The sequence below is a fragment of the Bradysia coprophila genome, unplaced genomic scaffold, assembly GCF_014529535.1.
Source record: "Bradysia coprophila strain Holo2 unplaced genomic scaffold, BU_Bcop_v1 contig_235, whole genome shotgun sequence".
In the NCBI taxonomy this organism is placed as follows: domain Eukaryota; kingdom Metazoa; phylum Arthropoda; class Insecta; order Diptera; family Sciaridae; genus Bradysia; species Bradysia coprophila.
In genome coordinates this window covers 3306491-3378579 of record NW_023503496.1, presented here as the reverse complement: position 1 = coordinate 3378579, position 72089 = coordinate 3306491, and the positions used below count along the sequence as shown (strand labels likewise).

General features: G+C 36.9%; 1 protein-coding gene and 4 long non-coding RNA genes across 6 annotated transcripts; 2 read left to right on the top strand and 3 right to left on the bottom strand.

Moving 5' to 3' along the window:
* Positions 1-8343: 8343 nt before the first annotated feature.
* Positions 8344-9098, bottom strand: LOC119077516. Its single transcript, XR_005087813.1, has 4 exons — positions 8962-9098; positions 8781-8888; positions 8550-8722; positions 8344-8478 (listed from the first exon to the last, which is right to left on the bottom strand). It is a non-coding gene; the product is annotated as an uncharacterized LOC119077516 (long non-coding RNA).
* A 34807-nt stretch (positions 9099-43905) lies between these two features.
* Positions 43906-50985, top strand: LOC119077521. 2 transcript variants are annotated; one of them, XR_005087819.1, is made up of 5 exons: positions 43906-43974; positions 46408-46493; positions 47019-47230; positions 47293-47378; positions 49774-50985. It is a non-coding gene; the product is annotated as an uncharacterized LOC119077521 (long non-coding RNA). The 2 variants fall into 2 exon arrangements; XR_005087820.1 differs by lacking the exon at positions 49774-50985 and adding an exon at positions 48046-48212.
* Positions 43918-53876, bottom strand: LOC119077522. The gene is made up of 4 exons (XR_005087821.1): positions 53434-53876; positions 51956-51964; positions 45086-45088; positions 43918-43928 (listed from the first exon to the last, which is right to left on the bottom strand). It is a non-coding gene; the product is annotated as an uncharacterized LOC119077522 (long non-coding RNA).
* Positions 53877-58703: 4827 nt separating this feature from the next.
* Positions 58704-60146, bottom strand: LOC119077501 (beta-glucanase-like). Its single transcript, XM_037184726.1, has 3 exons — positions 59939-60146; positions 59293-59872; positions 58704-59227 (listed from the first exon to the last, which is right to left on the bottom strand). Exons 1-3 carry the CDS (start codon positions 60081-60083, stop codon positions 58759-58761), a joined length of 1194 nt encoding a protein of 397 aa, XP_037040621.1. The 5' UTR covers positions 60084-60146; the 3' UTR covers positions 58704-58758.
* A 9933-nt stretch (positions 60147-70079) lies between these two features.
* On the top strand, positions 70080-70581 carry LOC119077518. The gene is made up of 2 exons (XR_005087815.1): positions 70080-70118; positions 70177-70581. It is a non-coding gene; the product is annotated as an uncharacterized LOC119077518 (long non-coding RNA).
* The last annotated feature ends 1508 nt before the right edge of the window (positions 70582-72089 follow it).

Sequence of the window (72089 nt, the reverse complement as noted above, 5' to 3'; positions counted from 1 at the left end):
TTCGGCCATCTATTGTTTAGAACAATGAAATCCCTTCTTTTGGCTGAATTTTTAAACCTTGCCGAACGTTGTTACCCTATTGGGCTATTGTGAAAAAGTGGAAATGTCATTTTGTCCATTTTGTGCAATCATTTCGTCGTGAGAACCTTTTGTGATTGGCTATTGACTCATCTACAGTCAATTATTTTCTTCTGGTAATAGTTTTTTTTCTCCATATTCACGCTGTAAGTGCTCCTTACACTTTAAAACATAACGCATATCGGGAAATTTTAACGCACAGTTTTTGACATGAAATCAGCGGTATTTTTGTCAATCTGTCAGTTGAAAATATTCAAATTTTTGGTGGACTTATGACGTAAATTTACATGATGCATAATCTCCTGCAACCGATCCAACCGTTTCACTTGGCTATCATTCTTTGTTTTAGAATCGTCTCGGGATCCCAATAAAAAGCCCGAAACTCGATCGGAATCAGGTTTCTGTTGAAGCAACAACACTTACGTGCATTTTGCGATTAAATAATTTATTTTCTAAAATTAATTTTACATTAAACAACACTATCAACAACATTTTAGCCCGGCGGTGTCAATCGGAAATGAATAAATTATAAAGTATCGTAACACACAAATCGCGCTCCACGCGTCGTAAAGATACATACAGAAATTGGATAATTTTCCATAATAATATTTTGCATATAACGCGGCTGTGTGGTATCCAGATCACTTTAAACGTTACGTTACAGCGATATTTTTGATATGGCAAATGTTTGATTCATTTCTGGTAATATCTTAATTTAGAAAGAAAAAAATTAATTTATGATTCAGACACAGGCGGTGTAGTCTTGTTAGTATTTTTGATTGAACAAAAAAAATGAAATGAATTTAAATAAGGAAGCTATACAGTTCATGACCACAAATAGGAATTCGCTAAATCTCAAAACACACGGGGCACCGAAAACGTGTTTCGATCAAAATTCTCTTTGTTTTTGTTTCGTTAAGCATCAAATAACAAAGAAAATTTTCGTCGAAACACGTTTGCGATGCATCGTGTGTTTTGAGCTTAAAGCCGAAAACAAAATAGCTGTTTCGACAATGGTCAACCCAAAATTGCTCGTGTGTTTTCAGCCTAACGACATTTTAACTTGTCAGCAAATTTTTTAAAGCTGAATGTGGCGCTTTTGTAGCTTTCAGTATAAACTAGTACCATAGATCCTTTTCATTATACGGTACTCGTCAACGTAACCCCGCTTAATATTTCGTCAAGTAGTCCTTAACCTCAATTAATTGTGTTCAATTTACTGGTTTTTACATGAAAATCGTTCGTTCAATTCATTTGATATTTTTCGACATGTCTGACAGCTGGGACGTTTACAATAAGGTCATGAAAATGATGCATACATGGAAGAGTGATACAATACGACAAAGTCTCATTCGTATATAGATCGTCTTCAAGTTACGGTTTCAAACGTAACCTCAGATTATTTTCGTTGTGTTTGATTTAACCCAAACTTTTATGTCAAAAAAGAGCACTAAATTTAAAATTTTGCGTAAAAAAAGAACGAACAACAGGCGGGGGTTTTAAATCTTTCGTTTAAATGACATTATTTTTAACGTTGATGGCAGTTCTTAACGTGGCGTGGATAGCATTTCAGACGGCCTTGAAGATGATCTATGCTAGTACTATGCGACATGCTTTATTCTAATATCGAAAAGTAAGATGTCGAGTCTGACATGGTCCGCAAGTCGAATAAAAGTTAGTGCGAATGGTCAACGATAAACGTTAAATTGAAAAATTCTGAAAAAAGATCCTTGATCTATGAGATGATGAGGTCATCTGCTTCAAAGGTTATTCCAGCTTTCCATAGAGACATAACCAAAAAAAAATTGTTGACGAAATGTTCGCAAATTAGAGGTTATACGGTTATCGACTGCTGCGTTTTATATTAGCCTGCGGTGAATATCGGATTACAATGAAAAACGCTGTGTCGGTCTCAGCAACGTAAAACTACTACTGGATTTTCAGCATAACACACGTTTGCCACAAGATCTTTTCTGTGAAATTGGGAAATAATATTTATTGTAAACACGCTTGGTCCTTGAATTTTAAGTGAACGAATGAATAAAACATGAACCAAAAATTAATTTGAACGATTCCTTGGCCAGGGCGCGTTCCATTTTGAATTTGTAGCACACTTACGGCGCGAACAGACAGCTGTCGAAACTAGATGATTGTTTGGCACTGTTGGAAAATGTCGTACACACCTGATGCACAAACAGTCTGGAAAATTTATTCGTCTCTGAAAGATCTCTAACCAAGTGAACGATACCGTTGAATCATGGAAAGATAATAAGTGACAGTGATTGTGCTGAATATTATGTGAGATTTATGCTAATTTCGCTAATTTATTCGCTACCTAAATCCTACACGTCAATGTTTAAATGATGGTTTCAATGTAAGCTGCTGTCGGGCATAAGCGAAAAATTCAACGCAAATTATATGTTTTGAAAATTGACCGAAAACTGTTCTGTCAAAAAATCCATTAAGGAAAATTTTAATTGCCATGTTTCTGCCTTATTATGGCATAAAATTGCAATTCGAAACGATTTTATGCTACGCCGGGTATTAATTAAATTATTATGGGACAACATTTTTCAATAATAAAATTAATCTAAAATTGAAATTAGAAAAATAACTCGAAGGAGAGATAGAGGCGAGAGAGACAGAGAGAGAGAGAAAGAAAAATCTTTTTTACATTTACACCTTGAGGGTTTTCCAAGAAAATTCAATCACGATCGATCGATATTACACCATGTGATACGATCGTGTATGATTGTCCGTATAATATTATGCACAGATGGATAAGCCATTACCACCTGTTATGGTATCATAAGTAACTTTTAAATATGAATTTATAAATTTTAAATTTATTGCTACATGATTGCTGTCGGCTATTTGCTGTGCAAACGTACACTCTAATAGATGGCGCGGTTATGAACGATGATGGGATCATCCATAGTAATAAACTAATATCTCGCCCAATTTGAATATTTTGCGTTCGGCCGAACACTCATGTCTCGTGAAGACAATGGTAAAATATTAATAAATGTGAGGTGGATGATCATACAAATATAGTTAGTTGAGATCTCTCACCTCTGTTAACCTAAAATTCTCAACTCGCGCTTTTCACCATGTTCTTAATTTTTATAAAATTTTGGCTTTTGTGTCTCATACGATGTGAACTTAGGAAAGCCGACAGTGATACAATAGACACCACAAAGGTAAACCTGAGTTCATGTCGTACGAGACACATAAGCCAAGACTTTCTTTAGTGACTTAACCACAGACTGCCACGAGTCTGCATGGATAGTGATGAATTGGAATTTCATATTCCATTATGATTCGCTATACTTGTTCGTATGCAAATTGATATAGTGTTCCTAGAGCATTGTATCAAGTACCACTGTCGCCATGGCCTGATGAGAAATGGTATTTTTGAACTGCCTATTTTAATGCAAAAAGTCGAAAGATGTATTTAATGTTCTCTCAGATCGAAACAGTGGTCAAACGTCCTGCCATTTTTATACAAAACTGAATAGTTTTTACTTCTAAGTTAAGACATTTTGGCTGACTCCACTAACTTCCTCCACTCGTTAATGTCCTCAGCCAGACTTCTCCAATCCGCGACCTTCAATGATCTAGTATCTTCGACCACACAGTCTATCCATCTCTTCCATGGTCGCCCTCTCGGTCTACGTCCTTCCAATTTCCTGTCGAGGGCTTTCTTGGCAGTTCGGTCATCATTCATCCTAGCTGCATGTCCCTTCCATCGGAGCCTCGCTGATTTTATTGCAGCTGTGATGAAACTCCTCCCAAAAATTTCGGACAATTCCATATTCCTTCGTCTTCTCCAACCATCTGCTTCATTTACTGGTCCACATATCGATCTCAAGATTCTTCTTTCAAAGCAGTTCAGCATCTGCTCTTGTTTGGATGTCATGGACCACGTCTCACAACCATACATGACGATGGGTCGAATTACAGTTTTATAGAGTCGGAGTTTTGTTGCACGGGATGCAAAAGAGGTGTTTTAGTGCAAAGAAGCTTCTGCATCCTTGCGTAATTCTCATTTTGTCCCCCTCATTCTCCCCCTCCATATCACTGGGTACGTTAAATGTCGAAACTAAATACTTGAATGACTGCACGACTTCAAAATTGTACGTATCCATGGTCACGTTTTGCCCCGCACGAGATCTTGACTGCGCTCCAATGCCAGTTATTTGGTTTTCTCTTCGTTTACCTTTCATAGAAATGGAAAGAGAAGCGTGTAAAGTTGAACTCGTGAACTTTACACGCTTCTCTTTCCATTTCTATGAAAGGTTCCTTGACTGCTAGTGTCCCTCTTCCTATCAGGTCAGAGCATCGTCAGCGAAAGCCGTTAGCTGATTACTCGTATAGAAGATGGTGCCAGTCCAGTTTATTGTTATGACTCTCACAACTTTCTGTAACGCCAATAGTTGAGAGCTTGTCACCTTGTCTAAGTCATGTTTCAATAGAGTAGGCATCTGAAAGCGACTCCCAAATAGCACACAAGAAAGAAGGAGAGTAGATGAAATTGGTACACAAACATCTCGATCTGGGCTATATAGTCGATTCGTAACATTTAAAACTTACATTCCCGTTGGCGGGTTCGACTAGTTGGAATTCAATGTTGATGATCTGGTACCCAATAACAAATTATATTTATTTGCCCAGTCATAAAGTAAACATTCATGTAAACATAAATGTTCAATCGATTCATTTGATTGATATGTGAACACAGAGATTGTCGTTTCTATATCAAAACCGAAATCGCATTGGAAAGCATACTGTGCAGCACACTGAATGGTTGAATGTTTTATGTTATAACTGAAATGAAATATATCGAAAAATCAACTCAAAAATCATTTAGATTGGCATTTAATAAATCCATTTTGTGTCTAGTTCGCATTACAAAAATATTATCCAAAAGATTATATCCAAATGTTCATGCAGCTTTTGTTGTTCGTGCTAAAAAAAACCGTTGAAAAAGTAGTCCAAACGCCCATATATTTTAGCATTTTTGCAATATTTATAATCAATTTGTGTATATGAGTGAGTGTTTGGTATATATGTATCTTGTACGATTGACTTTATGGTTTCATGGCAATGCCCTTTCACATAACGAAATTGGCATTTTTTTGGTATGTACCAAGTGACCATAAACTTGTTCCGAAATTGGAACTTTTGGCCGGCCCATGCATTTTTGTGTTAAATTTTAAAATTAAAGTTTTTGTCGGTTTGTCGCAACGTTTTTGTTCTTATTCAGAAGCAAGAAATATTGATTCTACAGAGAAATATAAGCTAGACTCTTACGAATAGAGAAACAAAGATAAACTGAAATAATTTCCTATTTCACCTTGAGGGTAAGGGTTCAATTTCGTGATACGAGTCGAACTCACAAGTGTGTATTTGAACAATAGATCTGTTCCAAGTGCAGGTGCAAGGTGCAGTTTACTGTGAAAATTCATCCACTGAGCCCATGACATAGTAAAGTTAACCAGGCAGGAGCGCTGATTTGACTAGGGACCTGAATAATCTAGTAGCCCTATATTTTTTTCGAATAAAATTTTTCAATTTATGTCAGTGTTCATTTGAGTTCATTCTCATACAGTGTATTAGGTCCCTTATTTGACGTTTCGAAAATGAACCGCTCCTGCCTGGTTTATTTTACTCTGCCGTGACTGAGCCTCAACGCTATTCCATTCATTTTGTCAACATTTTGTTTGTCTGTGGATGACTTTTGACACTTCGAAGTTGCACTTCGAACAGACCTATAAGCTTTAAGCAACAAAGGTCTACACGAGTCGAAATCAAAGTTCTGAGAGAACAAATTAAGGACAATTTAGACATGATTGTATGAAAATAAAACTTAAAAAAAAAATGTTTTTATCAAGTTGACATTTCAGACAATCTGTAATGAGCGTGCAAAACCTGTCTAAATTATCAAAATTTGTGTTTCACCTGCCGTCGTGATCAACTCAGAAGTGTCCTAATATATTCTTTTAGAACCTCGGTCAAAATAACAGTTTCTAAAGCTTGTTGCTTAATAGTCAATACGCCAATTTCTACGACAATTGGAAAACAAACTTACTCCGATATTATTGAGTAATAGCTCGTTGGATTCGCCGTTCAATTCTACCGATCACATATATTTCATTTTCATGTGTCGGGGCCGAAAATGAGGGAGTTTCGAGATTTTTCTCGGGTTTTCGACCCCTTACATGAAATTTTTTTTGAGTATCTGTTTTCGACGATTGATTTTAGGCACTTTTGCATGTAGCCCTCACTTCGTTCGGGCTACAACTCGCGCAATTGCCTAAAATCAAACGTCCAATACAGATACACAAATAACTATTGTAGGCCTGTTAAGAGAACCGAAAGTAAACATGTCCATTAATACGTCTCAACGATAAACAGTGGCAGCAAGCAAGCCTACCGATAAAACTGGGAGGTTTGGAGATTCGGAAAACTTTGGATATTGCATTACCATCATATCTCTCATCGGCATATGGATCAAAGAATCTTGTTTCGCAAATACTGAATAATAATTCATCATCAGGCGAGTCTTTAATACATCATTTCGAAGAGGCAGTAGATGAATGGAATACAATTAATCCGAATAAAATACCCAAAGTTCCGAAATGTCAGCGCAATTGAGATTTAATAAACTCGACAAGAATACTTCTTACTTCAAAGCTTGACTCCGAATTCACTAGTAAACAAAGCAAGAATATTAGCATCGCAACTACCAGAATCAGGCTATTGGTTACATGCAATCCCCTCTGCTTATGTTGGCACATTTTTAGACAACAATGAATTACGCATAAAAGTATGGCATTACGTCTGGGAAGCGAGATCTGTAAACCTCACAGTTGTATTTGCGGCGAACATGTACAATTAGGGTTCCCATTTTTCAATTTTGAAAAAGAGGACATTTCGGCATCTAAAAAGAGGACGCCTTGACATTCAAAAAAGAGGACGAAAAGTGAATTTCTGACACGGAATTACAGCAACTGTACGTACATGTTCTTTGTGCAACTATTGTGTAATTTATGCTCAAAACAAACGAGGCATTGAAAACGTGTTTTGGTCCTAGTTTTCATTGACAGATGCAGCAGTCGCAATTTTGAATAGAAAAAGTTCTAACTTCATTTGACAGTTTCGAAAATTTCGTCATGAAAAATAGGACCAAAACACGTTTTCAATGCCTCGTTTGTTTTGAGCATTACACCAGTTCATGCTAAAAACAAAAAATTCTGTGTACAATATGCATTGAAATCTTCCTGATATTCTTTTGGATTCCTTCTCAGTTCCACTTCATATTACAGACTTCGTTTTACCTTATCCTTGCGTGATCTTTGGTATCTCACACAACGCTACGCTGTTCTTGTAAAATGACTAACTTTTATTTTAATGTATAAAAAAATGAGGTGGGAAAGAATGCGAGCGGAGCGAGCGAATTTTTTTTTTTGTGATGAAGATTTCGTTGAATTACCGTTCAGAGATTCTCTGACAGACCAGTCGACGCAGTTTGAGTTGTACTTTAAGTCAAGGAAGATTTGCACCATTTGCACGCTACTCCGAACTCAATGACATTAGCGCAAGATTACCTCGATCCAGTAATATGCCAGCTAAACTTGAGCTATTTTGAGCACGAACTGTGCATTTTTCACAGTTTGTAAATATTTTGTAAACAGAAGTCGATTCTAATTTATCGTTTTACCCGAAGGGATTGAGGGCTCGTATTTGGTAGATTTACCCTACACACAATAAATGTTAGCCTCGGCTGGTAATCACATCGGTGCCAGTGCGTTATCTTATAATTACAAGGAATAAAGTTCGCAAAAATATAAATAAAATTGCGATTGTCTCATTGATACATAAAACGAAACGCGTGTAAGATATTTGCTCGGCGGATAATGGGTCTTATCAAATCTACATACTCAACCTCAATGGAATCATTTTAGTAGTTGGTGCATGAACGATGTCTTGCAGCTGGATAAACATTTTGATTTTATTTTCTCGGACACAAGTTACCAGCGAAGTACTGAGATTTTTCACTAATATCTTCAACATCTTTGTGCAAAATTTAATAGATTTTTTGGTGACAGAGACCCTAACGCTTTAGTCACGCTTCTAGATTTATCAGCCTCAATGTACCAATCAGAAACGTTGGTGCAGTGCTAAACGGAGACATGGAGCAATCTGTGTAGAAGTGGTACATAACCTCAACATCCATCCGGTCGAAAAAGAATACTTCAGCAATTTAGATCATTCCATTTTTAATATCACATAATTTTAAGAAAAGACCGCACACTAAACAAGTGTTACATCTATCTCTAAGCATACGGCAACGTCACCAAAATCATTGAGTATGGTACCCCGTGCAACGGTAGATACCTTTAAAAAAAAGAAAATATTTTCATTGAAACGGTGTGAGCCAAAAAACAGAAGTTGCGATGATAACACACCGCTGGCAGATTCTCCGGTATGGGATAGAAACTACGAAAAGTGAAATCAGCGTTGTTTAGGGCCGGGCAATTTCCTCTCGTTTTGTAATCGCATGCATCTCCTTCGAGGATATTAACTGGAATGCCGAAGATCACAACCGACAGAACGAGTGGCAAACTGTGGCTATTGGCGCCTATAAATTGACTGTAAAATATGACTGCATCGGTTTGCAAACAAACAAATTAACATACGCCAGGTGCCGTCGAGCTCAGCCTCATAGTTGTTTCCTCTCACAAACCTGCATGGTGTCTGCGTACAATTGGTCATTCGAACGGTGTGCAGAGTTGCCATATTAGAACCTGTGTATGCATTTGGCTGAATAAGAGTTATGTCCGGAGAAAGGAATCGTTAGACACCGCAATTTTTGCTTACCGCAATTTCTCCACCCAGTTAAGGCAGTGGCGGCAGTTATGAGCACACATAGGACGAGAACAATTTGCTTGTACATTTTCGGTGTTTGAAATGGAACTGAACGCGGGCAGTAACAGTTGACCTATTTACAACTTTTTTTTCTTAATTTTTTATCTCGTCCACTTCAGTACACAAGTGTAGCAGTTAATCTCGTCGAAATTTAGTCGATGGTTGATGTGATCGAAAAGTGTTGAAATCGGCGAAGAAGTCTGACTTATACCAGGCAAATCCTCACATTTGAAGTATCTTTCCAGTGAGTCTTGCTCTTGGTTGTGCCCACATCCACGTTTCCTAGTTAGTCTCCGGAAGTCGGGGACTATTTGTGGGAACTAGTATAAAATGCCTAAAAATAGGCTCGGAAATAGAGACTTGCATCACGTCTTCTATGAAGGTTTTCCTTGTTTCACTTTTCGAAGGATCTACGCCGTATTCACGATCCAGCTGCAATAGATCATCTTCAAGGCCGTTTGAAATGCCATACACGTCAAGAAATCTCACCCACGTTACAAAACTCTCATGCAAATGAATGAATGAACGGAACATCTAACGAAAGTTAAGTCAGGTTACGTCTGAAAGAACCGTATCTTGAAAATGATCTAAATTAAATGATCAACGTACAGTGGCGTTCAACATCAAGGTTACACTTCTATGCGTCACCTGATCGTTTTGGTGTGTTCTCATGCATATCTCAGTGTAAACGTACTTCTCTCTTTACGCGAGCGATATAATAAGAAGATGCGCCAACACTCTCTCTTGAAACCCAAAAAAAGTGTAACCTTTATGTTGAATCTCATTGTAATACGCTGATTGTAGTACGTTGTCGAGTGGGAAGGTTATAGCCCGACCTGAAGGGAAATAAATGTAAATTCGCTTCGTTTACATCAAAATCACATTTACATTGTTTCTGCACGGAACATACTGAAGTACAGTCCTTCACGTCAAGATTCCACTTTTAATTACATCGGCGTACAATACGTAAAAAGTGTTACTCGCATGTAACAGTACAGTGGTGAACTACGTCGTGAAAGGGCATTTCGTATTTACGTAATTTCGTGATGTTCGTCACTGACAAAAAAGAGTTGAAAATCTTACCTGTTGCAGGTAACTTTGTCTCCAGGCACAGCTCTGCTACTAGCATTACCATAAGACATATCTGGAGGCTAATGCTATCTTAATAGGCGTTGCATTTCCTTCGTAAAGACAGGAGTCACGATTTGTTAGTGTGAATAAAAACGCACACACATGCAATCGTACACGCATACATCTTTGAGATTTGGAGGCTATTTTGACGTTGATAGAATGAGTGTTCGAGCTAGTAGCAGTGCTATGCTCCAGGTAATCTATTTTATCTGCTACAGCTGTATTTTTCATATGGGGAGCTGCAGCTGTGGCAGCTATTGTAGGTTACCTGGAGACAAAGTTACCTGCAAGAGGTAAGATTTTCAACTCTTTTTTGTTAGTAGAAGCGGAGAGTATGAAAATATGTGTGGATGTTTCTTGAGCACTATAGACACCTATAGTAGATTATCATCACAAAATGGAAGAACGACAATTTCTCTTGGAAATTTAAAGCCATGTATGATTAAGACCTCTTGGTTTTACTGGTTTTCAATGTTCATAATTATAAGAACCGAGTTAGAAAAGAACATATTTATTCAAAGGTCGACTATCCGAGAATGCCATTAGCAACTAACTAGATTAAACATATCCGTTTCATAGCATACTAAAACTAACGTCAAGACACATCTGGATTGCACAACCAACATCTAGGGATATAGCGATGACGTCACAACATGACGCGGATGCAATAGCATTACCGTCTAACAAGTGTATCACGAAATTACGTAAATACGAAATGTCCATTTACGTACGTGTGTCTATTCCACCTTTTTTATATTTTCATTTATTGAACATTAGCGTCAAGGCCCTCGACAAACGTGAGGTCATGATATACTGTTTATTAGTAAAATGCTATAAACAATTAGTCCTTTCTACAAAACGATAAATAAATTATTATTTTTCAAATAATTATGTAAAGACCGTTTGAAAAAAAAAACACTCGAAATTATTATGATTAATACGGTCTCAGCATAACAGACATTTATTTCTCTTTATCACCTTGTTATAAAATGTTAGAGCTGAGGTCTCCAATGGGTAAATTATTATAAGATTTCATGCACGCACAGTTGGTTGGCTTGAGAACGAGAGACGTATAGAGGCAAAAAAAATCCGATTTATTAGAAATTTACATCGTTCCCTAGATTTTATTAATAGAAACCAGCGTCAAAATAAATCAATTTTTAAGTCAAAGATTTTTATTAGACCCGTTCAACGTATGTGAGGCTCATGGCGTATCACTTACTTGAGAGTCAGAGATAGGCTGAGGTAATAAGCCATTAAAGAAATGTCTATCTTTGTTGTCTAAATTCGTTTTCGACTGATCTCCGAAAAGAAAATGAATCAGGTGATTAGGGTCCATCGAGACCTGGAATGATAGAAATTGAGTACCCAATAAAATACCGGAAATGAGAGAGAGAGAGAAAGCAAGTTTTGTGTTGGTTTGTTTTAGATACCTCACTAAAAGCCATTTAAGCTTTACTGCCAATAACAAGTGCAGTCTTGACAACCTGCTTAACGTGAATTCCGAACCACGCCTCGAAGTATGCAAAGACTCTTTGAGGAAAGCTAGGCGGTCAAATGATATCTCACCTTAATGTAGGCTAGATATAAGTACAAAAATGTATCGCATTTGGGTTATGTCATACGAGTATACGAGCCCTTCAGTGCGTGTATCGTTGCAACCAACAAACACACTGTATCACTACATAGAAATATGAGGCCTGAGTGAACTTTAGGACTTCACCGCTGGAGTTCCATGTTGAATCAGTAATCGAACCCGGATCATTTTGGTTGCTAGTACATAACCACTGAGTCATTGAGCCGTGAGTCTTTGTTTCTACGATTCATCAACAAATAGAGTTGATCATTTTCAAGATCATATGAAACGTCAAACAGGCTTGATGTACATAGCCTTAAAGCACCTCTCAATCGGCACTATATTCGTACGGGTCGCCTAGCCGCCTGCAAAGCTTATCTTCGATTTTATTATTTTCGTTTCGTATACCTCTCTATAGCTTATCGTTAATAATCAATTCGATTAATATTTATGTAATGGGCGATACATGTAATTTTAACACAATATTAACGGCTAAATAAATATAATAAACAATTTATCGTCGTTAACATAATTTAATCGAATATATGGTAAAATTGGCGCGGTTACACCCACATTAACATTTTGTTTCTGCTAAGATATATAATTAAGAACACAAAAATGTTTCTTTTCGCATTGAATTTTTTTGTTTTGGTTTTGTTTCTTCTCAATTTTTGTTCGTAAATGGTATGCCCAGTGTGTATGCTACCATGAATGTGTGTTACATAATTTCCACATTAATTGATTAATTATTTAATTATAAAAAAAGGGGCGGTCATAGGTCAAGTCCTTTTTGAAAATATTTAGCATGCCAATTTATACATATTTCTACACAAATTCTCGCTATTGGTCATGAATGGTGAATTGGCAACCGTGATATTTTGCTACTTTCGTTTTTTAATTGTTCTGGTGAACTACATACAACTAGAAGGTAATCATAGTCATCAAACGGTACAGCAGAGGTCTTTCAGAAAACTATCGAATTTTCTGTAAGAAGTTCCAATCTATTTAGGGAATAAAATATCGTTTACGATATTGGGTCTTTATCGTCATTATTTAATGACTGACTTTAAACGAATGAACAGAGAAATTTTGTTTTTCACTGGAGCTTAATAGATTGCATGGAAAATTGAAGAGAATGCTACAATTACACATTCAACACTACTTCTCATTCTCATGAATTCCAGCTAAAAGAAAGCGTCTTCCCTCTGAATCATTACAAAAAATCGATCAAAGTCTGTTTCAAGTATTCTTCTATTTCTTAGTAGGTAGTATTCTTCTTCTTCTTACTTCTACTTCTTCGTGTTCGTGTTTGGCTCAAATTCTGTTGCCATATAAATTTTGCCTTCTCCTATCTATCATATCCTTCTCATGATCCATCTTCTTCTTCTTCACTTTCATTGTCTTTTCTTCTTTTTTCTTCTCCCATTTACTTTTCTGTTCTTTTCTTTCGTTCATTAAACTTTGCCGAGGTTGTTGCCGTGAAGAACATTTGACTGCTTCTCCTGCATTCCAATCTTCCCTCTTGTCGGCAACGTTCTTCCTATCTTTTGCTTCATATTTTAAATAATAATCCATTTTCAGTACATGTGTGCAAGCTTTGTTTTCTGATTGTTTTTCCATCATAATTACATTCCATCATTCCATGCACTAATTTTATTTACTCAAGTCACAAACAATTAACTTCTATACTCCACAGCCCTGTTCCCGATCTGGGCCCATAACCTGTTTGAAGTTTCAATTTATTTATAAGAGGCCCTATACTTCATTCAATCACTGACTTTAAGAGGCACCGGTACTTTGCCGAAAAGCATATATTAGGGCGATTTTTAAATACAGGATTTTAGTTTACTTTTGATGATATCTTTCCATCAGAATCCTTTTTCAAAAATGTACGACCGCAATTCTGACCATGAATGTGTTAGCTTTCAACAGAAAATAGATTTGGTTGTAACAATTTGACCAGCTCTGAGAACAATGAGCAGTTCATGAAAATTTCATTAAACTGCTCACTTTTCTCAGAGCTGATCAAACGACTACAACCAAAACTAATTTTTATTTAAAGCTAACAGATTCGTGGTCGGAATTGCAGTGTTACATTTTTCAAAAAGGATTCTGATGAAAAGATATTAACAAAAATGAAATACGAAACACGCAAATGTAGGCTACAATTTTAGCTAAGTGCCGGTGCCTCTTAAAACGAATGAACAGAGAAAATAGTTTCTTCACCAAAGCTTACTTGATTGTATGGAATTGATTAGAATGCTACCATTGTCACCAGAAACATTGGGCCTGATGCCAAACGTGTAAGGTTGTCTGAAAGATGAGTATGAAAATTTCAGGTTTAAGATCGTTCACAATTTGTGAATCACAAATGACGTTTATCAATCAAAAAATTTCAAAATTGGCCCAAATTTTTAAAAACCGCATCACGGCATTTGTAAATGGACAACGTGATCTGATAGGATTAATAAATTAATTTAAATGGATACAGTTTCTGAGGTTTCATGACTTGTCAGGGTTTTTAAGGCGGACTGGGCTATGTTTTCAGATCCTTTTTTGGTTCATTGTTTCTACGCGTTTGACGTGTTTCGAAATAATTTCAAATCTTCAGTTACTATAAAAGGCTCCTGTACATACTTAGAAAGTACGTTGTCCGAGACGGTAATTCGTTGCAAGCAATGGTAAGCGTCAGCTGTTTCTTTCAACTTAAGCAGTAAACATCAGTTAAATGTCAAGATTTTAGCTTAAAGTGATAGCGCTGAACAGCCGTTTTTATCTAGGTTCTGAAAAAACAGGTAGCTGGCATTCAAACGGTTCAGTGGACATTTTTCATATCAACTTGTATCGCACAAAAGATTTTCTGCTAAGTTTGTGGAGGCGCCACTTGTCACTAGAAAATTTGTGTGCCACTCCCTCCGTGACTTCAACTTTCAGAACCAAAATTCAATAAAAAAGGATTTGCCGCGACTCTCTTGCCTATATATTTCATTCGTTGAAAGTGAAGCCATCCACGAGGACATCCAAGCCACTTTAAGAAAACCAAACAATGCGGTTGCACAGAACAGCAGCAAATAGAAGAGACATTTCGTAGAGCCATGCCTTGGTTTTTCTTTGTCCGAAGCAGTAGTAAGGCGCCTCGATTTATGGGAGAAAAAAGAAACCATCGGCTCTTTTGTGCCAGGCAATCATGCAATTTTAAATCAAATAATTCAAATCGTGTACAATTTTGAAAGAAATAATAAAAAAAAAAACTTTTTAATCTCCACGGTGATCTAGATCATTTTGATCAAAAATCGATTGGGTATGCATACAACCAGGTCTCAGCATTCATTGTAGGTATATAAATTACAATAAAAATAACTCGAATCTGCAACCGATCTCTAGCTGAGTTAATTCTTTTTCGCATTTTTTTGTGTGTGTGTTCGATTAACATTGGTTTTGGTTTGTTTGACTCTATTAACTTTGTGAAATGTGAATTTATTGTTCAATATCAGCTTCGCATTAGCATTACAATTGTAATATTTAAGAGGCAATAAAACTTTATTGAAAATTCAATATTTTTCGTCTCATTTTTTTGTTGTTGCTTACCGTGTATTTACCGTACGTGCATGCAGTGAGTCGATCTAATCTCGATGAAATTTTTGCTGTGTTATTTAGGTTTTTGATCGACTCGGTACACATTTTAATATAATTTGCAATTAATATCGAGAAAAATGGAAAGATCCGAAATTGCTGAAAATTTTGCCATGCAACGTCCTTGAGAAATTCGGTTTTATTTTGGGGACACATTTTTATCCGTTCGTTTTTGTAACAACAGAACGTAATCGACCTAATTAAATCTTATGACATCGATAAACACTGGTCGCGCACTGGTGAATTCTCTTATTTTAAACATTTTGAGAAAGTAAGATTGGTTCAAGTGCAAGTGCTTGTTTGTTGTCTTTTGAATCTGAAGGATTTCGTTGAGGAATGTTATTGAACAAAGTTGAAATAGCAGTGCTACTTTTGGCCTACACTTCGCTAGGCATTATTGAACACAAGAGGCGTATATTCATGGAAAATACTTCGTCAGTCAAAATAAAATTCTTCGCAAATTTACGAAAGAAAATCCTTGAAAATTGAACAAAAAATCATTTGATAATCCATCCAGAATCAGTAAAAAATACTCTGAAAATCCTTGGAAAACGATATGAAAATCCTCAGCAGTGAAAATCTTTTGTCCGCGAAATTTACATTTCCTCTATTAAACAAACATATATTCAAACCCCTCTCTTCGAACTTTAACTGAGTCAATTTTCAGTATAAATTAGCTTCAGCTGTTTTTCAGCTGATCCATACAAACAATCACAACCGTTTATACGGCTTTATACGGTTTTACCACTATCATGCGCGTGCGTGTAGCAGCTTCGACCGTATGAACAAGGAAAACCAGTTTTGATTGTATGTGTGAATCAGCTGAAAAACAGCTGAAGCAAATTTATGCTGAAAATTGACTGCCTTCGACAGTATGCACAAAGTAAAAATTTTCGGTTCTTGCGTATCTCTCCTCAACTGGGAAATATATCTTTTAGTGATTCTGGTGCTCACCAGAAATTCGACAAATAAAAAGGTCCCTGGCACCTGCAAGACATTTATCGAATAATTTTGATTTAAACCACCGCTTAATCTGGACTATTCACTGATAGTAGAGGTCTAGAAGCTCGATTCTGTAGGACATTAGGAGCTTCAATTTCAGAAGGAACCAATCCTCAGACAAGAATGACTCGTCGGACAGCTATTGTTCTCTGGTCTCCAATTAATAAGGAAAGTTTATGAGTGAAAATATTATGGAAGTTTGTCTGACGACTCATTCTTTTCCGAGAATTGATGCACTTACCCTACAACCTGTTCCAGAAATAATACCATTTACTTAGTTCTGACAGATAAGCTTCCGAAAATGGTCAAAAATTCTTGACTTGGGTTGCCTCAAGCTTTCAGCCAATGAAAAGAACATTTTCCATAAACTATTTCGTTTCGAATTATTTATGAAATTATGGATTGGATAACGGTTAATTTCACCCAGTCCATACGGTTTCTTGCGTTCGAGATTTGACTTCAGAGTTGATCTATTTTTCGTTTCAATTTTCTAAATGGTCTACTGAAAAATTGCTGGGGCGGCACCCATAAAATAAAAGATGACTCAGGCGGGTATGGAACAGATTCCAGGAAGGCGCAGGCGCACCATTTAAATTTGTTCTTGCTTGAACGGCTTTAAAAGTCCTGATGTGTTCCTTCTTAACTATCTAGGTTCATCAGCTCTGATGGTAGTTTTAGATGGTGTCCTATTTTCAGGAAAATCTTATTAAACATATTAATGCCCTTGTCCGTAGCCGAAAGAAATCGGTAAGTTGGATTGTAGTTATCTTTAGTCAATGATACAGTGTATGAAACAAGTGGCGTGTAGAATGTAGCGTATTTCAACTTTGAAGGATAAAAACTAGAGCTAAAACCAAAGCAAAAGTTCATTGCTAAAATACCGCATGTCAAACGTTCAAATTGCAAAATGACAAGACGGTCAACCGACTAATTAATTACAATAACAGCCACCCATCATTCTTTTCGATCGAGAAAAAAAATTGTATTTAAATTTACTCTCAGTCTCCTTGTACCTAATATTTCGATTCAATGCATCCGAGACCGACTAATTTTAACCAAATAAAAGCCTCCACCAACACGAGCGCATACACATGTTGGCTAATTACTCTTTTGTTTCTAATTTGTCCGAATTACCTGAATATAATTAACGACATTGCGCCAACTTTCATACGGTCAGATAAAAACAAAACAAAAAATTCCGAACCAACGAACGAACAAAATATTTTCTGGTTTCAAAGTCAATGTCAGCGGAATTTTTAGTCTAAATATTTTGAGCTGCCTTTGACTTAATAAAATTATAATTTACAGAGGTCATTGGCGTGTGGTTGTAGGAAAGTGTCTGCCCGGTATATCTATTTTTAACCAAACTTTGTTATTTATTCACTTCTCCGTCATACCACACTCATGTCCGTTACATTATAACGAATAATCGAAAATTAGTGGACCGTGTTAAGGTGAACATTTGCCGATTTAAAGACATTCCACTTACAGTCGACTGGTGTACACACGTATCTTGAATGAAAAATCGCTCGAGCGTAACCATAACAGTTGGTAGGTCGGCAATGAATTTACCATTTTCTTAGTAAAATTCAAACATTTCCTGTTTCAAGTTTATTGTCAGTCAGAGCTCTGGAAAAAAACATATTTTTTTTCACTTTGACAATCGTATTGCGAAGATGTCCATCGGAAAAGTTAAATTTTTAAGTGAAATGAAAATAATACCAAAAGTTCAGAAGGAACCAGTCCTGGACCGACCTTGGCAAATCACTTTTGTAATATTCATTCAATTAGCTTTAGTAGCGCCTTTCGGACGTTTCTTTTGCATCGATAGCTTTTTCCTACATTTTACAAGGACGCATTTCCCTTGCCAGTCCAGTTCAGTAAGGAACCCTAAAACAAATCGTCAAAAGCAAAGCACTGTCAAGCACCGAAGCTGAGACAGTGCGGTAACGAGGAATTTCGCGCCGGCGTGATTCACAGTAGAAAATTTTCCTTTTACGAAAGTCATATTGTGAATGACGCCGGAGCGAAATTCTTACTCTATGATAGGAGTTTCGCGCCGTATGGGGCGCGAAATTCCTAGTAGCCGACAGTGCGTTGTCAAAAGTCAACAAACTTTGTCCACGTTCCAGAAGGTCCATCTGAATCCGAAATAATACATTTTTTGTCCCAAGTATTAAAATGAATGAATGAATAATTGTAAAAACTCGTTGGGATAGGGAGTTTTTACCGTTTTTATGATGCTGCGTCTGCAACAATTTTTCCTTCACTAGAGAGGGAAAATGGACTTTTCGTCCCTAGGGAAAAGTCTTTCACTCCTTCGTAAAGGAAAACGTTATATACTACACTCGGTAAATAATTTGATGCTTCGGGCTAAAGCTCTTGGACACTTTTACGCATCTGGATACGAAATATCAAATTCTTTCCCTTTTACAGTAACATACTATTTTCTCCCTTGTAATGGCACTTACGTCACGGTAGGTAATTCTAAAGCGTGTTCATGACATCAAATATAGTACATTTTCTACCTTGGTGTATATTTCGAGAATAACTTCGTATGTACAATTGTATATAACGAGCGCCAGCGAGTGTATATACAATTGTACATAAGAAGTGATTCGAGAAATATACACCAAGGTAGAACAATGTTTTATCTCCTGCAAGCTGATATTTCATACATTAGCGAAATAACCACAAAAATTTGGATTTAAAATTAATTAATTAAGCATGTTGTTTTAAAACGCATTCACAACAAAAAAAACATCATACAGAGAATCCTTTATTTACTTACTCACACACATATACTAATCCACCTCAACATTTCGTTCAAATCACATCATTCCGACTACTCTGATTATTTGATCGATGTAGAAGTGACTAACGAACCACTACCGACACCAATTGCATCGCATTATGTGATTTGTTGGCGTAGTGGTCAGCATGTTTGGTTGATATGCTGCTGGTCCCGTGTTCGCTTCCGCCGTTCGGCGATTTTTTTTTTTTTTTTCAAATAAGTAGATGGAAAGTAAATCTACCCTAGGTGGGTTATGTGTGAATTATCCAATCGTATAGGCTGTGGTTATGTATGTGTTTGGGTTTATATGCAGAAACGCGTAATGTATGAAATATCAGCTTGCAGGAGATAAAAAACTATTACGGCAGTGAATATCTCATGCTATGTGTTAAAGTTATGTACTAACCGTCACAAAAATACATTTTTCGAATAAACAAGCCGTCAGAACAGTCGGAGCGTTTCAATAAATCAGGATCAAGATCAATCCAATCAATGGATGAGTAAAATAACTTAAAAGTTTCGCCTGCGGCGCTTTTCACTTCTGAGGGATTCTTTTAAAATACGACCTGCCGAAATCGGAAATTATTCTCTTTTTACCCATACCTTCAACTGCTCATAACTCACTGTCCCGAAAGAACATGCAATTGCCTTTCTAATGACACCCCACACGAGCTTGTAGGTTTCGTAGCCTACGAGAAATTTCAATAAAAAAGTGCATGTTTTCGGATTTTGGTCAACTCTCACTAGCCACACAAGCTTAGACGATTTTTTTTGTAAGTGGTTTTGGCTTCTAAGGACCAATACCTATCTAGGCACATATCAAAAAGTCCGCTAGAAAAGGCGTCCGATTTCGGCTGCTTGTTTTTCAAAAGAATCTCCTCTTTAGATCACAATAAAGCAATCGTTTTTGGAAATTCAGTAAATGTTAGTGTTGGTTTATCCTGGATTCAGATACACATGATTTTTGTGCCATAATTTTCTTTACAAGAAAAAACCAATTTGGAAGAGTCTCACTCATTTTTAAATTAAGAATTAGTTTTATTCAATGAAAGTATATTCTACGTATGTTTGTAGTTTCATTGATTTCATTTAGTTCTAAAAATTTTCGGTGAGTACAGTGTCGATAGCTCGATCAAATTGTAATATATAATACCCACTTAGTGACAATTTGTCAAAGTTTAAACTTTTGTATGGCGACACATCTCAAATCAGACAATCCAACTTTTTCGTCTCTTTTACAACCTATGTCCAAAATTGAGCGCTTTTTGGTAACTTTGGGTGAGACTAGAATTTTTCGTGATAGATCCATTTCCGATCCTGCATGATGAGATAGATACTTTGCACGTAGGAAATCGAAGGATGTTACAAGTAATAGAGACTTCTTAGAAATAGCCATTGTAAATGGAAAAATATGAGTTTTTAACAAGAAATAAGGGCTTATCAGCATTTCTACAATGATGAATTTATCACGAAAACTCCTAAAAATCTCCTAAGACCTAACACTAAAAACCTCCTAAAACTCCTAAAATAGGAGGATTTTTAAAGCATGGGACACCTGCGTTCATAGGTGTCATCTTGGACACTATTTCTGGAACAGTAATTACGATTGGGAGTTTTGAGATTTTTCACGGGTTTTCGGCCACTTGCATGAAAAGTTTTTTATGTGTCTGTTTTTGACGATTGATTTTAGGCATTTGCGCATGAAATCCCCACTTCGTTCGGGCTACAACTCGCGAAATTGCCTAAAATCAATCGTCCAAACCAGACACACAAATAACTATCACACTTCTATGCGTCCTATAGATTGATCTGAATTACGAGAAGGCTTGTATAGAGTTGCGTTGTACTGTTTGGATACCGACATATTCCGACAAGAATAATGAGAGTGATGGTACACGGGCATCACAGGCAAGGTGTAATCGTTACAGTTACTTATACTGGACAACATTTTTTACTTTTGTTTTGTTCCACAAAGGACCAGACAAGTTCAATTTAGAATATTGCTGATGTGGATGTTGCAATCAATGGTGCAATGATGCAAACTAAATGGAAAATATACAGAGATTCGAGCTATGTGAAACAGTATCTAGTGCGGGGGGGACCACTGTGGAAAATTGTTGGTACTGGCCGATCAAATTTTGGAAATAAACTGGAAATGTTTGGTGCTGTTTGTATTTCTGGAGTTGGTTGGTTTTCTAGTGGGCGAAGAAAAGCGAATTGCGTAATGTTTTCTGGCTTAGGCGTTGTTGTGGTTTGTATTGAAAATCACGACGTTTTATTTAACAAATGAAGAGCTAGATTCATATTTCTGGTCTTATCCTCTATGTACGAGCGTATGTCAAAATAACAGTTTATTTTATCACTAGCGATGAAAAGTAGAATTTCTAGGTACTAGTCGTAAGTTTGTCCTAACGAAGCGTTGTGTTTTGCTGTATTTTCTCACCTCAATAGACCCTGAGAAAATTGCGTTTTCTTGATGACTGATCGAATGACTAGTGAGAAAAGTTCAGCACATTCTCACCAGTGGGGAGAAAATAGAACTTTTCTCATAATGAGAAATTTCGTCGTAGAAGGACTCATTTCACGAAACATGTCGGCACTGTTGACATGAGTCATTGCAAGTGTGGTGTCGATGCCACTCTCTCTGTCGACAGGATGGGCTATGAACCACTGTCACCGACGGTACGGATGAAAATCAAAAATTTTTGTGGAACCTTGTTCAGGGCTCCGAGCTGACTAATAATAACCAAAAATATCAAAAGTGCATCGAAATAATCAGTTAAAATTCATTCAACCGCACAGTGGTTCCAGAATAATGAATTTTTGTTCGAAGAATTGAAATGAATAAACTCTCAGACTGATTCTCCATAATATTGACAGAACTCGTTGGGATAGGGCCACACAAATCTACTTAAAAGTATTTCAGACATATGTTAGTTTAGTTAGTTAGTTTATTTATTTATGTCATAATATGAGTAAGGCCTGTGAGCCTTTTTTAGTACATATTACAGTAGGATGTCAATCAACGCAAGATTAATAATTAAATATAAGGAAAAATTCGGACTGCAAGTTCATAACTACAGGCAGTAAATCTAGCCAAAGTACGATAACAAACCGCTTAAGTCAAATAATAATAAACACAGTTGGGAAAGAGCTACAATAGAATCACATACAAGCATCGACACATTATTCGTGGACGTAGGCAAATAACTCAGTCACTGAAACGATGAAATAACGAAATGGGTACAACACATGAATCTTAGACACAAAAATGGTCCCTGCATGCAACCTTAAAGCCAGTTAACGATTTAATTTTTTTAATATTCGGTGGCAATGAGTTATAAGTCGAGACCCCACCCGCGAAAAAAGACCGCGACATTATGTCTCCTCTCACTCTCGGCATAACCAGATTAAAAGTTCGCGTATTTGAGGTGGGGGTTATGCGTTCATACAGGTAACGAGGCTCTTTAAGGAGTAATGTCTTATGCATTAGCACGCATGATAAGAAATCGAAATATGAGAACAAGTCGCAGCCAAGAAGCACATTGCTGGCTGCTGCGGTGGAGTCATAACGGCCCAAGCCACAAACGAACCTAATGCAACCCTTAAATGCCTTCTCTAGAACCTTCTTCGTCAAAGCCTGCAACCTTCCCATGACTTGCGAGCAGTACGTGAAATGAGGCATCAGAAGAGACTTGACTAGAGTCAGCTTGACGGATCTAGGAAGGTAGCCAGCATGAGGCCATAAGCATCGGAGTCCAGCAAAGACTTTCGACGAGACCGAAAGGGCATGAGCTCGCCAGTTCATCAGATTATCAATCAGAATCCCTAGATCCTTGACCGTGTCACTATAGCCGATGTGAGTCCCATTCAGCTCCACCTGAGGGATAGTTGACGACCAATTCCCAGTGCAGATCCTGATTGCCTGCGTTTTACTAGCATTAAGTACCAGACCGTTTGCTCCCGCCCAGAACGAAATAGCCCTAAGATCAGCGTTGAGGTTATTCACGTCTTCCCTGACATTTTCCTTACGCACAGACAAGTAGAGTTGTACATCATCGGCGAAAAGGTGCACACGGGAAAACTTTACTGTCGCTGGAAGATCGTTTATAAACACTGAAAAAAGTAACGGACCGAGAACCGAGCCTTGCGGGAGCCCGACCAATATGTCCGAGAAGCTGGAGCTGCATCCATTAATCATTACCTTCTGCTGCCTATTACTCAGGTAGCTCCAAATGAAATTAAGTGCAGAAGAGGAGAACGTCAGATTTTGGTCAAGTTTATTAAGCAAAAGACCGTGCCTAACTGTATCGAAGGCCTTAGAAAAGTCGAGTAACAAGAGGACCGTGGCTAATCCACCGTCAAGATCCACCCTTATATCATCCGTAATCTTCAGTAAGGCCGTAGCAGTACCATGGTTTGAGCGAAACCCAGACTGAAATCTATGTAACAGTCCAAATTCAGCTATGTACTCATTCATTTGACCCTTCATAAGCTTCTCTAAAGCCTTAGACAACGCCGGAAGTATACTAATCGGGCGGTAGTCCCGCAATTGTTTATCACGCGTATTCTTATGCCTCGGCAAGACCTTAGACAGCTTCCATGACTTCGGAAATACAGATTTAGTTAATGCTGCATTGAAAATGGTCGTAATCACTGGCAGAACAGCTGGTAGGATTAGTTTGATAAATGAAATCGGGATGCCGTCGAGGCCCTCAGAATTTGATTTAATGCTAACAATGGCCTTGCATACTTCATGGCTGGTAACGTTACGAAAATAAAACTGTCTACGGGACGTTGCGGAGTTCCCGGTCAATAGCCGTGGGGTATTCGACAAATTAATAAAAACTGGGAAGTCTGAATAAATGCCTTGAGTGAAATGGACGTTGAATTCCTCTGGCGTATACGGGGCCACGGCATCACCAGAGCCCCTTAAAAGACCCAACCCACGTAAGCTGCTCCACAGTTTCGTCGTAGGTATCAAAGACCCGAACTTACGCGTGTAGTAGCGACGCTTAGCTAGTCGGATGATCTGTGAGGCTGCATTCCTCAGTCTTTTAAAATGAACAAAGTTACCGTCGGTCCTATGACGTTTCCATGCTTCATATGCTAAATCCCTGTCAATCAGTGCCTTGCTAACGTCATAGCAGAACCACGGTGCTGAAGACTCTCGTGCTTGCATCGGTTCTAAAGGAGCATGAAAGTTCAGCAGACGCAGCAGCTCTACTTCGAGGTTACTCACTGATTCATCGACATCGTTACTCATCATGATACTGGTCCAGTCAACTGACATCGCATCTGAAACCAACTTCTCACCGTCAATACGATGAATCCTACGCCTCAATGTGACCCCAGAGTCAATGCACGACATATCACATTGTACTGACATGAAAATCATGTCATGTTTAGAAATTCCCCCCAGACTAACCTGAGAGAAACGAGCAACATCACTAATAGAGTTAGTCAGAAAGTGGTCAATGCACGTAGAAGAAGTCTTCGAAAAATGTGTAGGTTCCGTCGAAACCAGTTCCATTGACAATGAACGGACCGCATCAATGTACCTAATCGTCTTGGCTGAACGAGAAATCAAGTCCTCATTAAAATCCCCCGCAACTATAACATTCGAATACCTGGAACTCAGATCTTGCATGATGTCTTCGAACACATCAATGTCATCGATCCCAGGCGGCTTGTACATCACGCCGAACAGTACCTTATGCGACACGCAACTTAGTTCGACAAAGAGGTACTCAAGTGTCCCTATTCGGCTAACACTTTTTAGAACTACTTTCGAAGCAACACTTTTCTTCACATAGAGTGCCACTCCTCCATACCGGCGAAGTTCCCTGTCATTTCGGTGAAGTACAAAACCTCGCAGCTCGACCGACTTGTCTGACATATAAGACTTGAAGTGGGTCTCCGATATAGCAACACAGTGCAGATTTGCTCCCTTAATGACCTCCCGAAACTCATCAATCTTTGGACGAAGACCGTCTGGGTTGAGATGAGCAACATTCAGAGTAGGACTAGTCGCTGGGAATGCCGATTTAAGTACTACATTCTGTATCGCGATTGGAATCTCCGCAGGGTTAGGTCTCACACTTTGGGTCATTGCCATTTTCAAAAACGATGTTGAGTGTTTCAATGTTGAGAGTTTTTAAATTTGCTGTGGTGCTGCGTCTGCAACAATTTTTTTTTCTCCCTTCTAATTGCACTTACGTCACGGGATGTATTCTAACGCGCTCTCATGACATCAAATAAAACCATTACGTCAGTGAATATTTCATGCTATATAGCAACCAATCCATACCTTATATGAGTCTGTATCATTGCATGAAGAACCGAATGTGGTACACAGTAAATTAAATGTAATAGTTTCAATTTTCAAGTAGTTGGTTATTAGTTGTTTGACGTTGAAAGGTGGCATCTTGGACAATGTTTCTGGAACAGTTACGATTACGCTTCTATGCGTCCCATAGATTGATCTGAATTACAAGAAGGCTTGTATAGAGCTGCATTATACCAACATATTCCGACATCAATAATGAAAGTGTTGGTACCGGCATAACTGGTAAGGTGTAATCGTTACCGTTACTTCTGGACAACATTTTTCCTGGTAAATGTTTCATTTTTGTTTTGTTGAATGTTCCACAAAGGGAAACACAAGTTCAATTTAGAATATTGTTGATGTGGATGTTGCAATCGATGGTGCAATGATGCATTTTCAGGTGCAATCGATATGTAAAACAATATCAAGTTCGAGGGGGAAAATCACTGTGAAAAATTGGTGGTACAGGCCGACACAATTTTGAAAATAAAATAGAAAATTTGATGTTGTTGATGGTATTTCAGGAATTGTTGGAATTGGATGGTGTGTTAGTGGATTAATCACAATCGAAGACAGGTAGACAGGTGAACTCCGTCATGTTTTATGATGTATACGTTGTTGTGGTTTACATTTAAAATCCCGACATTTTATCTAACAAACGAAGTACTAGATTCATTTTTGCCGCTCTTCTTCTCATAGCACGTGCAAATGTCAAAACAAACAAAAAAATCATTTGCTGAACGAATTGAAAAGTAAAATTTGAATTTGTGGTATGAACCAGTCGTGAAAGCCGACCTTTCTTTTAAGTCGGCTAAAGCCTCGGCTTGTGGTGTAAATGACGTTGTAGAGCTTTAGTGTCTTCGGCAATCCATTGAATAGAGGAATCATTTTTTAGGGAAAATGCGAAAAAATGGCAATTTTATATGAAGCCGATCGCTAAAATCTTCAAAATGTTATTCCTCTAGTTGATATCTAATGGACTTCCGAAGACACTAAAGCTCTACAAAGTCATCTACACCCCAAGCCGAGGCTTAAGCCTACTTACAAAAAAGGTCGACTGGCACGAACTTTTGGGATTGTTTTCCCCCTCGATCAAGTTGGAATGTGTTTGCGAAACAAAAACTCTTTTAATTTTTACTCGGAAAACACATTCGGACATCATGGAAATGCCTTCATGAAATTGTATGTTTTGTACCAAAAAGATGCCCTCAACATTCACAGTAGTAGCCCACCAAGAAGTGCCTTAAATAAACAATCTGGCGACAACTTCACATTCAAAACCTTGTCAGTCATCTCACATTCGTGTTATATATTACAGCTCTCGTCAAAATGTTTAACTTAAAGATTAACTTTGGAGGAATATCTTCCTTCTAGCAATCAAACAATAAAGTGCATTCATTTATGAGTTTATGAATTGCGTCATGTAAATGTTTCGACAGTGTCTGGTTAAAAAACAGGATGAGAATATGTTTCCATGGCACTAGTATAAAGATTGAATGCATGCGCGCTTTACGAGATCATTAATGCTATGACGTTAGTAATCACGATGAAGACAAACCATCAAGCCAAAGGTTTAACAGTAACCCAAAACACTAGTATCATTCGCTTCTTATCAGTCAGTTAGTTCAGTTCTACTATCAACCAGTTGCATTCGAATTGTTATTACCATTCAATCGGAGGGTTAGTAAGATATCACATAATTTACATGTAAAATCAGTGGCTGTTCTGTTCAGTGTGTTTGAATGATAATCCATTGCACTGTGTGCACTTAATATCCGTAACATTTGAGTTTGTTTTTCGCGAGTACTCTTCCGAATTTTTTTTATTGCAGTTTATCCGCTACTCACCGGTTTGATTTAATTGGAATTTTATTTGATAAATTAGTCACATTTGAATTGTGTGAATTTTTTGAGTGGTTTTAAGTGCTGTAAGGTAAGGATTTTCATTTTAAATTTTTGCTTATTCCTTTTGATAGAGGGTTGGCATTAGGGGTGACTGTTCACAAATAAGGGTGAGAGGGAATTTTTTCAAAGTGGACCAGCCTCCGAGCTATTTTTTAGCAACGCTTTGTTTAAATGTCCAGATAGCCCTTGACCACAGACCAGTGCCTACAGTCGCGAAAATATTTTCACAAATTTTCTCAAATTTTCGCGATTTGCGAAATCACACGAAAATTTGAGAAAATTTGTGAAAATATTTTCGCGACTGTAGGCACTGCCGCAGACCGAGGCACAGATATCTTACATGTCCTGTACTATTGATCGAAAATAACAAAAAGAATGTTTCAGTCAAAGGCCGGAAATTTTGATGAACTTTTGATATCTCGCACCTGACGAATGTTTATCTTTCAATTTTGTATTTAAATTGATGTTTGAATAAAAATAATTAAAAATGTTAAACTTCAATACTAAGTCCCAACTTTTCGATGGGTCAGATCCCTTGACTGTAGTCACTTTATAATATCCAAGTCGAGGTACGTTTGGCCACTGTTTCGATCTGTGAGAAATTTGAATATGTCTTTCGACATGTTGCATTAATATGCAGTCCAAAAATACCATTTCTCATCAGGCCATGGCGACAGTGGCAAAGAAATGACCAAACTACGAGATGTAGTCATAACTTTATACACGCTATTTTTTAGTGAATCATTAGCTAAATGAAGAAATAAAATTCTTCAAAACTCCTCATCACTAAAAAACTTACACTCCACGTGCTCCAGTATTTTTGAACTGCATATTAATGCAACATGTCGAAAGACATATTTAAATTTCTCACAGATCGAAACAGTGGCCAAACGTACCTCGATTTCGTACGACATTATGCCTGTCTAATGGCATGGATTCGTTGTTGGTGTGATGAGTGCATTTAGCATTCTATGTTAACCAATTTAATGATGATCGGTTCATCTGTTTGGTTTAACAAATTCAACAAATGCAGACACATTGCACATCGTGTCTGTAGAAGAATCAAACTACTCATACATGAGCATTTGACTTGTTTACAGGTCTGTTGTGTATGAGTTTACACATCGTTCTGATGTGCTTTTCCTTTCGCAGAATATCCAAGAAGCAGGGCCTATTTTAAGGAAATTAAATTTCCAAAAATTCTCAAATTTTTCGATCACTTTTCGTCATTTCATCTAAAAACACAACAGATTGCATCGTAAATGTTGTTTTTACTGCCTTTTTATTTGTTTTTAATGTCTGAGCTTAACTGATTACTTCAGAATGAGATCTAACAGAAAAGAAAATTTGGAAATTTTTGTGAAATTTTGGAAATTTTTGGAAATTAAATTCCTTAAAAAAGGCCCTGCAAGAAGAGACTATTCGCACATTGTGAGGGATTCTATTGAAAAACAGCCGACCGAGATCGGACGGATTATCCAGTGGAATTTTTCGTATGTGCCTAGAAAGGTATTCGATCCTAGAAGCCAAAATCACTTTACAAAAAAAAATCTTCGAAGCATGTGTGCCTAGTGTGAGGTGATCAAAAACCGAAAACTCCCACTTTTCTTACAGAAATTTCTCGAGATACACGATCCGTACAAGATCGTGTCGGGTGGCTTTAGATTGGTAATTTTGCAGATGGTTTCAAACCCCCCTAAGACCCTATTTTCCCTGACACAACATTAAATTACCTTTCTAATGACACCCCACACACCAGGTACGTTACGTGTAATTCGAGAAATTTCTGTAAGAAAATTGTCAGTTGTCGATTTTTGATCACCTCCGACCAGCCACATAAGCTTCGAAGAATTTTTTTGAAAGTGGTTTTGGCTTCTAGGGTCGAGTACCTTCCTGGACTCATTAAAAAAATTCCAATGGAAAATGATTTCGTAAGCCTGTCTTTCAAAAGTATCCATCTGTGCGAATAGTCAAAGATTATAAAGTGACTATTCGCACAAGATTCTTTTTTGCATCTGTTGAACATGTTCTCTTGTTCGACTACCGTTAAAAATGCGCCTGTTGAATCTAAAATTTGCAACAGTTCAATATTTAAACTCTCGCTGTTACTGTAACAAAGGTGCTTTCGGAGCGAAATTGGGTCAAATCAATTGTTATTGTTTGTAACACTCAATGCCTCACTTTTATTGAACCGTACAGTTCCTTTTGTCGTCCGTGGAGTACAATTTTTATGCATAATAGGAAAAGTGTGTTATATTATGTTGTATTGTTGAATCAAACATAATGTGAGAACAACATGATGTGCATTTTAGTCATACATCTGTGTTCGCAACAAATTTCATTTGCAAATTCAACAAAATAGAACGATTTTCCATTTCAACTTCAGTTGGAATTTAATTTGGGAAAACATTTGAAACTATATCTGGTTGTGTTAGTCATTCAAACGACACCACCAATAAATTTAATGCGAAAAATGTTTGTTATGAGAAACTAATTGGTGCCAATCTGTGTACAGTGCTATCACAAATTCGCCGTACATACGAACAACAGAACAATAGGAGGGATTCTTTTGAAAAACAGCCGTACGAAATGGGACGCATTTTCCGGTGGATTTTTTTGTATGTGCCAAGAAAGGTGTTCGACCCCAGAAGCTAAAATCACTTTCAAAAAAATTCTTCGAATCTTGTAAGATCGGGAGGTGATCGAGAACCGAAAACATGCACTTTTCTTACAGAAATTTCTCCATTTACACGAGCCGTACATGCATGATCATGAACTTGAACATTGAACTTCCGGGGCAAATATGGTCTTATTGGGTTTAAAATTCATCCACACTGTGCAGTTGAAGTTTTCAACGAAAAGGACTGAAAACTTACACTTTTCTTACAGAAACTCGTGACACACGAAACGTACATGGTGTGTGGGGTGTCATTAGAAAGGTAATTTTATGTTGTTTCAGGGCAAGTAGGGTATTACGGACGTTTGGTAGCATCTACGATTAAATATGATCACTTAAACATTTCCTTTCTAATGGCTCGTGTAACTGGAGAAATTTTTGTAAGAAAAGTGCATGTTTTCGGTTTTCGATCACCTCACACTAGGCACACATGCTTCGAAGATTTTTTTTGTAAAGTGATTTTGGCTTCTAGGATCGAATACCTTTCTAGGTACATACGAAAAATTCCACTGGTAGTATGGGGCAATTAGAAATTTGTATATGGAAGACATCACAAAAATCAGAACAAAAGCGGACTCAACGGTTTTCGATAGGGCTTGGGGTCATCTATAACCTCCCAAAAGTCCCTTTCGAAAAAATTTGAGGGAATCGAAAAAATCGAGAAAACCCGGAAAAATTGAGGTTAGGTGTAAGCATTTTTTCGATGTTCGACCAAAAGCTGAGTTTCTAAAATTTTTCTTGAAAATTTATTTTTGAGGTCAATGAGGTAAAAATAAATTTTCAAGAAAAATTTTAGAAACTCATCTTTTGGTCGAACATTGAAAAAATGCTTACACCTAACCTCAATTTTTCCGGGATTTTCTCGATTTTTTCGATTCCCTGAAATTTTTTCGAAAGGGACTTTTGGGAGGTTATAGATGACCCCAAGCCCTATCGAAAACCGTCGAGTCCGCTTTTGTTCTAATTTTTGTGATGTCAAAATCTAATTGCCCCATACTATGGATAATCCGTCCGATCTCGGTCGGCTGTTTTTCAAAAGAATCCTCTAGGGGCTCAATTATGTGCGCCTTCTATTGTGTGTATGATAACATACTGTAATTAATGTTCTTAAAAGCGATATCGAGAAAACTCCTTGAGCCAAGTTTACATAATTTTACAAGTTGAAATGTTTTACGAATTTAGTGGCTGGAAAAAACTACAAATAGTAGTTGCAACTCTAGGAGTTACGATTGCAAATAGATTTTCCTAAGTTGGGAGCAATATTTTGCCTTTGCCTCATAAAATTAATTTCTTTCTCGAGTCATTACCGAAAAATGATTTTCATAACCCTCTGGTATGTCATCACTTCGTAAATCAAACAACTAAAATCGAAAAATAGAACATGTTCTCTGAAAAGATTCAAGCGTGCACGCCCCGATCGCTGAAGTATTTTATTTTCCAGTTGGTTCTAGTTTTCAGGATTTCACTCTGAACTAAATTTCAATTAATTTTTCAGTATAACCGGAACCCTATCAATGTCGAAAGTCGTTTCTATTGTCTCCAAAGACGACGAAAACAGGATGTCGGATGTCATCAAAACTGTAGGTGGGTATAACACTAATTTCTATCAATCAGCATACCGTACAATAATTTAGGTTCTCTGCTTTTATTCGATTCTATTGAAGAGCAATGAACCCTTTGGCTTTGCAAATTTGTAGCCTACATTTAGGCGGAAAATATCCTTTTTTTTGATGATTTCTGTGAACCAAAATCTTTTTTTGAGAAAGTAAATCCATTAAAACACGCAAAAATGTGTTACTTTTGAAGGAAAAATTGTATTATGGATGATAACTTATTCCACTTGGAGAAACCTGTGCAGATTACATAAATTTACACAATCTGCAAAGGTTCCTCCAAGTGGCATACGTTATCGTCCACAATCCAAAACTCACGAGGCATCGAAAGCATGTTTCGATTAAAATTCTCTTTTTTATAGTTTCGTAAATCATCAAAGAACAGAGAAAATTTTGGTCGAAACACGTTTCCGATGCCTAGTGTGTTTTGAGCTTTAGTTCTTCGGATTTGTTACTTCCCCAAAATGTATGAAGAACTAATGAATCGAATGTAACGTTGTACACCGTTTGAATTGCTTCTCCTATAAGTTCCTATAACAATAAGATAACTGGCAAGAGATACTACCGTTTCGACCATTTACATTTTATTAAAATACAACTGCGGTTAATTTGTTTTTTGATATTAAGACAGGAATCACGGAATATCCAACATTCGATCTGCACTTATCGTTTTTTTTAAATCCGAAAAAAATGCAAAAACAGCTGTTTATAATGTTGCACAAAAAATTCATTTAGAAAGGGTTCAAACGAAACCTTTCGTAAGATTTAAACATCACATTCTCTCCCAAAAGAGTCAACTGTCATTCCAATGTTACTTCTATCTCGCCACAGGCGTGCCAACTCATCATTTCTCTGGATCTAAAATATAGCAAAAGATATAAACATTTAATCAAAGTGAACAATACAGTCTCGACTGTTTTCTTAGTTACAACGCGCGTGCGTGTAGCAATTTCATCCGTATAAAGAGTAAAAGATTTATTGTTCGGATGAGTTGACAAGCTGAAAAACAGCTGACACATATTCATGTACAAATTTTACTGACGTCGACTGTAATTTTAACGAAGAAATTTGATTGCCCCTTACTGTAGAATTAAAAAAAATAAAATTCTAGGCCGCATTCTTGGCTGGTTTGTTTTTATTGGATTCTTGTACATTACGCTCATTGCTTTGTTTGGAGCTTTTGCTGCCGATTTCAGTGAATGTAGCGCTTTGAATAAGTCTAGTAGTGCTGAAAAAGGCATTATGACAGCGCTTGTAACTCAGCATACTATCAGTCATGATGAAAGAAAAGGTAAAAATTTGATAATTTTTTGTTTGAAATGAACATTAGCGTTAACAACAATTGAAGGTTTCAATTCATCATATATACCGACCATCATCACATCTTTATGTATGAGTCTGTACGGATTGCTATGCGTAATTGGAACTGAAGAGGTAACAAAACCATATTTTCTGCAACGGCGTTGCGAAAAATGAACTTTCTCATGCCTAATTTGGGTGACGTATGCATGGTCTTTTGTCGCTGGTTTACTGGTGGCTTTACTTTTCATCACAAGTGACGAAAAGTATAACTACATTTCATCAGTAGAATGCCCCCAAGTTAATATTGCACAGATTCACTAAATAAATTGCGAAGCAACAAAAAAAACAAATTTTCACAAAAATTGTGCGATATGACACACAAGCAACGCGATATTTTCATGATACTCGTCAACGTAGCCCCACTTAATTTTTCGTCAAGTAGTCCTTAACCTCAATTAATTGACGTTAACTGCGTTCAATTTACTGGTTTTTACATGAAAATCGTTCGTTCAATTTATTCGACATTTTTCGACATGTCTGACAGCTAGCTGGGGTCTTGTTTGACGTTTACAATGTCATGAAAATGATGTATTCGAAATTTTTCTATTTACACGATGACTGTGAATGGTTACTTGAAAAGCAGGGCTCCTATGATTAAAGTAACTGAAAAATTTACAAGTTTTATTAAAGATAAATTTGAGGTAAATAAGTTTGAATTTCGAAAGTTCACTTTTCGCAGATGGTTGCATAAAACGTTGTATGCAACACGCTGCGAAATGGGGCTTTTTCGTCACACGATGTGGTTATCAAACTCTAGTGATGAAAACAACCCCATTTCGAAACGTGTTGCATAAATAACCATTTCTGATAATTTAAGGCCGATGCTATTCCATCGCGCTTGTGATTAGCCTTCTACACACTATTAGCCCGTAAATTCACCCTTGAACTGGAATCGCAGTTCGCCGTTTTGGGTCAATGCGCATACGCAGAGAGAGAATTCTCTCTGTGCGCATGCGCGATATCTATTTGGGCCTTTATTTTACGGTAGACTCCGTACGAGTGTACAACAATTACGGCTTTAAATGACGAAAGTTGAAAAAATGTAAGCCCAAGGGTCGAAAGTGACAGAAAAATATAAACCAAAGGGGCGAAGCGAAGCTTTCACAGCGTGGGCTTATGCTGAAAACAAACGAGGCGTTCGAAACATGTTTTGGTCCTTGTTTTCATGACGAAATTGTCGCAACTGTCAAATAAAATTAGAAATTTCTCTATCGAAAATTACGATTGCTGCATTTGTCAATGAAAACTAGGACCAAAACACGTTTTCAATGTCTCGTTTGTTTTCAGCATTACATATCTGTCACTTTCGGCCCGTGAGTTCTCATTTTTTCTTTCGTCCCGCAGTAGGAAGCATATAATAGTTATTTACGTATCGATTGAGTAGGCCGAAAGAGTTACGTATTAAGTTTTGTATGCTTGCTAAGAGGACCGAAAGTAAAGAAATGTCAATTCAAGGGGCGAAAGCGAAAGCGCATTGCGAATTGACAGCTTTACTTTCGGTCCTCTTAGCAAGCATACAAAAAATATTACAATAAAACGTCATAACCGGATTTCAGAAAATGAATCATCAGTTTCACTATTTACTAACAGTTTGTAAAAGTTTGATTATGCTCAAAACAAACGAGGCATTGAAAACGTGTTTTGGTCCTATTTTTCATGACGAAATTTTCGAAACTGTCAAATGAAGTTAGTACTTTTTCTATTCAAAATCGCGATTGCTGCATCTGTCAATGAAAACAAGGACCAAAACACGTTTTCAGTGCCTCGTTTGTTTTGAGCATTAGGGACTCAGTTATAAAATGGAGCATCAGTTTGACAGTTTGATTATTTGACATTTTGTAAAAGCTAAGTTTGTACGGTTCATTTACTTTTGTACAAATCGAATGACTTTTGTACAAATTAAATTCTTTTTTGTACACAAAAAATGACATTTTGTACTTAAAATTTCCATTTTACACCATCCATTTTGTACTAAAAAAAACCATTTCGTACTTAAAAATTACTTTATGAACACAAAATGTAATTGTTTGTACACTGAAAAATTGGCGGAAATGTGCCACAGTGTACTTAAAAAAAAACATTGTACCCAAGGTTGCATTCATCAACCACTTTTTCAGCGACGCTATCGCTACCGCTAATTCATTGGATTCGCTTAGTAAAATTAAATGAGCGCGCCAATCCCCCGAACATTCAAGGGGGGATACTCACCCCTTGACCCCCCTCTGCGGGGGCTGCCGCCCCTCGACCCCGCTTTTTTATTTTTTCAATTTCTTCACGGCCTGCGGCGCTGACTCTTCCATAAAAATAAAAACATTATTAACATTTGCGATGGTGTACGTTCTTATATGGATCAAGTGATTTATAATTACAACCAATTACAATTTCTATATCTTCCAGTTACAATAAAACTTGATATATGATCTAAACTACTCGATATAGTCGAATATACTCGGTCGGATATAGTCGAAGATACTTGGATACAGTTGAATAGTCTCAGATATGGTCGAATAGTTGAATATATTCGGATAAGTCCAAATAGTCGAATATACTCGGATACAATCGAATAGTCGAATATACTCGGATACAATCGAATAGTCGAATATACTCGGATAAAGTCAAATAGTCGAATATCTCGGATACAATCGAATAGTCGGATACAGTCAAATAGTCGAATACACTCGGATACAATCGAATAGTCAAATATACTCGGATACAATCCAATATACTCGGATACAGTCGAATAGTCTCGGGTATAGTCGAACAGTTGAAAATACTCGGATATAGTCGAATATACTCGGATACAATTGAATAGTCGAATTTACTCGGATACAATCGAATAGTCGAATATACTCGGATACAATCGAATAGTCGAATATACTCAGATACAATCGAATAGTCGGATACATTCAAATAGTCTAATACACTCGGATACAATCGAATAGTCGAATATACTCGGATACAATCGAATAGTCGAATATACTCGGATATAGTCGAATATACTCGGATACGGTCAAATAGTCGAATATACTCGGATACAATCGAATAGTCGAATAGTTAGATGCAATCGGATACAATCGAATAGTCGAATATACTCGGATACAATCGAATAGTGGAATAGTTGGATGCAGTCGAAAAGTTTCGGATATAGTCGAATATTTGAAAATACTCGGATGTAGTCGAAAATACTCGGATTAGTCGAATATACTAGGATATAGTCGAATATACGCGATGTACTCGACTGTACTCGGACATACTTAAATATAGTTGGATATAGAATTTGTTTTCTGATGTTTTCAGCTGTGGCCAATTTTGCTCATACAGATACAATGTTTTTTTTTATGTACACTGTGGCACTTTTCAGCCAATTTTTCAGTGTACAAACAATTACATTTTGTGTTCATAAAGTAATTTTTACGTACGAAATGGTTTTGTTTTAGTACAAAATGGATGGTACAAAATGGAAATTTTAAGTACAAAATGTCATTTTTTGTGTACAAAAAAGAATTTAATTTGTACGAAGGTCATTCGATTTGTACAAATAAAATTAAACCAGTTTGTACTCGAAATCGGAAAATAATGTAAATATGAATTTCCAGGCAATATTACAGACTAATCACACGCGTGGTCACTTCGCTCAATTAAAATGATCGATTCTGAAGATTTTCGGTGTGTCGTGATTCAAATTTGTATTTTTTATTAAGCAACACTTGATTTCGAAGCATGATGTACTGACAATACTCCAGAAGCGATCATTTTAATTTGTTTTGATTTAATTTTTTTTTTTAAATTTATTACAGTCTCGTCTACTTGGCTCCAACGCATTACTCTCTTCAGTCCACATGACAGCTTTCACGTCAATATTACACTTAATGGACACTGAAGACTCCTCTGCCATATTTTTTCATTCTCTTTATGCACAAATCGCTCTTTGCATGGCTGTTGCATACATTCGTCTGATCATCTTGGAACACTTAGAACGTGCAAATGTCGCCGTTATTGAAATGAAAAATGTAAAACCATAAATTTAATAGAGAATTCGAAGAGTTCACTTTGATATTAACTCGAAGTACGAACCCCTGTTAATGATGCAACTGGAGGAAATTTATACAGAAATAAAAGCTCCATATTGTTGAATTTAATAGGTTAGGTGTAAGTGGTTGAACAAGTAAACAAAATCTTACCAAACGTTGAAACGATATTATTGTAATCAAAATTATTGACCAAATGTGTAGACTCTAGGTGAAGACAAGAATAAGTAAAACGTTGTTCACGAACAGACAAATGATAACAGATGACGCTGTGGCGGCCCATCGATGCAAAATATATAAACATACTGACACAAAAAATTGTATGCAGACTAACACATTTCTACCAACATTAAAACGTCACGCAAGCAACATATCAAGTCTAATATTCACCCGAAACTTAGGTTCCGTAAAATTTTTGATCCGCTCAGCATTTGCATTACCTGCATCGGTGAGCAGTAGCAACGCCATCTGTTATCATTTCTCTGTACAGAAAAAAACCGTTAAGAAAAATGTACGTTTATCCATGCAATTTATTCGACTCATTAACGTTATACAACTCTATGCGCGCAATAGTTAACGCGTCTGATTTCCGTGAAAGTGGCGGAGGGGTATTCTGACCATTTTAGAAATTTTCCAACTTTGGCATTCAATAATCTTTCAAATTTTCACTGAAAATGTGCTGAAATTGGTTTTAATAGCAAAATTTGGTAGTGCCTTCTACCAAAAATAATTTCTGTAATTATGAATATTTAAGGAGAAAAAGTTGATTATTATGATTTCGCTGGTAATTCTGACCACCAAAATTAACTCAGCTGACCATTTGAACTGTCAATTCTAACCATATCAAACAATTCAAATTTAAATGGTTTTCACATTAATCATCTGATTTCACTTAATTTAGTTGTTTTCATTGAGAAAATACTAAAATCGCAAAACATTTCAATGGTCAGAATATCTCTCCACCACCTTTCGAAATTATAAAGTATAGTTTCCACTTAAAAAGAGCACTCCGTTTAGCCTCCGTTTATATGACAGTTGTAAGATAGAACAAAGGAACTGTCACGTAAACGGAGTAAAAAATTGAAATAAATTCAATTTCCACTCCGTTTGCGTGACAGTTCTTTTGTTCTATTTTACAACTGTCATGTAGACGGAGGCTAAACGGAGTGCTCTTTTTAAGTGGAAACTATACTTAAGAGATTATACTAAGCACCTGCTAGTGCGAAGTTTTGAAACTCAACCGCAGACAGATTCGAACCGACTGTCAAATTTGTAAACAAAGCAAACCGTTCAAAGTTTTTTCAAACTTTCACAGGCCACATTGGCCTGTTCCAAGGTTATTTGAGAGGTCAAAACGGCAACCCATAACCAAAAAATTATTACAGCGTTGAGGTTACGGCTCTGTAGATGCTCTAATTCATTTTCGGCTTGTCAAAGATTGTTTTTACCGTACGATAGAACCCATACGAATTTTTGATTCTTCTAGAGATACGTGGTGCAATGGTATCTTTTGTTTAATCGTCAATCACAGCATGAACACGAGCTAGGAAGTTTAATGATAAGTTAAAATTACATTTCAACTATGATTCGCTAAACTTTTTCGTTTGCAAATCGTCATATTGTTCGATAGAGCACTATATGGAGTACCACTGTCGTCTTGGCTTGATGATAATTGATATTTTTGAACTGCATATTAATGCAAAACGTCGAAAGACATATTTAATTCTCTCTCAGATCGAAACAGTGGTCGAATATCTTATCAAAACTGATTTAATAGGTTCAAGCAAAGTGTAGAGCTTTCCACTATCACCGGTTATGCTCTTACATCAGAGATGGCACTAGATTTGTTGCTCAGCCCACCACTGCCACAGTAAAATATTTCGGTAATGAAATGGTCGCAAAGAGTAAAACCATTAGCAGCGAACGCTAAATGAGTTGTGAAAGCAAAATATTGTTGTTGTTCTTAACTAAAAACTAATAAAAATCCCAAATGTGTTCAATGTTTAAATAAAATTTATTGCAATAATTCAAAATGCAGTCGACGTGAGCGAAATTTAGACACGAAATTGCTTCATCTGGTCTTCAGCGGACCCAAAGTAAATAAACACTGAGCTGCCGTAATTTGTAAGAAAAAAAATTTCCAGTGGAAATAACAAAAGAATTTCCAGTATTTCTTTTGTTATTTTATTGAAAATTGTTTTTCTTCCGAATTACGGCAGTGAGGGTAATGCTAACCTTCCAGCGGATAAGAGTTCTTTTGGGTCCCGACTTTCAGGTGAATTCAGTTTATTAATGTTGCTTTCATCATATTTTCTTGTGAATAATGTTGCTGCACCTGCTAAGTAATGGAATTCAAATTACCGCTAGCTGCAACTTGACGCAAACGTATTCGATATTGGTTTGTCACGGTACAACAATCGTGACAAAACTAAATTCACCTGAAAGTAAGGATCCGCGTCTAACTGCGCATTTCCTTCCGTCTTCAGTGTTTGCATACTTTGGTTATTATCTACTGTATTCGAAAATAAGAAATTAATTTGATGTACAATCTTGATGTTGTTATTTATGTCGAAAAATATATTGCAAAACTAAAAATGTTTCGTTTTCATCAACGATTTACCATTCAGTCTACGTCAATAGAAGAGTTGGAGTGCAGAAGTCCTTATTTTTACTCAACCTGAAAGTCTGTTGTCGAAATTTAAATCTTAAAAGCGAAATTGCGAATTTTTAACATAATTTCAGAAGAGGGACACTCCGATATTATAGCTCGTTCGATTCATCCTTCAATTCTAGGGAAAAGTAAGGCGATGTCAGGGTGTGATCAAAACAAGTTTACATGCGTCGAAAGCCGTACATTTCACAAATCAACTTTTAGTGCACCAAACTGAAATTCGATGCAAGAACATTTCATTATAGATCATCTTCAAGATACGCTACTTTCGCACGTAACCTCACTTAAGTTTCGTTAAATTTTTCGTTCATTCGTTCGTTCTTATCGTGGATGTCATTTTAAACGGCCTTGAAGATGATCTTTAATTTGTTCCCTCCAATTGTTTTGAAATAAAAATTTTGCAAAAAAGTTTGGCCCAAAAAAGTAATCCAACAACGAAGCACTACAACTGATATTTGACCAGAACTCTCTACAAAAAATCCCAGAGAAATCACCTCGAATCCAAATATCTAGCAACAGTCAACGTAGCTCATTTCTCATGCCTAAAATGCCAACCTTCACAGCCTTCATCGCAATATACATCGACTTCATCTCGAAATGCAATGCAAACACATTCTCATGTTACAATTATACTATCTCGACTAAACGAATTCACCTCGAAATTTCTAATTTCCTTTTTTTAAGACTCGTTACGTAAAATGACTATTTCTCTGCATATAGCAAAAGAAGACAGTAACATGCCACGTAATATTTGTCTTACATACAAGTTGGTACTTTGACAACTAAAATTTACATTTACAATTTGGCTTAAACTTCTGTGCCCCGTTATTCAATCATTTTCATTAAAAGGTGAGTGAATAATCGAAAGTTAGTGGACCGTTGTGAATATTTGCCGAATTTACAGACATTCCCACTCACAGTCGACCGGTGTACACGCATATCTTGAATGAAAAGTCGCTCGAGCGTAACCATAACAGTCGGCAGGCTGGCAATAAATTTATTGTTTTCTTAGAAAAATACAAACTTTTCCCATTTCAAGTTTATTGTCAGAGTTCATGAAAAAAGCTCGTTTTGTTTTCGTTCAATGCAAAAGGATGCGGTTACGATGGCAATTCAACACACCAACTTGTTGGTGAAAATTATACAAACTAATGTTGGGACCATATTTCGTCGTACGAATTTCCTCTCTAGGTATAATTACTCTTAACAGTTTCATGAAGGCATTTCCATGATGTCCAAATGAGGTTTCCGAGTTAAAATTAAAAGAGTTTTTTGTTTTGCAAACACATTCAAACTTGATCGAGGGGGAAAATAATCCCAAAAATTCGTACCACTAATTCCAATTCCACTTTTCAATCCGTTATTTCGTTCAGCAAATGAATGTTTTGTTTGTTTTGAAAATAGCGGCAAAAATGAATCTAGTACTTCGTTTGTTAAATAAAATGTCTGGATTTCAAACACAAACCACAACAACGCATACATCTGAAAACGTGACGGAGTTCGCCTTTCTTCGACTATGATTTGTGATTCATCCACTAACACTTCATCCAATTCAGGGGCGCCGACTTGTGTTTTGGTTGTTGGGTGCGAGATCTCTGTACAGTGATTTTCACGATAGCGAATCTAGCAACTTAATTTAATATCAAGAGAAAGTGCAAGACCTGGTTCTCAGTGATTTGTAAATCTAACAGAGAAATATGTATTCTCCCATCGTAGTAATAATATAGTCGAGAAATGTAAAGCTAAGAACAAACTATAACGAAAGGGCGCATGAGTGCGTACAGAGGTTTTCCTTTAAGAAATTGCCTGTTTAAACCGAACCAAAAACTCTAGTTTTCCAGCAGAACGTCATAAAATAAGTCTACATTCGTCCAAATAGATAGGGTTCGCCAAAAAACTAAAATGAAGTGATCGTATTGCAATCCAGATTGAGTCAATAATGTCTAAGTCGTACTTGTAGAACATACTTCTTCATGAAAATATTACGGAATAACTACATTCACTTACTTTTGTTCAAGCCTTCTTTTGACAATCTAGCTTCATTTTATATAATATTTTGGTGGAAAATTTGAGTTGAAATTTCCGGTTTTTCATCTCTATTCTGGATATGTATATCGACATTAGAGAAAAATTGCTCGTATGCATGTTTTCCATTTTTTATGCAACTGTCGTCTAATAGTCGGAGTGGTTCAGGTAAAGTAAAACTTGAATCGGAATCTCATTTACCTGATCTTAACAGGGTGGCTTCCGGTTAAAGAAAATGAAACTGGCCTGAAAAAATCAGGTTGGCTCGAAAGTAGTTTCAGGTTGACTTCCATTTTGACAACAAGTCAAAAGTTAACATTTCAGGTTTCAGCTTATACTTACAAGTCGTACTCGTACCCAATCCAGGTCGCCCTCGCCCTGACCAAAAGTCCTGACATACTATTTCTTTTTCATGCTTGATATGGGAACCTATTTCTGCACGTTTCTTCTCGGTTCTACATTAGGAAAGTGCTGAAGTGGAACACCAAGCTAAGACAAAACTAATACAAAAACTACAATTCCAGACAACTCACACAGAAACGTTATTATTATTGCTTGTGAAGGTTCGAAAAATGTCTGAAGGTTTTTTTTGTTTCAATTCAGAAACAGTGGCAATAATGTTAGTTTATTTAATTAAGAAAAATATCAAATATCTGTTGGGTGCTACGCACCCAACGAATCTTGGTGTCGGGTGCTTGAGCACCCAACGCCACCTAGAAGTCGGCGCCCCTGATCCAATTCCAACAATTCCAGAAATACCATCAACAGCACCAAAATTTCTATTTTATTTCAAAAATTGTGTCGGCCTGTACCACCAATTCTTCACAGTGGTTTCCCTCCTAGAATTTGATTCTGTTTTACATAGATCGAGGGGGAAACAATAACGAACAATCCTGTCCATGGCATTCGCCCATTATCTCCATTCATTCGCTCATATTTTCCCATCATTCACTCATATTTCCCTTCATTCGCTCCAACGACGAATGAAGCCTGACCCACCAATCGCTCTTGTTGTTTCCCCCTCGACAAAGATCGTATTTCTGTATATTTTCCATTTAGTTTGCGTATCGATTGCACCTGAAAATGCAGCATTTTTCACATTTTCCTTTCATTCTCATCTCATTGCACCATCGATTGCAACAGCAACATCAACAATATTCTAAATTGAACTTGTCTAGTCCTTTGTGGAACATTTAACAAAAAAAAGTGAAAAATTTCAAAGGAAAAATGTTGTCAAGTGCAAGCAACTGTAAGGATTACGCACACCTTACCAGTGATGCCAGTACCATCACTTTCATCATTGATGTCGGAATATGTCGATATTCAAATAGTACAAATCTCTCAATGTACACAAACCGTACATGGTTGCGTGGGGAGTCATCCACCTCAGCCCTGCAATGAAAATGGTTTTTGCTTGTAGAGTTGAATACCTTTCTGGGCACAAAAAAAATCCACTGGAAAATGCGTCCGATTTCGGTCGGTTGTTTTTCGAAAGAATCCCTCATTTGACTTTTTGTGGATTCCTGTTTCTGTTCGTTTATTATTAAACAGATATGCACGTAAGCCGCATGTGGACCCTTTCTGTTTCAGTACGTTGTAACATATGTATGCATTGACGCTTTTCATAGTTCAATTTGCGCACTTAATTAAGAGGGCAAACACAAACCAATAAACATTTCGCATTTCATGTTGGGACCACATATTTTACGTAATTTTGTTCGAAATTTCCTCTCTAGGTATAATTACTCTTACTCAAAAAGGTGCCCTCAACATTCGTAGTAGTAGCCCACCTAGAAGTGCCTTAAATAAACAATCTGAGAAAACTCTGCATTCAAAACCTTTAGAGTCATCCCATCCCACATTCGTGTATAAGATAAATAAAGTTTGACTTTGGAGGAATATCCTGCTAGCAAGCAAGCAATAAAGTGCATTCATTTATGAGTTTATGAATTGCGTCATGTAAATGTTTCGATAACTAAATACCTGGTTAAAAAACAGGATGGAAATATGTTTCCATGGCATCAGTACAAAGATTGAATGCATGCGCGCTTTACGAGATCATTGATTTTACGACGTTAGTAATCACGACGAAGACAAACGATCAAACCAAAGGTTTAACAGTAACCCAAAACACTATTATCATTCGTTTCTTATCAGTCAGTTAGTTGAGTTCTACTATCAACCAGTTGCATTCGAGTTGTTATAACCATTCAATCGGGAGGTTAGTAAGATGTGACATAATTTACATGTAAAATCAGTGGCTGTTCTGTGTTTGCATGATAAAATATTGAAAAACATCACAGGAAGACGACCTTGTGCTAGTTATTTGAGTTTCTTTTTCGCGTGTGCTTGCCTAGCTTCCAAACAAATTTATTGAACTGTTCTCGGCTACTCGCTGGTTTGATTTTATTGGAATTTTATTTTTTTAGTGCTGTAACGGCTGTAACGCTTTTGATTTAAAATTTTTGCTTCATCGGTTGGTGATTAAGGGACTGTTCACAAATAACGGTCAGATTGATTTTTTGAAAGTGAACCAGCTTCCGTCTGAGCTATTTTTTAGCGCCGCATTGTGTACATGCCCATGATTGCCCTTGACCGCAGTTGTTTAATTTTAATATTCTTTTATTGGCTAGTGAACTTGCACACCAAAAGTGGAAAATGGGTTGTTTTTGTCCGTGATTTGCTGCCGCTACAGGCTATGGACATAGAGCTGTGGGGTTCATCTGATTGGTATTGTCCAGGAGATACGCGGCAAGCACAGATATCTTACGTGTCTTGTACCATCGTTCGAAAATAACAAAAATAATGTTTCAGTCAAAGGCCGGAAATTTTAATGAACTTCAAAAGATGATGGCATGCAAGCCTGTAGCGGCAGTACATCCCGGACAAAAAACTTCCCTTTCCGACTTTCGGTGGAAATTCACTACCCAATAAAAGAATATTAAAATTATGCGAATGCGGTCAAGGACAATCTAGACATGTACACGGAGGCTAGTACACTTTCAAAAAAAATCCCTCTGACATTTTCAGATATTTCAAGATATTAAACTTCGTCATACCACGCGTGCTTGACGAAATACTTTATGTTTGAGTTTGGGGTCGGGGAGTTTAAATTTTCTATTTCAATTTATATTTGAATAACAACACGCTAACCAGAAGCTTGTGTTGAATCAGCAACAGTTGAACTTCTCCAGCTGATCAACAAACACACTTTACTTGCATTATATACAACACAAAGAGTTTACAACATAATACAGTCATAGACGTATGTATGCACTGTATGTAGCTTGCCTTGAAATCGTTTTCAATGCAAAGGTATTGTGTTTGTCGACCAGCTGTAGATGCTCAGCTGTTGCTGATTCGGCACAAGCATCTGGTTTAGTGAGGGTAATTAAAAACGTTAAACTTCAACACGAGGTCCCAACTGTTCGGTGGGGCGGATCCCTTGGCTGTCAAAAGTTTTTGTAATAAAATGATTTATTGACTAATTTCAATCGAATGTAATTGGAAAATGCTATTCGCACAATCTCATTTTATAATATCTAAGAAGAGACTGGTCAAAGTATTATAGAGTGACTATTCGCACAAGGTTTTTTGTTGCGTCTGTTTGTTTGAACACTACCATTAAACCGTACAGTCCCTTTTGTCGTAGGTGGAATATAAAACGGTGGAGTACAATTTTTATGCATATAACAGGTAAAATGTGTTTCACATGTTGTATTGTTGAGTCAAACAAAATGTGAGAACAACATGATGCGCATTTTTTGTGTAATTAAATTTTAAATTCAACAAAATATAGAACGATTTTCCATTTCAATTCCAGTGGAAATTTAATTTGAGAAAGCATTTGAAACTGTTGGATATCACTTGATAATAACTTATGTTGAGTGAATGAACATAGTAATCTAATTGAATTAGTAAATCTAGTAACCTTAGTTAAGGACTAAAATCATATAAATACGGTGTATTTGCTATAATAAATTCAGTCTATTTCGAGACGACAAACTGGTCGTTTTATTTTAGATTCCGGATTGGAATCCGTGAAATTCCAACAGAAACTATCTGGTTGTGTTAGTGATTGAAACGACACCACTAATAAATTTAATGCGAAAAATGTTTTTTATGAGAAACTAATTGGTGGCAATCTGTGTACACTGTACAGTGCAATCGAAAATTCGCCGTACATACGAACAATAGGGGCTCCATTGTGTGTGTCCTATGTCCTATTGTTTATATGATTTTCCTATGTTGGGGTCAACCAGTACTCTCTCCAGCAACCAAACTATAGCAACCAAACTACTTTTATTAAGGTGGTGAAAGAATCAAGTAGCCTCTGGAATTTACCTGCAGATTACAGCGTAGAATACAAAGAAATAATGTGTGAATTTGACACATAGAGCTGAGAGTTTGGTTGCTAGAGAGAGTATTCGGTCAACATTTAGCCTCCTAGAATTAATATCTTTTTCGAGTCATTTTCATAGTCCTCCGTCATCAATTTTTACCCGTTCACTTCGTAAATTGAACAACTAAAATCGAAAAATAGAACATGTTTCTGAAAAGATTCAAACGTGCTCGCCCCAATCGCCGAAGTATTTATTTTCTAGTCGGTTCAAGTTTTCAGCATTTCACTCTGAACTAAATTTCAATTTTTCAGCAACTGGAACCTAGCAATGTCGCAAGTCCATTCTTTTTTCTCCAATGACGAAGAAAATAGGACATCGGATGCCAGCAAAACTGTAGGTGGGTAAAACACTAATTTCTATCAATCAGCATAACGTAGATAAATAATTGAGGCACACTCGCGGAATTTTGAAAACCGATACATTTTCTGTTTCGTGGTTTACTGGTTTTTTGTGAATTTTGCATGCATTTTTATATGGAGAAATCAGAAACTCAAGTAAAACACAGAAACAGAAAATGTGTCGGTTTTCAAAATTACGTGTGTGTAGCCTACATTTATGCGTTTCGAAATTTTTGATCGGTGATATCTTTTTACTGGAGTCTTTAAAAGTATACGAACAACGTTTCGAGTAAAAATATGTCAGCTTTGAATAAAAAATACAAGTGTCTGTGAAAGTACTTATGTTACGTTGAGAAGAGTGTACCGTTATACCCCAAATGTGCATCAAATGTTTGTGTGAGTTGACAAGCTGAAAAACAGCTGACACAAATTCATGTACAAATTTCACAGACGTCGTCTGTAATTTTAACGAAGAAATTTGATTGCCCTTGCCTGTGGAAATTGAAAAAAAAATCTGTTTTTAGGCCGCATTCTTGGCGAAGTTGTTTTTATTGGATTCTTGTATACTACGCTCCTTGGTTTGCTTGGAGCTTTTGTTGCCGGCTTCACTGACTGCACCGATTTGAATGGAAAACTTGGGTCTACTACAACGAACATGACAACGCTTGTAACACGACGTACTTTCGGTCAACTTTTCCACAACTGTAAAATGAAAAGTGTGAAGAGGACAGAGAAGGTAAAAAATGTGATAATTTTTTTGTTTGAAATGAACATCAACGTTAGCAACAATAATTGAAGGTTTCATGATATTATGTGCATTTACCATCATCCTGTCTTTATGTATGAGTCTTTACGGATGGCAATGCGCAAAAGGAACTGATCGGGTAACAAAAACATATTTTATGCGACACGCTGCGAAATGGGGAGTTTTCGTCACACGATGTGGTTAACAAATTAGCTGTCGCTTCGCTCGTTTTATCACATCTAATGACGAAAACAACCACTTTTCGCAACGTGTTGCATAAATAACTATTTCTGATAATTTAATGCCGATGCTATTTGCCTGCGCGTGGGATTAGCCTTCTACACACTATTAGCCCGAAAATTCACATTTACTGTACACTACACTCGTACGGAGAGTGTACAACAATTAACGGCTTTAAATGCTTTCATCATTTACATTTTTGTATTTTATGTCGAAACATCGATCATCCTGGCCTTGAAAATATTACAATGAAACGTCATAATCGCATTTCAGAAAATGAATCATCAGTTTTACTATAGTTTACTAACAGTTTGAAAAAGTTTGGTTAGGGCATCAGTTGTTAAATGGAACATTAGTTTGACAGTTCGATTCGTCGACATTTTGTAAAATCTAGGTTTGTACTCGAAATCGGAACATAATGTAATGTAAATATGAATCTACGGGCTATATTAGACTAATCGCACGCGTTGGCGAATAATCCATAACAGACTAATCGCACGAGCGGGCGATCAGTCACTTCGTTTAATTAAAATCAAACTAGAATGATCGATTCTGTGGATTTTCAGTGTATCGTGACAAATAGTAAAGCGAGTTCGACATAAAATTCTTTTGTTTTCGGGCCTTTTCCAATTGTTTTGAAACGTCAAACTTGCGAAAGCTACGCAATTTTTATGATTGAAATGAATCAATCGACCAAATTGCGTAGTTTTTGCAAGATTGACATTTCAAAACAGTTGGGAAAGGCCTGAAAATAAAAGAATTTTACGTCGAACTTGCGTTGCTATATATCTACTAGGGCGTATCGAATTTTGCAAATTTTAAGGACCGCGATAGCCTGTGTGCGGAAAACGTATATCATCGAAAACTGTGTCCGGGCATGCGGTTGATGGATCCAATGGAGCCATGGAAGAAGTCCCCCCGGGCGACTTTAAGTTTCCGAATGTCATAATTCGGAAAGTTGAGAGTATTTTTGAAAACAATTTTCTAGCGGAATGTAGAGCTTTGAAAACTCTACAAAACTACCGAAGAAACCGATGGTCCAAAAGGTGTCACTGCCAAGATTGCCTAACATCGAAAATGTGACCTTTTGGTTTTTGACTTATATTTCCTGAGAGACAAATGATTTTGTTTAGCCTGTGGTATGAGGTGGTAGAGGAGGTCGAGCACTACCAGTATACTAGGCATGTACCGATCGGATATACTCTTGAAGTCACTTTTATAACATTTGTGAATGGAATTTTTAAGAGTGGCCACGTCGCCCACGAAGCAAGTGCAGACACTGCAACCGGTACTGGTGAGTCGAGGACACCTTGGCCAGTAAGTATGCATAATATTCCATGACAGTAGCTGAACTCTTTCACAAAATATTTGTTATTTCGATGTGGCACATGAATTGAAAAACTATACTACGAACTTCAATTTTTCGTAAATATATCGAAAAATATGTATAATCTGTGTATTTGCAACGAAATCGACTTCTTACTACTATTCGTGAGTGAAATAACTAATTAAATCGATTATTTCTCGTTTTTCTCATAAATTCAATTTATTCAGATTTTGTAGTACAAAGTGTGCCACATCGAAATCACAGATATTTTGTGAAAAAGTTCAGCTACTGTCGTGGAGTATTATGCATACTTACTGGCCAAGGTGTCCTCGACTCAACAGCACCGGTTGCAGTGTCTGCACTTGCTTCGTGGGCGACGTGGCCACTCTTAAAAATTCCATTCACAAATGTTATAAGTGATTTCAAGAGTATATCCGATCGGGACATGCCTAGTGTACTGGAAGTGCTCGACCTCCTCTACCACCTCATACCACAGGCTAAAAAAAATCATTGGTCTCTCAGGTAATATAAGTCAAAAACCACAAGGTCACATTTTCGATGTTAATCAATCTTGGCAATGGCACCTTTTGGACCATCGGTTTCTTCGGTAGATTTGTAGAGTTTTCAAAGCTCTACATCCCGCTAGAACATTGTTTTCAAAAATACTCTCAACTTTCCGAATTATGACCATCGGAAACTTAAAGCCGCCCGGGGGGACTTCTTCCATGGCTCCATCGGATTCATCAACCACATGCCCGGACACAGTTTTCGATGATCTACGTTTTCCGCACACAGGCTATCGCGGTCCTTAAAATTTGCAAAATTCGATACGCCCTAATATCTACTATTATTGGGCAACACTTGATTTCGAAGCACGATATACTGCCAGTATAATACTGTAAATACTCAGAATCGATCATTTTAATTTGATTTGATTTAATTTTTCTTTTTTTTACATTTATTACAGCGTCATCAATCTGTCCTCGAAAAATTATGCAATACATTCTGCTGGTCAGCTGGAGCTTCAGCATTATTCTTATTCCTTTTAATAGAATCCAAAGACTTCTCCTTCTTATTTTTTCATTGTCTTTGTGCACAAATGGCTTTTTGCTTGGCAGTTGCATACTTTCGTCTGATCACCTTAATGCAATTTAATAGAGAATTCGAAGGGTTTACTTTGTATTAACTCGAAGTACAAACCCCTGTTAATGATGCAAATGGAACAACAAATTTATACAGAAATAAAAGCTCCATATTGTTGAATTTAATAGGTTATGTGTTAGTGGTTGAACCAGTAAACAAAATCTTACCAAAAGTTGAAATGATATTATTGTAATCAAAATTATTGATCAAAATGTGTAGACTAGCCATTCTAGGTGCAGACAAGAATACGTGAACCGTTGTTCACGAACAGAGACATGATAACAGATGGCGCTGCGGAGGCCCATCAGTGAGCAGTACCAACGCCATCTGTTATCATTTCTCTGTTCACAAAAATAACAAAAATAAAACCGTTAAGAAAAATGTATACGTTTATCCATGCAATTTATTCGACTCAATAACGTTGTACAACTCAATGGCGCAATAGTTAACGCGTCTGATTTCCTTTAAAGTAGCACAAGGGGTATTCTAACCGTTTTAGAACTTTTTCAACTTTGGCATTCAATGATCTTTCAAATTTTCAGAGTTTTGATAACAAAATTTGTAGTGTCTTCTACCAAAAATAATGCAAACAATTTCTTTAATTATCAATTTTTAAGGAGAAAAAGTTGATTATTGTGTTTTCGCTGGTAATTCTGACCACCAAAATTAACTCAGCTAGTAAAGCTGACAATTTGAACTGTCACATCAAAAAATTCAAATTTAAATGTTTTTCACATTAATCATCTGACTTCACTTAATTTAGTTGTTTTCATTAAGAAAATACTAAAATAGCAAAACATTGCAATGGTCAGAAGTATCAGCCTGGTCAGAATACCCCTCCGCCACTTTACGAAATTATCAGTTGCTAGTGCGAAGCTTTGAAACTCAACCGCAAACAGATTCGAACCGATTGTCAGATTTTTTAACAAATTAGGAAAGCTGATTTAATCGGTTCAAACAAAGTGCAGAGCTTTTTACTACCACATGCTCATCTAGATCATTTTCATTATACGGTACTCGTCAGCATAACCCCACTTAATTTTTCGTCAAGTAGTCCCTAACCTCACTTATTTGACGTTAACTGCGTTCAATTTACAGGATTTTACATGAAAATCGTTCGTCCAATTCATTCGATATTTTTCGTCATGTCTGACAGCTGGGATCGTGTCTGACGTTTACAAGGTCATGAAAATGATGTATAGATAGATTTGTCGGTCAGGGTGAAAGGGTCGACAAGGGCAGAACGATTATTTTAATTATTGTTGTCTAAAAACTAATAAATATACCAAATGTATTTATGTTCAATGTTTAAATAAAACTGTAGTAGGATATTGCATCAGCAAAATCAGCTCGTCTTCAGTGGATCCAAAGTATATAAACACTGAAGTTAATGCAAACCCTCAGCGGATCAGAGTTCTTTGCATCTTGATTTTCAGGTGAATTCATTTTTGTGATGTTGCCATCGTCATATTTTATTGTGACTAATGTTGCTGCACCTGCTAAGTTTGTTTGGAATCGGATTCACCTCACTACTAAACTAACTGCAAACTTGACGCAAATGAATTCAATGTGGTTACAAAAAAAAAACTTAGTTCACCTGGAAGTAACTGGCCAATTAGAGAGCGACGTATGGGCGACATAAAGTGTCAAAATTGACAGAATTCTTTTGTTCTAATGTCAATTTAATTTTGACACTATATGTCGATCTCAAAATGGCCAGTGTGGCATAACTTCGCGTTTGCATTACCTTCAGTGTTTGTAAACTTTGGCTATACTGTATTCGAAAATAAGAAATTAATTTGATGTAATATCTTGATGTTATTGTTAATGTCGAAAAATATATTGGAAAACTAAAAGTGTTTCGTTTTCATCAACTATTTACCATGCAGTGTTCGTTAATAGAAGAGGTGAGTACAGAAGTTAAGTGTCGGTCCTTTTTATTCAACATCAAAGTCAATTGTCGAAATTGTCGAAACAAAACTCACACGAAAAATCGACTTTTCAACTTTTTATCGCTTGTACTGTAAATTACAATTCTATCAATAACTTGATCAAAGAGCATCCTCAACCTGTCACAGACGGCAAGCATATTGACAGTTTTACTATCTGATCTATTACTTCATTTGATCAAAGATTTTCAGAGATTGATTTCAGAAATCTTTCACTTTCTTCGCTTTGAACATGCTTCTGGTATATAAGACCTCATTAGTCAGAGTTTGTCGCTTATTATTCCTGTCGTTGGCGATAACAGATATGACAGCCACCTGTAAAAGTTGAAAGTTTGTAGGAATGTTGGCCTATCCACAGTCAAATTAAGTTGCACCTCAACAATATTACTGTTCTGATGACTAGCTGACCTCATCAGTAACTATCACACACAAAAAATCCACTGGAGTATATGAGAGTAACTTCGAACCGAATAAAAATAGTTCTTTTCGATTTAATGTCTTCACAAAGTGTCTGGAGGATGTTTCGGGTACATTACCAATCGATGTGGAAAGACTCCTTTTGAAGAAGTATGTCGTGAAAATCTTTGGTAACATTTCAGTGACTCTTAGTATAGAACCACATGCCCAAGAGTGATGAAAGGTCGTGCTGTTTCCACGGAGGTTATCAACTACCTTTTTCATTGCAAAATCTTTGATATTTCTTCAGTCAATATTAGATAGACATTTACTCGCTTATTACTTGGGTAACGATAGACACATTACAGTACAGATACCTTGAATCATTTCTTGCCCTGATTTGATCTTATTTTCACTTTTTCGATTTCATAACGCAAATAATTACGGTTGCAATTAGAATCGTTGCACTCTTATAATAAAAGTTGTGATGGTGTACACGTATGCCGTACATAACATAACAGTTGACTGATTAGCATGCATGTTATAGTTAATTAATTAATTGCCGCTTGCAGAGGGACAACGATCAATTTTATTAAGTAGTCCATCAACCTAGCCGACTGTTGTGCAGGGCATTGAAGTACACGCTAGATGTTCTCTCGGTATCTTAGAAAATTTTATTCATTTCGTTATAATCACTGTTTGAATTCTTGGTAGAAGGTGAATGTCTGCAATCAATACTCTCGGCTATTTAGTTACAACATTAGGCCATATACATTGTTGCATGTACTTATAAGTACGTTCTTTATGCATATGGATGAGGATTGGTTTTCACCCTACAGCAGAAAATTACTTAATTGAGGTTCAGAACCCAGCAGAACAAAACAGGTGAGGTCACCAAGAAAACCAGATAGTGGTCAAAGCGGTAATGAGTTTTTATGCAAGCGTACCGCATCCTCTTATGATCTAGCGATTTACTGCATTGGCCATTAAATACTGATGTGAGAAAGAGCGATCAAAAATTTAAATTGTGCCCACATCGTCACTATGTCATGTAGGGCCAAAAGAACATATCGCATTTGGGTCTCTACTTTTGATGAACTTAAAGAAGCTTAAAAGCTTTGGAAAACTCTCCAAAGCACACAGACGATACGATATGTCAAAGCACCAAGCAGGGTAATAGAAAAAAATAAAGTAGGTAATTTTGGCAGTGTCAAATGTCATTTTTATTTTATAAGATTTTTACACTCTTAAAAATGCGGTAAGAGCCAAGATATATTCGAAAAATAGGCACGAACGTTCTTTCAATGAAAATATGATCACTGAAATGTACAATATTTTAACAAATAATCTAACATCACGTTAGCAGTCTGCATACAAATAACTAAATTACGTAACTGAATGTAAATTCTTTAATAAAAGTTAAATGAAAACCCTTCGCAGTAACAACGTTTTCGTTTTCAAATTTGCCTCCAATGCGGCATCTCACGGCGACTCCTGTCTAAAATAATGTAAATGGCAACTCGTACTAAAAACTACTCTATTTGACACCAAAAAATCTCTATTACCCTGCTAGGTGCTTTGGATATGTCATTTTCGTTTACCACGGCAGATCGCGATTATCATTGCTCTGGTTCAAGCCAGAGTTGACCAAATATCACAAGAACAATCTTTATGCATAGTTTCCACTCAACAAAAAGTACTCACTGTGAGAGCCGTGAGACAGAAGGCTGTCAAGTAAACGCAGCAAAAATTGAAAAAAATCAATTTTGCCTGTCACAGTGAGTACTTTTTTGGGAAATGAAAATCGAGCCCTAAATCAACAGAAAATCTACTGCGGACGTCATTGAAAGCAATTCCAAACACATTTAAAACATTTTGGTCCAAAAAAATATGAAAAACCACTTAAAACAGCAAAGATATCTCAATTTTAGTTTTCATTTCCATACTAAATCGCAAAATAGAAAAACTGACAGATCGTAACAAAGGAGAAAAAAGCTCTCTCTGACTCTGACGTATAAATTTATACGACTAATGGCGTGGATTAGAGCATCTACAGAGCCGTAACCTCAACCACCTCAACACTGTTACGACCATTTCGTCAACAATAATTTTTTGGTTATAGCTCTAAAGTTGACGTTTTGACCTCTCAAATGTGGCCTGTGAAGGTTTGAAAAAACTTTGAAAGGTTTGCTTTATGTTTAAAAATCTGACAATCGGTTCGAATCTGTCTGCGTGAATAGACTGAAGGACAACTGAACTAAGTGTCAAAAATCCAAATATCGGATTGTCACTTAAGCTCAGGATACACCACGAGCAAAAAAGCAGCGAAAACATGTATGTAACCAACTGGCTTTAGATTCGCATGCACAGAGAGAGAATATTCTCTTTGCACATGCTAATTATGAAAACGGAGAGCAGTCACTCCGTTTTGGTCGCCGTTTTCAAAAAAAACAAAACAATGAAAACTGTTCTTTTTCCTTTCTTCGGGAGGGAAAATGGTCTTTTCCTCCTTCGTAAAGGAACATGTCATACTACACTCGGGAATTCCAATAATTCGATAAAAGTGTCCGAGGGCTTCAGCCCGAATTCCTTCCCTGGTATAGTAATGTACTGTTTCCTTCAAAGAGATTGAATCAATCTTCTCTCACCTTTCGTGCCACCTAATATGATTATCAAGCAGATGTTACCAAAGTCAAAACGTATGACATAATAGCAATCCAATACGGTGTAGACAAATGTGGCATCCGCATCACTTACATCGTTTGTTTTCGTTCACAAAGATGTAAACGCCAATATTCGCAGAATTTTTTCTTCTTCTTCTGAATAACGAAAGTAGGTGTACCTATTACCTATGGGTCCAGTACGGCCATCAACTGTCAATTAATCAATTCATTTCAGTCAATATTTTTACTTTAATAATAATTATGACATTATCGTACAGCAGTAAAAACAACGGCAAAACAACTTCATTGAAGCTGAAGAAAAAACTCTCTCACAGAAAAATATTAATTTCAAATAAATCAATTTATAATAACATGACCATCAAACTGGATAAAAAAAAGAGAAAAATGTGGCAGTAAAACAACAGAAAAAAAAACCTTAGACACAAAAAGAATAAAACAGAGCGCGCGCGCCAAAACAAAAGCCATTTTCAAACAAAACCAAAAAACGAAACAAAAGTTTATCTGGCGTAATCGAAATCAGTTAAAGATTTGTTTCTTTGTTTTTTGTTTCGTTCCAAAGACTTTAAAAATGAATTTTCATTTTTGTTTGTTATGCAAGCCTTTTTGTGTGACTACACATTTTCGATATTGGCTGTAGCTTATTTTGCTACAGAATAAATGGACCTGCCGTACCAAATTGATGTAAATAAACAACATTGAATTAAGGCACGTTTGCACGTCAATTCGACCGTTCCACTACATCATCACTGTTTTGGCTGAATACAGTTTGGCGCCGTTAGCTAGTTCCTTTTAATAAACTTTAATGATATTTTTAGATGTTTATTTTGAAAGGAAATGATATGCAGAAACAGTGCCTCGTGGAATCGGTACAGCTGCAGAATGAATCGCCAAATTGTGACAATAAATGCAAAAAGTGCGTCAGTGGCTTATGTCAAACTAAAGTGAAATAGAATGTTTTGATAAGAGATAATGATTTGGATCAGTTATTTTAACTTGCTTTGGGGCTTATATGAAAATATTCAATGTACCTCAAAGCAAGGTATAATTAACTGGTCTTTGGTATTTTTTCTCTCTCTAACAATAACAGTCTAGTCATGCTGACATGAAAAAGTTGTCGGTTAATCAGCACGATCGGTTTTTAGGCTTTTTGTCAAGAAATTCACTATGCGTTGACGTTAGCCGATGACGCAGTAATGACGATGGTTTTGTGTAAAATTTATAGAATATGAGAGAATGCTCTTCCAGGCTAAATCATCGTGATATAAACTACTGATGGTAATGCAAATCCGCAATACAATTTTCTTATTTTGATTTTGATTCTCTTTCAACATTTCGTCTGAACCCAGCTTAAGTAGAAATGCCTGTAAAAAAACGTACAACAAAAATGTAAGAGTAAGAGCAGTCAAGTACTCACACGTCTTTGAACATTTAGTTTTTATGCTCGCACCGAACATAATTAATTATTTCCAGCGTTCGCAATAATAAGTTAATGATCGATCATGAATTTGCATGTACCTTGTACCGTACATACCAATTGGACAGCTTTTCGGTAGGTAAGGTATGCATCCAAAACATTTTTTTTTTCATTCTTTGATTTTATTTAATTTTAATTGCACGAATATTAATATGATTACGTAAATCATTAGCCAATAATGGTGATAAATGATCATTGAAATCGATAAAATTTTTGGATCACCGATGCTGGTTTAACATGAGCAGACATAATGGTTCCACTGCATCGGATACATTTTGTTTTTAAGTTAAAGTCATAAACAAATGTGACCTCGAAAGCTTCATCCTATATTGGCAAAGGTTTTTATAACGGTATTATGAGTGGTGTCGGGTCGATGTAGGACTGCCGACTGCAGCAGCTGTTGTATAAGTAAAGAGTTTGTTAAGAGGAGTAGAAGTAGAAGAAAGCAATTTTTAATGAAATAATTCAATCATCCCAAGGTACTTAGCATAGTAATAGAATATTTGGTGTAACAAAATATAGTTCCATTTAATACCATTAGCACCATTACTACTATTAGTACCATTAATAGCATAAGTACAGTAAAGTCAGTTAATTAATACCAAATGATATTACGAGCGCTCACCCCTTGGCAATTTTCGAGCCTACATTTGTCCGCAAAAATATTCGTTTTTTGATGATTTATCTGAACCAAAATCTTTTTTTGAAAAAGGAAAACCATTAAAGCATGCAAAAATGTGTTACTTTTAAGGGAAAAATTGGTTTGTGGTCGATAACTTAACCCACTTGGAGAAACCTTTGCAAAACACATAAATTTACACATTTGCAAAGGTTTCTCTAAGTGGAATAAGTTGTCATCCACAAACCAATTTTTCCCTTAAAGCAAACACAGTTTTGCATGCTTTAATGGTTTTACTTTTTCAAAAAAAGATTTTGGTTCAGAGAAATCATCAAAAAACGAATATTTTTGCGCACAAATGTAGGCTAGAAATTGCCAAGGGGTGAGCGCTCTTAAAGGTATTAATTACACTGATGGTTAACTGAATACTATTAACGGTACTTATGGTACTCAGGGTGCTCATGAGTCAGAAATCTAACGTAGTTCTCCAGCAAATTTAGAAGTGTTCTTCCAAAAAATTGCAATATCCAACACCTCCTTGGCTGCTTCATAAAATTTCTGAATCATGATAGTGTTAATGGTACTAATGTATTAATGGTATTAATGATACTAGTGGTATTAAACTCAACTCATTTAAAGTTTGTAATTGGTTAGCATTCTACATTTTTAATTGTTCCACATCGTTCTACATGTTGTCAACAAAAGAAGAGCAAATAGTGTCGTTTCATTCACACGTACGTGTGGAATTGATGAAACTTAAAGACAAACGCCACTTGTGGTGGAATACGTGTGGAACAAATAAAACGAAAGAAACAAACGAAACCCACCAAAATTACATTCTTATGAGGTCAGTTTCGTGGCTATTAAGGGTATTAGTGGCACTATTGGTATTAGCTGTAGTAATGATGCTAATGGTACCATTAATACTCTTAGTACCATTAATACCCTTAGTACAATTAGTATCATTAGTACCATTAATACCCTTAGTACCTTTAATACCTTTAGTACCATTAGTGCCGTTAATACACTTAGTACAATTAATACAATCAGTATCATCAATAACATTATACCTTTAGTTTCGTAAAGTCCAATACAGCAGCACAATGTCTAAGCTAACTGCATAGCTAGTACAATGAGTTGAAACTGTGAAAATGACTAATTAAAAATTCGTTCTGTAATTAAACAGCTCAGTTAGATACCGATAAAGTTCCACTTTGTGGGAAACCCGAAGAATTCCTACATCTAGGCCTCCAATGGGCCAGTTTAGCTCTAGACCTTATAGCTAAGACGAACTTCGACTTAGTTCGAAACCGCAAATTAGAGCAATTAATTGAACCTTCGGAGTTAACTGACGCCCAGAAACAAATAAGGTCAGACCTTGTGATAGTCGGCAATGCACCGCTCCCATCACAATCGGCAACAAAACGCTAGCTCGCAGTCTTGCACTTGGCGACGTTTTTCTGCTCAGTCTGACTGCGTGCAGATACAATCATGTGGAAAGTTTATTTTTATTATTATCATCGTTAAGTGTGCACCGTCAGTACGAAATGTCTTAAAATAACTGATAAGAAGAGAAAAACACAAAAATGAAACTTCAGTCGATATACGTTCGGATTCATCTACTTAAAATGGTCAATCTTCCTCAATTGAATTCAATTTATTTGCAAAAACATTCTCAATTTTGCATCTAAGCGCGAGTCCATTTCTGATTTGATTGTCCTGAACAATCCATGATCCTTGTGCGGGCTCCGTCTTGAACTGGTGCAATAGCTTCCAGACATCTGTTAGCGGCAAGATTGACGATATCATTTGCTGCAGATATTACCCATTGTTGGGCTCCACTGCCATTACAATCGTAAATCTGAACGGCTGCGCCATTTGCCGTTGAACCACCGGCAACATCAAGACATTTACCTAGAGCCCTGATTGAATTGTCACTGCTATTGATAGTCCAGTCTTGAGCTGCGTTTCCGTTGCAGGTCACAACTTGCACAGGAGTCTGATTCGCACTACTTGCGCCAGCAATATCCAGACAAAGTCCTCCAGCCGAACTTCTTATTCTGTTAACAGGTGGTGGTGGATTGCCAGACTGGGCGTAGGCTCTGACATAATCAACGACCATAGTTTGAGGGAACACGGATGTGTGATCGGGATAGCTTTAACCACAGAGAGAAAAGAAATTTGGAATTTCGACCATCAGCCTCGACTTCACTATACCTACCCAGGCCATTGACCACCAACAGCTAAATTCAAAATGAAGAAATGCGGATGATTGAAGACCCATCGATTTCCCCGCGTATCGGCTGGTGTTTTCGTTGCATAGTTTACTCCATCCACAGACCATGTAATGGAATCGGGAGTCCAAACGATGCGGTAGATATGGAAATCATTTGCAAACGGTTGACCATTCGGCGAACGGAAACTGCTAGTCAAGCCATTACCACCTGAATAGCCCGGTCCATGCAAGCTTCCATGAACGAAAAGTGGATCGTTGCCGACATTTTCCATGATATCGATTTCACCACACTCTGGCCAACCAACCGAACCGAAATTGTCACCGAGCATCCAGAAAGCTGGCCAAAATCCTTGTCCAATTGGTATTCTAATTCGGGCCTCTAGTGTCCCATACAGATGCGTAAACTTTCCATAAGTGAGTAAACGAGCGGATGTATATTCACACCGTCCATACCAACATTGATAGTTATTGGGATTTTCTCGGCGAGCCGTTATCACTAAGTTTCCATTTCCGTCGAGTGCAGCGTTTGATGCAGAGTCTGTGTAGTACTGATGTTCATCGTTACCTTAAAAATCAAATCAGAAGTACTGCTGTTAGTCGATAGGCGATGAAATGAGTAATTCATTTTTACCCCATCCACCACCGCCAATGTCACGTCCCCATTTCGATGCATCTGGTCGCTGGCCTGCAGGCCCATTAAACTCGTCCGACCATACTAGAGTCTGAGCACTAGCATAACCGTAGACGAAACACACAAAAGCTGCAACTAATTTCATTGTAAGGCGACCACTGTTCGATTAGCCAAATCACTCGAAGCGAATCACTTTTATAGTAAATATACCTCACAAGATGAACGTTGATCGAAGCCCATTTATCTTTGCAGATAATTTCAATTTATCAACCAATGCACGGACTGTGATAGCATGACGCTTACATTTTTTTATCAGGAGTAGCTACACTTAAAAGACACTTGATAATTCCACCCAGCAGCAAGATTTCGGGAGCTTAATCTAACCGACACAATAGCCAATACATCGAATAAGTCGCTGGTGTTTGAGATAGCCAGAAGAATGTGAAACTATCGCTGTTTACATTTCGCTGCTGGACTGACTACTGCAAATTTAATTGATTGAGCGATTGAGTTTGATGCATGAATAACGGAATATCAATTTGGGGATAACATCTTTGAGCGAAAGACAACATGATGATAGCCAGTGCTGAATTGGGCAGCAAAATGAACTAGGCGATTTACAACGACGTCACTACCTGTGAATCTATTCTCAGTGCTGGTATCAGTCAAATACCCTTCAAAGAGTAAAAACGGGCTCAAGACCTCGCGCAAGTCCCATTGAAAACTTCGCAAACAGGTGATATCGTTTCAGGTGACGCCGGTGCGAAAAATTTGTAATAACAAAAATTTGACCCAAAAAATATTAGAAAGTGAATTTTACAAAGAAAAAAATGCCTCGCAAGCGGCCGTGTCTTTGGAAAGTTTGGCGAGTTTATTCAATGAACTGGTATGGTCTATCGGCGAATTCGTCTTAAACGCACTCACATTTTATGTCAAAATAATATGAAAATGAGTGCGTTTAAGTACGAAAATCAAATTTTATACGGACAATAGACCATATCTGTTTTACACTTTCATTGAGTTTATTCTCCCCATTCAACTCTTGGTGCGCTCCTGCCCGACCAAAGCGGTAGAACACATAACTTGGGACTAATCGAGGTAGGAAGAATTTCAACCATCATTTTCTGATATCTCAGAATTTTGGGAATAAACTTGTTCCCGGAAAGTGATCGATACAGCTCATTACACTCTTCCATTCCTGAAACTAAACCGTTCAAAAGAGACAAATTTGTTCTACAATACGCAACACACACTCACATAAAGATTATCTTTTATGGGGCTTTATAGGAATTTCAAGAGACAATAGCTCCTAAACGAGCACGCGATGCCCATACTCTATTCGGAGAGTACCAGAAACTACTCCCACAATTAATAGGAAAGGAAGGAGCATTTAGGAGAAAAGACTGTACCTGGAACTACCTAAAAAAGCCAGAAAGTAGCGCAAGATGTTTGATTTCGTTTAAAGTTAAATCCACAAATGTCCATGTAAATTCTCTAGATTTAGAGATTTTTATTGCATTGGCGAGCAACAACATCAACATTAAAGGGTATAACCGAACATTAATTCCGTCAAAGTGTGCGACATCATTATAGATTTATAGAGTTTATAAGTTGATATATTCACGCCAATGCAATAATAGTACATTATGTTACTAGTGAATAGGGCCAGCATTAATAACACGAGTGTGTATTACACAAAACGAGTGAAACGACATGTTTTATTGTATTGACGCAAACGATCAATTTATCGAGTTTTTAAAGAAATGACGAGTAGGTCGACGTTTCTTCATGAGCTCTTGCCGTTTTTTCACTTCTTTAACATTTTGCGCAAGGAATTTTCCCTTTATAAAATGAGAAGAAACGGCGACTACTCGTCATTTCTTCAGAAAGTCACCGTTTCGCAATTACGAAACGACAGTGCAATCCGCGAAATTAACGAACATTCGTGTGCTGAAAAAATCTCATTACAATACGTGTAACACATCATGCTTTGTGCCAACCGAGAATTGAAATAGACAAGAGCACAAAAAATCATAATTTTCATTGTAAACAATCACTCTTCAAATTTGATCGATCACATTGCTTTGCATTTTCTCAAACGAATGCTGTAACAACTCATACAAATTCCATATCAACACTCCTTTGAGTGTTGTAATATCACATCAAACGGATGCTGAAATAAGTCACTTTACAACACTCAAATGAGTGCTGAAAAGAGTGGCATTTCAATTCTCGGTGGCACAATAGTATATTTCATCACTAGGATCAAGAATTTGTGTTTGAAGGTGTGTTTCCACAGTTGTCGAAAACACACTTTTTGGATCCGAGTGATGAATACTATTTTGTGCCACCGAGAACTGAAATACGACTCATTTCAGCACTCATTTTAGTGTTGTAAAGTGACTTATTTCAGCACTCGTTTGATGTAATATTACAACACTCAAAGCAGTGTTGATATGGAATTTGTATGAGTTGTTACAGCATTCGTTTGAGAAAATGCAAAGCAATGTGATCGATCAAATTCGAAGAGTGATTGTTTACAATGAAAATTATGATTTTTTGTGCTCTTGTCTATTTCAATTCTCGGTTGGCACAAAGCATGATGTGTTACACGTATTGTAATGAGATTTTTTCAGCACACGACCCAATTTTCCTTACTCGCTCCGCTCGTAAGTAAAACTTGGGTATAATGCTGAAAAAATCAACATTACAACGTTACAACATACTATTTCATCTTGGAAAACAAAACTGAACAACACATTGTAGCAATTAAAAAGCAATCCGTATTAATGCCGAAAGAAGTCCGTTCCGTATGCATGCATTCTCACAAATGCCGAAAGCAGTCCGTATGCATTGGCACAAAACTGCAAAAAAATTATATTCGCGTGCATACAACAAATTGACTTATCTGGGAAACAATCAAGATAGGATCGAAAATGACATAAGCGGGAATGAAAAGTGTGAGAGAAAAGTAGGGGAGAATGTTGCTCTTTCGGTACTAAATTTGGTGAGTGAATGTGACGTTTTTGGTACTCCAGGATGAAAAGTTTCTTTTTGTAGTTCATAGCGTAGCGTTTTCGTGTGACCTTTTTAGCTTCGCATCAAACTTCACACGAGAACTGGACTTTTTAGCTCTAGTTATGTGTACAACATTATTCCAGCAACAGCTGTGTTATACTCCTCTCAAACAATTTCTGAACTGCATTCACACACCTCAGATTATTCATGCAGTTCACTCTGACAGACCTACAACTCGATACAATCAATTTCCCATAAATGCTTTCAATTAAAAAGTGGCAAGAACGGCCGGTTTTCAAATTTAATCGAAAAAGTGGAAAAGATTTTTAGAACGATTTTTAGTGGGTTGAGGTTAAATTTTAAACCTTCTGTAATGTAGAACCAAATGTGTCCGGTGGTTTTTAGACCCGTACGAAGTACTGGGGTCTTATAGGTTTACGCATACGTTTGTAACACCTCGAATTGGACTCCCTGAGTAAGGGGAAACCTATTGTGGTTGTCTAGAGACGCCAAATCAGTGACCGACTCGTGAGTTAGACCCCTTGGTGTGAAACAGGCACAGGGCGGCAAGCAGTTTTTGCTTGTAGGTCGGCTACATTTGAACATATTTCGTCTGTTTTAGCTTTATTAGATAGGTATTGACCGTACCAATCAGGGAAAAAAAGTTCATGAAATTCGTTTCACCGGAGCGTGAGCTAGGTCTCTTGGAGTGAGCTCTTATCTGGGTACTCGGCCGTACAGAGAACGTGGAGTATTTTGTCAATATCTCGAGTAAATTTTGACCGAATTTCATGAATTTTTTTTTGTTTGAAAGGTATTAACGAATGTAAAGCGTTAAGGAGGATTCCTTCTACAATGATGATTCCGAACAGTGTCATTTACCTGCTACCGAATTGGATGAATTCCTCACCTTGTGTAACTATGAGTCTCCAAATGTTTGCGATTTGAATGAAGACTTACTAGGAAATGAGTACATTATTGGAACACAACCAAATTTAATCTGTTCCATTTGTCAATTTGTCGCAAAGACCAGGGCAGGTCTCAGAATCCACACCAAAAGGCATGGCTCTGATGTTGTTTGTTTACCTGACCCGCCTGAAATTAATATTGCAAAAACAACTAAGGAAGTTGACGATAATGTTTCCAAAGTAAGAATTCCATGTCCTTTCTCGCCATCAAGGACTTTTGTCGACAAGAAGCGTCTACAGACACATCTTGATAAGAAACACTGTGACGAGCTTTTGAATTTGGAATCACTGGAAAAAATAACTCCAACTGCGTTAACAGAAAAGTTGATGTTCTTTCGAAACAACATTCCGACTCTACGTAGAATCCCAAAAGGTGCACGTTTCTCAGCAGCAGATAAATTTTCAAAGCTCGTAAATGAATGCGTAGATAAGAATTCAACCTTTGCTTGGCATCAACTATTGACTTTCTCATATATTTCCTTCAATTTAAAAGGAGACAAAAATAAGTCATTAACATCGAAAGTGAAGGACAACATTAAGCAGTTCAATGTCGACATCAGTGCTCTTCAAAAAAAGCCGTCAGCATCATTGGCGCAAAGAATTGAATCGAAAGTTGCTGATTTTGACATTAAAGGAGCCATAAGAATCCTAAGTTCGAATGACAAGCTAGCTCCGTTCAGCGAAGAAACTTTGATAAAGCTGAAATCAAAACATCCAACATCAGCATCAATAACAAAACCAGAAGTGGTACCTTCAATTGATTCACAGTCTTTCATTGTCAACGAACAGCAAGTTAAGAAGAAAATAAATTCATTCCCATATGGATCTGGCCCAGGTATCGACGGGTTCAGACCACAGTTTTTCAAGGACATTATTTCAAAGACTGCTGGAGAAGCAGGGGAGCGAGCGCTGAAGGCTATTACACGATTCGTCAATTTCATCAACGCTGGCGAAATTTCAGATACCATTAAGCCAATTTTCTTCGGAGCATCGTTATGCGCATTAACGAAAAAAGATAACGGCATCCGCCCCATTGCAGTGGGTAATGCGTTGCGACGTCTTTGTGGAAAACTTGCTTGTTCGCATGTTCATGAAGATGCTCACAAATATTTGAACCCGCACCAAGTAGGAGTTGCAACAAAGCTGGGAGCAGAAAGCGTAATCCACGCCGTACGAAAATACGTTCATGATCCGTCAAACAAAGGAAAAGTGATCTTGAAGATTGACTTTCGAAATGCTTTCAACTCGATAGACAGAAGCAAAATGCTAACAAGTATTGCGAAAAACTTCCCGAATTTATATCAACTTTTATCATCGAGCTATTCGTCGCCTTCATTGCTCTTTTTTGGCAATAAAACAATTTCCTCTGAAGTGGGCTGCCATCAAGGAGATCCATGTGGTCCATTGTCATTCAGTGCAACAATACATCCAATGGTGGAAGTAATTGCTTCCGAATTGAACACATGGTATTTGGATGACGGTACAGTAGGAGATTTTCCATCGATTGTATTGGACGATTTCAAACTAATTATTGAAGAAGCTGAAAAGTGTGGACTGCAAATCAATCCGGACAAGTGTGAATTGTTTTTCGTGTCTGGGATCATTGATGAAACTGTCGTGAAACAATTCGACAACCTTTCACCAGGTATTCAAATCACTACCGACGACAAATTGGAAATTCTTGGGGTTCCAATATTTGAATCTGGATATCAAGCTGCATTCGATAAAAAGTTCAATTCGCTGCATCTGTTGATTTCAAGACTAGACGAAGTCAACTCACAAACGGCATACTGCCTTCTGAAAAATTGCATGTTCATACCCAAACTAACGTACATGTTGCGAACCTGTGCGTTCTGGAAATTCAAAATATTCACTGATCAAATGGACCACTTGTTAAAACGAAGTCTCGAATCTATTCTCAATTTACCGATCGGTCAAGACCAATGGACCCAAGCTGTTCTACCGATTTCAAAAGGCGGTCTCGGAATCAGAAGAATATCTGACATTTGTCTTCCTGCCTTCATGAGTTCTCTGCATGGTGTGTATGACTTAGTATCTCTCATTCTACCTTCAATGGATCGCGAAGTTATTCTACACTACTGGAATGAATCTCATGATCATTGGAATGCAATTAATGTCAGCATGCCAGATGAGCCTTCAATTCAGAAATCCTGGGACTCCATCAATTTGGAAAGAATCATTTCTGGAATGCAATTCAATAACGACAAAGATTTAGCACGTTTCACAGCATTACAAGAGCCAGAAAGTGGAGGCTGGCTTCACGTTATTCCTTCGAACAGTATCGGCACACTCATGAACGATCAGGATTTTCAGACTTGCATAGCACTCCGTCTTGGAATCCATTGCTTCGAAGACTACAAATGCATTTGTGGTTCTTTTGTGGATGGAAGTGGAACTCATGGACTCTCTTGTCCAAACGCGAAAGGCACTTGGCCAAGACACCTGCTGCTAAACCATACAATTCATAGATCCTTGACATCAGCTCGTCACGGTAGTTCACTCGAACCGTTGGGTCTATCCCGTGATGATGGCAAACGACCGGACGGTGTAACGCTGGCACCTTGGTCCAAAGGAAAACGTTTAGTTTGGGATGTCACATGTGTAGACACCTTAGCACCATCATACCTGCATGCTACATCAAAAAAGGCAGGTGCGGCAGCAGAACTCGCTTGTAAGAAAAAACACGACCATTACACAAAGATCAAGGCGTCTAATTTCATTTTCGTTGGACTGGCATTCGAAACTATGGGTCCATGGTGTAAAGAAACGAAATCATTTATTGACGCAATTGGAAAAAAGCTAATTCACGAATCGGGTGATCTGCGTGCCAAGAAATTTTTGTATGACAGAATTTCATTGGCCATACAACAAGGGAATGCCAGCAGCATTCTCGGAACGCAACCGAAGATAGAAAAATTTAATGAAATTTATAATTTATAAATTCAATTTATGATTCACTTGTAAAATGATGTTTTTTTTTACTTGTTTTAAAAAAATAAAAAAAAAAATTTTGTATAAAAAAAAAATGTAAAGCGTCGGTAAAATTTCCGGTCTCCTGACAAAATGGCTGCCGGTGGCCATATTGGATTTTAATAAAAGTGATATATCTTGGGAAAAATGGTACTTAGAGAGTTTCTGTTAACATGGAAATAATTTGTTATGTGTGTGGGGTGTTTCAGGCATTCCATATATGGACATCTATATATATCTATATTCACCTATATTGAGCTATATACAGGCATATAGAGCTATATAATAGCATATTCATCTGTGAAATGTTTATTTATGGGAAAATATAGGTAAATATAGCGGTATATAGCTGTTTAAATAGGAATTTATGAAAGTTGACTTCGTACGGGGCTGTCTATATTGCCTCCGGCAATTTTTTTGTATATGATAACAAGGCAAAGAGTGGATAATGCAAATGATTTTCAGTAAAGAAGAGTATGAAGTAAGAGAAATAAAGAGTTTCACATTAAAGGCTTTTGATACGATTAGGTGTTTCGTACGGGTCGGCGTTAGCTATGTTTTCTCTCTCTCTCAAATATAGACCGATGCATTAATAAACAATAAAATTGATAATGTGGTGCACAAATGCAATATTCTACGGCATATATATCATGCACTATGTGTGTATGGGCTAGTATACTCTCTAGAGAGATTGCCAATCATTTTTTATTATTATTCAATATTAAATGAAACAAACTCCGGTTACCCACTGTCTTCAAGGTTACGTAGACCAACCGTGCATACACACCAATTAAAACAAATCAAAATCATTTTGTTGATTCCATTTTTTATTTAACTATTCTAACCTCTCCTCCTATTGAATGAACTTGTTTTTATTTTTATCTAAAACGTTTTCGCTAAATCTAAACGAAAACAAAAACAAAATTTAAAAAAAAAATCGAATAAAATCTATTTGCTTTCAGTCTTTTCTTCTTCTCTCTCGCTCTCGGCATTCTTTGTCTCATTCCCATTCGGTGTGCAAACACAACAATTTAATCTACAAAATTAATTCTTGATGCTGTTCAATGGGCGTATAATATATTGTCATGAATGAAGAACACCGTAATGTCTCTCGCTCATGTCTCAATATACTTTTACATATAAATATAATTTAGACTGTGCGCGCGGTGATAATGATCAATCACTCAATGAACATGTTATCGCCTCCGGGAGCTAAAACAAATTCAACAAAATGTAATTGATTTTCGGTGCTGTAATGGGGAAGGTCAAAGCATTTTGATCGGAACTGTATTCGATTTTTTTTTTCTCGTCATCGGTCTTTTAGGAAGAGTTTTTCTGTTTAATTTGATGGAGTTGATCCGTTTATATGGTAATCTGCCCACACAGAAATTCCGGTAATTAGCTTGCGTGTTTGAGGTCAATAGTCAAGGTTGTTTGGGGACAATTTAAGATTGAGTAGAGAAACATCGAATTTGTTTGTTTAGAGACGTCACTAACAAGTGCAACATGGACCACCGGCTTAACCTGACTTCCTAATCATGCCTCAAGGTATGCAAATACTTTCTGAGACTTTGAGCTACGCAAAATTCGGCTACTCTGCAGCAGAATGTCATGCACTTAAATGTAGCTCTCTAGAATTGTATACATACTGGAGCTACGCGGATCATTTGTTGAAGATTTCCTTTTTATGAAAATGAATGAAATGCACTTTCAACTACCAGCAAAAACCACAATTTGCGCAAGAAAAACTTTAGGTCTGGTTTCGAAGGAAATGACCTAAGGTGTAACATAAAAATAATTGTACGCTCAATTGAGTAGAAACTTGAGTCATCGATAACATTAAATAAAGAAGAGTGACATAACGGCCGCTCCTAGACAAACAAACGAGCTGCCGCTTATGATACCCATCAATTCTACCCAAAATAGCTATTTTCATAATAAGGTAGTAAATGTATACTGTTTTGCGTGAGTGTTTTGCGCATTAGATGTGAGATTGCCGATACGAGCGAAGCGAGCCCGGCAACACATCGTGTGCGAAAAAAACACTTCCATTTACTACCGTGCTAGGAACAAGGTTTTATCTACTCTAATGTCATAATCACAATTAAAAACTAATTTTAAAAAATGGAACTGAAACATCAACACGCCATCAAGGCTGTATACGCGGGAACACCCATTTTCCATACAAACAAATTCAACAAAATTGAATTTGTATGGCGTGGTGAATTTTTGGTATGAAACGTGGTGTGTAACCCGCGTATCTGCATCTGCGTGACCTCCCGAAAGTATACAGTCTTGCAAGAACAGGTTAAGACACTTACGAAGGCGGGTGAAACACAAATCTTGACAATTTAAACATGTTTGAAAAGTCAACTTGAAAACAAAATTATTTTTTTTTGCATCATGAATCATCATATAAATATTTGCAAACCTAGTTGACGCTACAGGTAAATTTTGATTACACCGCCTTCGTGATCAACTCGAATGTGTCTTAACCTGTTCTTTCAGAACCTTGATGACACCGTCAAATATTCATATTCCCCACAAACAAATCTCAGATCTAGTACACTGTCAAGAATCTGCCAATTTTCAGAGAATAAATGCAATGAACGTCAACACAAGGTATGGTCGAATGTCAAACTTTGTATGGAGTGGAGGACATAGCGATTTCATATAAACAAACTCACCTCTCATGAAATCGCTATGTCCTCCGGTTTGTATGAACAGACCATACCTGGCTTATAGTTTCATTGAATAAATGTACAATTATCGAGGTTCGACGTGAATAAATGAGAAATTATCGAAGTTCGCCGAGCGCAAATGAAACATTATCGAAATTTTCAGTTCATAAATTGACGCTCTGAGAATGACGTGTTTAAATCTAGCTCATTTTGATTTTAAAAGTGACACCAAATTGTGAATATTATGACATTACAGTAGATAAATGAATGATTGTTTGTCTAAGCAACTATAACTGTATTCTGAGAATGCCTATCATCAAAGATACTGTATCCAAATACAAATACAATTAAACTGAATGCAGTTTCTTTGTCTATCATCAACACTCGTCGATTTTAGTTTGAAGTTAATCTAATCATTGAGCAAACGAACTGAGACTGGAATTAAGTTTCTGTGGCTTAAAATCCTTAAAATTGAAGTCATTGCGTTTGACAACACGAATCCAATCAGACTTAACAAGAAAAGTGAGTTACGGTGTGATTTCATAAAATTCATAATAAATAATTATTCTCAAACAAATAGTTTTTGACTTGTGAAAAAATGGGATCTTCTTCCTCGCATGACTCAACGGAATCTGAATCGGCTCCGACGTCAGAAAATATTATTCTTCATATCCACGAGGGATGTAAATTCAGGGAGACCGAATTGAATGTTAACAGCAATGACAAAATTTTTATGGTTAAAGAAGAGATCAAATGGCAGGAAGGAATTTCACCATATTCTCAAACGCTCAAGTACGGAGGAGATGAACTTGAAGGAGGTCGCACAGTAGAATCCTATGGTCTTCAAGGAGAATCAGGCGTTAGACAAGACATAGTTGAATGCTTTGTTTCTCCATCGAGAACCACTGAGAACAATTACAACATGAACAACGACGTCAAAATAGACGTTAATATAGAAAATAAAGAATAAATTGTTCTAAAAACCAAAAACTTTCATCCTAGAAATTATGAAATAAACAAAATTATTCTAATTCTGCATTTTGTTTAATAATTTAATTATTTAATTTCATCAGTTGCCATCATCGAAGGCTACATCACCACAAACATTTTTCATTTTTACTCAAAGCCAACACATTTCAACACAAAACGATGGTCCCACTTTTTCTAGAAAAAACGCGGATACGAAGTTATCATCGAAAATACATTCCTTTTTAGGCTACAATTTCGCGCTGTGTCGATTCGTCTTCTACATCGCACTGTATTTATGGACGAAATGATTGAATTTGCAGAATCGTCGGTTCGTGAAACTATCGTCGTCAGAAACTATGAGGCAGGTAGAACCACTTTATGCCCTGGTATGCAGACGGGATTTTGAACTGTTTGGCGATTTTACTATGGAATCAGATTCTGCATCGGGATTACACCTGGGAAATGCAAGTTTGGTCCAAAATTCAGGTGTTATCGGGATCCAGAATATTGCTAGACGTTACCAAATTTCCCAAATATTTTCTCCACAACATATAGCCCTTGAACGTTTTCTATTCCGTCATACCTCTGTCTGTTCGCAAAAACCAATCTGGTCGTGCAATGTGGAATTGGTTCTTGAGACCATTCGACTTCTGTCCAGCATGTAATGAAGACGTATCCGGTTGTGATGCTCAACAAAACGCTTTTTGTGATGGACGATGGACCTGAAAATCAAGAACCGATTGAACAAGTCAAGATTAGGTTTCCATTCAGAGCGATTGAATTTCGTGCAAACTGTAGATATGTGGGATTGGTGTGGAATTATAACCGTAGCTTATTTCGAAGTATCCGATTCGGATACAGGTAAATTATCGTTATACCTATACGTTGACAAAACATTATACTAAATTTCTTCGAGTTAGAACACTCACCAGGGCCTCAATTCTGAAACGTTTGTAACTTTAAGAATTCGTAACTTGACACGAACGCATGAGAATCGAGGCCCAGAGCCTGTAATCGTAATGACACTATTGCGAAATTTCGCGATTTTTGAGATTCACTTCAATCATGAAAATTCTCGAACATTTTCAAGATTACAAGTTGTTGTACCGACACCGGGTTTGCAACGACATCTTGCTTGAAATAGCGAAGCGACAGTAGAATGAAAAACGTAGCTAACGCCGACCCGTACGAAACACCTATTTGTATCAAAAGCCTTGAGTGTGAAAGTCATTATTTCTCTTACTTCATACTCGTCTCTACTGAAAAGCTATTCGCCCTTTAAAGTCACTTACATTATCCACTCTTTGCCTTGTTATCATATACAAAAAAATTGCCGGAGGCAATATAGACAGCCCCGTACGAAGTCAAATTTCATAAATTCCTATTTAAACAGCTATATACCGCTATATTTACCTATATTTCACTGTAAATAAACATTTCACAGAGGAATATGGTATTATATAGCTCTATATGCCTGTATATAGCTCAATATAGCTGTATATAGGTATATATAGATGTCCATAT

Excerpts from the sequence above, each read along its gene's own strand:
- LOC119077501 (XM_037184726.1), bottom strand. The coding sequence starts at position 60,083 with ATGAAATTAGTTGCAGCTTTTGTGTGTTTCGTCTACGGTTATGCTAGT. Across the intron at positions 59,873-59,938 it reads CATTGGCGGTGGTGGATGGG|GTAACGATGAACATCAGTAC; the intron begins GTAAAAATGAAT and ends TTGATTTTTAAG. Across the intron at positions 59,228-59,292 it reads GTTGGTGGTCAATGGCCTGG|CTATCCCGATCACACATCCG; the intron begins GTAGGTATAGTG and ends CTGTGGTTAAAG.